A 72089-nucleotide genomic window follows, 5' to 3' on the forward strand; every position below is an offset into this window, starting at 1 on the left:
TTTTTTTTTTTTAAACCCTTACCTTCCATCTTAGGGTCAATACTGTGTATTGGCTCCAAGGCAGAAGAGTGGTAAGGGCTAGGCAATGGGGGTCAAGTGACTTGCCCAAGGTCACACAGCTGGGAAGTGTCTGAGGCCAGATTTGAACCTAGGACCTCCAGTCTCTAGGCCTGGTTCTCAATCCACTGAGCTACCCAGCTGCCCCCTCATAGGGCTCTCTTATCAGTATACCTCTTGGACCAAGAAGAGATGTCTAATTTATTCCAATTTCAGAATTAGCATTGTAGGATTTCTCAATGCAATTATCATTCACTGGGCCCATTTGCAGATTTGGTGCCATTCAGTTCATAGCTCCCATGGTTTCCCAATATGTCATTTTGGAGGATAATATACTATATATCATGTGGAGGTCATTGAAAGTAAAAGAGATGTTTAGCCATTCAGACTCAGAGTGGACATAATAACCATGTTCAAGTATTTGGAAGGTTGTCAGTGCATTAGGGGCATTAGACTTGTTTTATTTGGCCCTAGAAGATAGAATCAAGAATAATGGGTAAGAATTACCAAAAGGCCAATTTGGGCTGAAAGGGGAGAAATAACATCATGTATTTTCCAAAAGCAGAATGTTCAACTTCTTGAAAAGGAATGGGGTTCTCCATTCTTATAGGTCTTCCAGCAGAGGCTAAATGTCACATGTCAGGTCATGTTATAGAAGGTATTTTTCTTTTGGGTTGTGGTTGAATTTAGATGGCTATTGAGGTCCTTTCAATTCAGATTTTATTGCTACATTGAAGCCAAGACAAGTAATCTAAATAGTATAAAAAACTTCAAATGCTTATATAATTTAGGAAAGAGTGTGGTCTAGAGCCATTGTTGGAGTACCTATGGCACGCATGCCAGAGTGTGCTGAAGGGGGCTATTCCCTTCCCCCTCTCCTCCATGCCTGAGGACATTTCTCATATCACCCATCTCTCTGCCCAGCAGCCCAATGGGAGCTCTTCCTCCCTTCCTTATCTGGGATAAGGTGGGGGGCTCACATTCAGTGTAAGGGTTGTAGTTTGGACACTCAGGCTCTAAAAGGTTCACCATCAATGGTCTGATGTATGAATTCTATCTGATCAGAAAATCAGAAGACTATCGAGTCACAGGTCTTCCATTTATTCTCTTTGGATTTGTGACTATTCATAGTTTTTATGAGTTGTGAGTATCCTTATCTGTATAATGAGAATGATAATACCTACACAGGATGCTTTGAAAGATTGTAAAAAAAAGTTTTTAAAATATGAATAAGTGAATAATGACCAGCATTAAGACCAAAACACATCTTTGTTATCAGCAAATAAAGCTGCTTTATTGAAAGCAAAGAATTCTGGATACCACAGGGTATCCATGGTAATTATAAGGTTTAATTCCCTGAGAACTTTTTTCCCTTGTTTTTTTTTCTATGTTTTTATAAAAACAAAACAAAACAAAAAACAACAAAAACAAAACATACATACAAACAGAAAAGGGACTAAATAGGAAAAGGAACAGTAGATTCCAGATACTGGAACATATAAATAAGTAGAGAGTTATAAGATATTCCAATTTCATTTTAAAAACAAGATTATCAGAAGTTTGGTTTTTGTTTTTTCCGATCCACAGAAAAGGTAAAATACACACGACAAAAAAAAAACTACTTCTCTTTATCTTTTCCTCTTTTAAAAGATAACAGTAAAAAAAATACTGTTCAAGTACAATATTTACAGATGCACCCAGTATGGGCCAATTCACTCAACCTCAGATAGGGAATGTTCAGCTCTGACTCTGCCCAGTTATTGGAAAGAGACAAAGCAAAAGATTCTGGGTTTAGTCACCCAGGAACACTCAGAAATTAACCTGAGGACCCCAAATGCAGGGTCAAAGATGAACATCAGCACCCCAAGAGCTGTGAGACCCAGGTCACCTTGAGCTCTAGGATATGGTCAGGTGCCCTGGAATAGTGGAAGACCCTCACAGCTTGGGATGATGGCATGGACTCTGAGTCCACAGCCAAGAGGGCTCTCATTCTGGACTGCTGACCTTGTCTTTCCTGTGTAATCTAAGAACCACTCAGCCCACCTTGAACTATGAATTCAAAGGCCCTTGGCTGCTTGATAGAAGTCAGAGGGAAGTTACAGGGCATTTCTATCCCCTTCCCATTGAGGAAAGTTTCCTGAAGGCATAACCAGGCAGATGCCTAGTCCTGAAGGGAGGCACTGAACCCTAAGACAGAATGATTGACATGTACCCTGGTATATGCCCACCTGTCTCTTCCTACCCTACCCCCAACACCTCTTAGAACAATAATAAAATACCATTACACATTCCTCTATTTCTCTTTAATTAACCGCTGATGGTTAATTGCATATAAATACTGCATAGCTATCTGGGACTGAAAATAGTTCAGTCAATAATAGGAAGCCCCAGTGGCTGGAGCAAATGATTCTGGGCTTTTCTCTTAATCTGCCCCTCTGCTCCAGGCCACATCTCCCTTCTGCCCCCTTCCCTTTCAGTGAACTCAGGGTCATGAGAGGAGGCCATAGCACACATGCACTCTCTCTCTCTCTCTCTCTCTCTCTCTCTCTCTCTCTCTCTCTCTCTCTCTCTCTCTCTCTCTCTCTCTCTCATTCCAGAATATGTCAGTTCCTAGGAGATTGAGGGTCTCAGGTAAAAGGAATCTGCCTCTCCCTTCACCTAGCAATGCACCCAAATCTCCCAAACCAGGACAAACATTCAGACATCTTTTAAACCTTACTGCCCAACCTCCTCTTCCTTCAACTTTTAGCCCCCCCCCCCCATATCCTCCCTCCCACCTCAGTTGACCTTTTACAAATAAAAACCTTCATCTGGAGGTTGCTGGAGCCTGGAATATAACACAAGAAGAAGGAGGAAAAGAAGAGATGATTCAGATGCTCACATAAATGGTCAAGGGCCAGAAAAGTCAACTAGGAGCAACTTGAGACAGCAGCACCAGTAAAAAGAAATGTGGGTCCAATTGGAGAGAAAGCAGCTGATACAGGAGACAGACAACACAGCTCCTGGACCATCCTGGGACACCTTCCAACACTGCCAGGCTCATCGATGGCAATACCTTCCCCTGTCTAATTCTTCTTTGTTTTTCTCCAGACTTTAGGGTCTCCTCTTCATTCAGGACAAGAGGATGATGGGTAGAGGCAGGGTCCAGGGAGGCATCCCTTGTCTCGATGCCTCCCTTCCCAACCCAGCTCAGTAACCATGGGCCACACAGCAGCCTATTACACAAACACATACACCCATACACTGTGCGTGACGGACACAGCAAAGACAAGAACGCGACGCAGGTCCCGTGAGCCCTTTGGATACCAGGGGCACTCAGGGACGAGGGTTAAAGGATAGACGCAATGTCTCCTAGTAGACCACATTACGAGGACACCACGGAGTGTCTGGGTACAGCAAGCAGTGGATAGAGCGGAACCTATGGAATGAGAGGAGAAAGAAAAGCAAGGGTCAATTTTGAGAATGTGGAGCTGGAGCCTGACATGGCCACCAAGAAGGGGCTGATATCTTTCCCTACCAGGAAAAAGAGCATAAAACTGTAGGATTTGGAAGCTAGGGGGGCAAGGGATGATAGCCAAAGGCTCTATTATTAGACTGGCATCAGCATTGGCATCATTGGTGAGAGCTGGCTTCCGAGTCAGAAAGAACTGAGTTCCAGGCTAACCCTAACCTAATACCAGGGATGTTTTCTTTTACTTTGAGCCTGACATTATCTAACCCAAAGAGTATGATAAAGACTTGACCAGCTGTGACTGGTTTGGGGATCGGGCAGGTGTGATTGTTCTCAGATATCTTCATGACTGGGGGGAGGTGGGGACTACAGATTGTGTGGTCTCAAAATCTGTGTTTCAGGACCTCAGAAGACCCTTCCTGGGCCCCCAGTGTCTCACCTTGATGGATCAGCCTCCACGGAAAAGGCACCTTTCATATGAATGGAATTCCTCTTGTTTTCAAACATTCCATAGCTCAGTGTTACCTAAAGACCAAAATGGTAGGAAAGATAAGTTTTAGGGCTAAAGATGATGCCCATGGATATAAGAAATGATAAGCAAGATTATTTCAGAAAAAGCTGGAAAGATCTGAAGGAACTGATACAAAGCAAAATAAGCAGAACCGGGAAAACACTGTACACAGTAACAGCAATAATGTACGATGATCAACTGTGAAAGACTTAGCTCTTCTCAGCAATGCAATGATTTGGGACAATCCTGAAAGACTTATCACGGGGAATGCTCCAGAGAAGGAACTGTTGAAGTTGGATGGATGTGGATCAAAGCAGACTGTCTTTTGCATCAGTGTATTTATGGTTTGATTTGGGGTTTTGGTTTGGTATGAAGGTGCTCTTACAGCAATGACCAATATGGAAGTGGGTTTTACATGATGATAAAAAAGATGCTGCCCATGGACTTATGATAAAGAATGCTTTCCACCTCCAGAGAAAGAACTGTTGGAATTGGAATACAGATCAAAGCATATGATTTTTCATTTTAGTTATTTGGGCTTTGGTTTTATATGATTATTCTCTTAAAAATGAACAATAATGAATGTTTTGCATGATAATCCATGTATAAACTAGATCAAATTGCTTACCAGCTCTGGGAAGGGGGAAGGAGACAGTTTGGATCATAAAACTTCAGAAAACTTATGTGGATATGTGTTATTACATGTAATTGGCAAAATAAAATACCTTTACCAAAATAAAATAAAATAAAAATGATGCCTATGGAATGTAAGTTCTTTGTGGGTAGGAACTGTCTAGACAATTTTGGTTTTGGATCCTTAGTGATTCATCTGTAAAAAGGGGCAGGGCTAGAGTTTTAGTCTTTTTTTGTGTGTGCAATGGACTCTTTTGGAAGTCTAGTGAAGCCTATGGATTCGTTCTTAGAATACTATTCTCAAATGCATAAAATGAAATCTACAGGATAACAAAAGATGCCAATTATGTTGAAATATAGTTATCAAAATATTAAAAAACATAATTATGGATTCCAAGACCAGACGGTTTTTAAAGTACTTTCCATATCTAAAGTTCAGTTCTTCATAATAGTAATAATAATAATTATGACTAAGGCAATGCGGCAAAAGTCAACAAAAAGCAGGGAGACCTGGGTTGGAGTCCCACTCTGACACATATGTATTGGTTTTATGGCATTGGGCAAGTCACGCAGTCTTTAATTCTCTAATTAATAGACAATTCTCTAAGACTATGAAATGCAGAGACGATACTGACCTGTCTTGACAAAGGCAGCTTTCTAATTGCTAAGTTCCCTATGCCAATGAAATCACAGGTCCTATACCCTATTAGCAATAGTTGTTCATTCTTAGATTTGATCTCTCATAAGTACCTGTTTTGAGTTCAACCTTATGACAAATGCTATGAGAGGTTCTGGAGAAATATGGAAGAAATATAAATTCTGTATACATGGTGTTGGCCATCTGGGGCTACCATACAAATTCTGTGTGGATGCCTCCACCTCCCTATGGGCTCCACTTTTCAGCACCCTTTTTGATGTTGCCTTCCATAATTAGAACAAGCTTCTTGAGAACAAAGGCTTTCTTTCTTTTCAGCTTATATTTATATCTCAAAGTTTAGCCCTTTGCCTAGGGTTGGGGTAGGCTATTGGGCTTTTGGGGGTACCTGATGTTTCTACTCCCTATTTTTGTGATTTTAGGCAAGTCACAACTTCTCCAGGTCTCAAATTCTACAGCTTAAATGATAATAAAATGAAAGGGGGCAAGGGATGGATATCCTAAGGGACTTTTCAGACATAAAGTTATTAACCTATAATTGATGGTCTGATTTCTGACCCCCTTGTGGCCTTTGGGAGTTGGAGTTGAGCCGAGGAGCAGTACCTGTTTATGGAGCTCTGACTTGGGCACTTGTTGAAGATTCTCCAGGTGAGAATGGAACAAGTTGCTTCGAATGAGCCTCACACCCAACACAGATTCGATGATGTAGCCAATGGTACAATCGTCGGGCAGTCGGATCTTTTCTGCTGTGTTCATGAAGTGGCCCCCACTGAAGGAAGGAGAGAAGAGATGAGATGAAGGTAGAGGGTCATCTCCTTTGTTATTCTCCTAGTCTAAACTTCCAAAGAGGGAGGAACTCCAGAGAAAACAGAGCAAGAGGAATGTAACCATCCTCTGCTGGCCTAATGGAACGGATTAGAATGCTGGAAAGAATACTAACTGATTGATCCTTGTGCCTTTTCCTTTTAGGGGAAAGCAAATCCCAGTCAACTGAAACATCATCCACATGGTGATAACAGTAATAGTAGCTGACATTTATATAGTGCTTTACAAATGATGCAGCAAGGCACTGTGGAGTGCTTAGGGCGTGTTGGAGCACAAAGGACAACATGGCCATCCAATGCAGCTGAGGAAGTCTCCAGGTGTAACGACTTTTCATGCCAATGGACCCAGGCTTCCAACGCCAAGAGAGTGGGACTGTCTCTGTGCATCGACTTTTCCACTTAAATCTTCATGCACAGGTGTCTTTGTGCACAAAAACGCACAAAGACAATCGTCATCCTCGGTTCGAGAGACAACCAACAACAATCCCCCTGGATCCTCACAAATTCCTATCCCAGGGCACCATTGTTCATGTGGAAGACAACCAAGGGCAGAGGATGAAAAGAATTGGATGTAGCCCAGCAAATGCAATTTTAAAAAAAGTTAGCAAGTTATAAGCACAAACAAACACTGATTTATCCAGAACTCAAAACCATCAGAAAAGCTCCAGTGAGGAGAAATGTCTAAGTTCCTAATAAGTGCCTCAAAGTTCTCAGAGGCCATGGAAGACAGTAGAAAGATGGCTTGGGACTTCAGAGTGAAGAGACCTAGGTTTGAATCCCGATTCCACACCTGGTGGAATGTGAGAACTTGAACAAGTTTCTTAGTTTCTTGGATCCTTTTGCCTAAATGTAAAATGGGTATAATACTTGGATCATCTCCCCTCATAATATTGTAATGAAGAAAGTACAAGGTAAAGAACTATGGAGGTGCCACAGCTAGGTGGCACGATAGATCACGAAGTCTGGAGTTAGGAAGAGCTGAGTTCCAATCTAGCCTCAGATACTTACTGGCAAAACACTTAACCCTGTTTGCCTCAGTTTCCTCATCCATAAAATGGGCTGGAGAAGGAAATGGCAAATCACTCCAGTCTCTCTTCCAAGAAAATCCCAAATGGAGTCTTAAAGAATCATACATGACTGAAATGATTGAATAAACTGTACTAAGCTGAAGGGATCATTCCCCAGTTGCAATGCTATACAGGAATGACAACCTCTTTTCTTTTGTATAAAGGGATAATAGTTATTGATCTGCTTCCCAGAAGGACATATGGTAATAGCATAGCAGAATGATTACTATCCTGGCTCCTCCACTTGCCAGCTATGTGACCTTCAGCAAGTACTCTCTCCTGGGAGTCTCAGTTTCCCTTATTTTTAAAGAAGGGCTTGAATTTCTTTGAGGCTGTCCCAATATTAATAGTAGTGATCTCAGAATTTTTATCAGCATAAGTATATCTCATTTTAAATAAAGTTACCAGGTTCATATGTAAATTCTACAAAAGGCAAATTGGGAATGGTTATTTGCTTTACAAACCAACCTTCAAAATAATCTTCTTTTGGATAGAAAGTCAGGCCTAGAGATGGGAAGACCTGAGTTCAAATTTGACCTCAGACACTTCCTAGCTATATGACCCTGGGCAAGTCACTTTTACACACACACACACACACACACACACACACACACCCCTTACTCTTCTTATGCCTTAGAAACAATACATAGTATCTCAAACTCAAGTTTCTTTAGGCTCCAAGTCTAGGGCTTTTCTCACTAGACCAAATAACTTCTGAAAAACAACAACAACTACATTCTAAGATGTAATTTGGAAATTTATACTTGACAAAAAATAAACTTATACTTTATAATGTGCTCATTATAATTATTAAGACTGCTGCCCCCACCAGCAGAGCTTCAAGGGCATGGCTAAGGTTTCATTAGAATCTTTCTCTAATCTATTGGGGAGCACAAAATAAATAGCATTTATTTCTCCAGCTTGGTTCTGGGACCTCTTTCTAAACTGAATGGCTAAGAAGGAGTCTAGAGAAAGAAGAAAAAATGAAGCCCGAAGATGCTACTTGAGGAAGAAGGCCAAGACCCTGTTCCAAAGCTTTGCTCATTCATTCTGGGCATTGGAGAAAAATGAAATGATGTAGACATGGAAGGAAACTCTCTTACCTCGCCCAGGGACTCATCTTCAAGGCCAGTCCACGGCTGATGCAGAAACCAGCCCCACCAGTGGCGAACCAGAAATGAACGGGACGCTGGAAGGAAGACACGCCAAGGTCACTTCTTTGCTTCCTGAGAGTGGCCTTTCTAAGCTAGGAGTAATGGAGATCCTTCATCCTCCTGATATATTCCAGAAAGGGATGTGCCAGATTTGCAATGATTTAAAAAATAAGCAAACTCCCCAAACTAGGTTCTAACCTATGGTTTGGGGATGTGACCTTAAGCAAGTCATCCTACTTTCCATTTATCACTTGACTTTTAGGGCTGGGCCACAGTTTTGCCATCTGATCAGTGAGGTCAGATGAGATGACCAAAGCCTCCTGTGTTTCTAAAGTTCTAGTCTCAGCTTGACTGTCCAGTCTCCATCCCACTTGACACTGAGGCTTCCCCGGCTCTGATTGCTTACCATCTTGTTCTCACTGATCCTCTCTGTGGCCTGGATGGGCCGGTCCAAACTGGGCTTGCCAATGTAGACATCTTGAGTGTGAGGGTAGCTAGACAGCAGTTTGACAAGTGTTGGCACGTTGACATAGTTGTCATCATCCACATGGCAGAACCACCTGAAGGGAATACAAGAGGAGAAATGGTTACGGAGATCCTGGTGGGAATAATCTGGGGGTCAGGGAGAGGGCCAGGAACCATCCTTAGACATGTCATGGTGGCCTCTGGGACAACCCCAGAAAACGATCTATTTCTTCCCTACCATCTAATATAGGGGAAGACACTCCTCACTGCTCAGACATAGGGCTATAGGACTGGGGATGAGTTGAAATAAGTCATCCATAATCTTGTGTTTGGATGCTCACAAAGGGCCCACATTTTTAGGGGGACAGAACTTTTGAATTTAATGGATATGATAGGAGAGACCTGGATCCCAGCCTTTATTTACTAGTTGTATAATACTGAACAAAAGACTTTACTCATTAGACCTCGATTTTCTCCCCTATAAAATGGGGATGATGATACTTTAAGGGCAGGGGAAGGAGAAGGTGAAAAGGAATGAAACAAATGGGAAAAGATGGAATTCAAGGAGTCCTCAAGTCACTTACTTCCTTCCTGACTCAATGAACTTGTCATATTCCACTGCCATCTTGCAGGATAAAGCCTGGCGGCTATGGGCTGCAGAGCAGTTGGTATTAATGACATTGCCTGTGGAGAGAGGAGACATATGTGAGTGAAGATTCCTGCAATCTTTGAGGAACACTTAATATATTTCTGAGCAATACCTCCCTGAGAGAGGACAAGCAGTGTCTACTTTTTATAGATGAGGAGACAGAGGCCCGAAAGGGCTGAGTGATTTGCCCAAAGACACATAGCAATTTAGTATGAATTTCAAGATTAGATTCCAAGCTTTCTAGACTTCCTTGCTTGGGCTACTTCTACTATCTCATACCAAGAATCAGCAATCTTAAGAGCCATATCCCCACCCAGGAACCTGGCAAGAAGTTAAAGATTGGGGGGAGGGGGAGATGGTTTGGGGGTGGTAGGAAATAGGATGAGAATGGAAGGGAAAAATTGAGTTTAACTAAATTAAAGTAACTCAGGAGTTTCAAGGGGGTTAGGGGTGAAGACGGAAGTGGGTACTAGGTGATCTCTTAGGGTCCTTTCCAGCTCTGAGATTCTCAGATTCCCCAATCCTAGACCCAGTAGCCATAGATTTTGCTGAGCACAAGGCCACTAGGAGGTAGTAAACATTTAATTAGTACCTACTATGTGCTAAGTGCTTCTTACAAATATTATCTCATTTGATCTTCCTGACCCCTTGGAAGATAGGTGCTATTATGATCTTATTATCTGAGGCCAACAGAAATTAAGTAACCAGTCCTGAGTCACACAGTTGGTAAGTGTCTGAAGCTGGATTTGAACTACTGGCTAAGTGGTTCTGGGTGGTGTCAGCTACAATCACATCCTGGAGAAAGTCGAAGGAAGAAGATTGCACCTAGTGGCCCTTTCTCATGTGATCAGTCCCCAAGTAGGTTGGCTTAACAGACCTCTTGGCTTCTGGGAGACCAATTGGGAGGGACCCCAACCCCCAGAAGAGAGGGCGCTGTGGAGGGCTATTCCCAGGGAAAGGGGAGAGAAGAGGGCCTGGAGGCTCCAGGAGGGCTGTGGGAGCCAAAGCCCAGCCCTCCCCTATTCAGTCTGCATTTTCCCAGCACTAGCCACCTGTTACTTGCTGGGCCCTCTCAAAGGGAATTAATTCAAGGCCTGAAAGGGAATCATTTACATGAGAAGAATGGGGAGACCTGACCCAGACTGGAGGGGCGGGGCTGCTGAATAAACACTCAATGAGTAAACTTCTTCCCATCTCCGCAGCCACCCCCACCCCTGCCAGCAGAGGATCCCCCTTCCCTGGGGGAGGGAACCAGGGACGCTTTTAGACTGACTACGGCAGGTTCTGTGATCAGGGAAGCTTAGGAAAGAAGGTGTATGTTCCCCCTGGGACCCGTGGATTCCCTCCTTCACTATGTAACAGGGCTAGAATCTTCCCTCCCTCCCCCTAGACTGGTTCCCTCCATTTCTGCAGTCCCACCCCACACAAGGACAGCCTGAACCCCTTGAGTGGTCAAGAAACCCTTTCTTCAGATGATGGGAAAGGATGGTCCTTTCCCCTTTGGTAGAGAACACCTGGAAAGTCCAAGACTTTCTTCCCCCAAAAGCAAACTCTATGGTCACTGACTGGGAGACTTACCTGTATGTCGCTTCACCACTTCATCTTCTCCATCGGTGAAGATGAAAGTCTGGAAGACAAAAAAAAAAGGAAGCATCTCCATGAGCCACATGTCTGGTGCCCAAAGCTCCGTTGTAGGGAAGGGAAGTGAGATATTCAGCTACTATATGCTACTGTGAGCCCTGGATATATGGCACTCAGACCTCTGGCTAGTCCTCTGAAGAGCTCTGTAGCATGAGTGTTGCTCAGAATCAGTGGTACAAGCTCTTTCTTCACCATCTTGGAAAGCTGGGGCTGGAACTGGACAGCTTCAAAGTAAAGGAGCTCACAGAGACTCCTGCAGGAGTACAGGAGTGAAAGCTTCCCATCTGTCTAAATCCCACCTACCCTTTAAGGTTCAACTCAACCACCCTCTCTCCATGAAGCCTTCCTGGGTCTCCTCTGGGGGCATTAGTCTTTCCCTACCTGGAGAGTTAGGATAGCGACACTATCACTCTTCTAGGCTGGTTCTTAATTGTTTATTTTATCTCCCTAATGAGACTAAAAGCTTCTCTCCCAGAGGGCAAGGACTGAACCACATCCTCTCCATATCTGGATGGGCACCTTCAATTGTACTCAACATACACACATGGCACATTGCAAAAGCTCATATTCAGAGAGGCTTAAGTTTGAGAGGAAGCCACTTGATTTAAGGGATAGAGCTGACCTCAGAGCCCAGGAAATCTGGCTTCAAATCTTGCCTCTGCCATTTGTTATTTAGTTATTTTAGTTGTTTCCAATGCTTCCAAGACCTCTTTTGGGGGGTTTTCTTGGCAAAGATACTGGAATGGTTTGATATTTTCTTCTCCAGCTCATTTGACGGATAAGGAAATTGAGGCCACAGGGTTAAGTGACTTGCCCAGAATCACTCAGGTGTCTGAAACTGGATTTAAAGTCAGGTCTTTCTGACTCCAGGCCAGTGCTCTATGCACTTTTCCACCAAGCTGCATATAGGCTGTGACCCCAGGCAAGTAAATTCTTTAGATAATTCTCAAAAACCTTAAGGGGCAAGGAAGATAAAGACCTACAAAGCCTTAGCTTCTGCATATGGGAGATCCTTTAGAGCAAAGAAATTAAATATCAGGTCCAGTCCCTATCTCTATCCCATTCAAGTTGGCAAAAGGCTTCACATAACTATCTCTTTGGACCCTTTTAACAATCCTGATAAGTACTATTAACTCCATTTTGTAGTAAGAAATTTGTGTTGGAGTGGGGATTAGATCCCAGGTCTTCTACCCTCTATGATACCCGTCCCTACTTCCCCTCTCCACCAAGCACATACTAAGTACTAAATAAATATTTGCTGAAATGGGAGCATCAACGTGTAATGGAAAGAACCCTGAATTAAGAGTCAGAAGTTCTCTGAGATCTAGTCTTGACTCAGTTTCCCCCTTCTGTAAAAACTTCATGACTCAGGCTGCTGTCCATGTTTAGTCTAGAAAAGTTGAAACACTATCTAGTTGTCCCAAGTGACATTCAGAAATAGAACAGTTAGGGCTTCTAACCTGAAAAGTGTTCGGAGAAACAGAATATTCTTACTTCTAATAATCATCTCAAAAAAAAGGGGGGTTTGATGGCTCTAAACTTTTTTTGAAGATAAAAGACACTGACTTTCTGCTCTTTCTTTCCTTTAGAAGGGGCAGCTGGGTGGCTCACTCGATGGTCTGGAGATGGGAAGTCCTGGATTCAAATGTTATCACAGGTACTTCCAGTGTGACTCTGGGTAAATCACTTAATCCCCTGTCCTCTGGAAGAAAAGCTTTTAGTCTAATTAGGGAGATAAGGTAAAAAAATTAAAGAATCAGAGAAAAGAGTGATAGTATCAGTATTCTAACTTTCAGAGAAGGGTGCCAGCAGAGGTAGCCAAGGGCCCTTGGAACTAATATACAGTATTGATTCTAAGACAGGAGGTAAGGGGAGTGGGGGGTGGAGAGGGAGGGAGAGAGACACACACAGAGACAGAAACTGAGTCTGAGAGATATGGGGAGATGCCTGCCTCTTTCCTAACTGGCAGCAGTGAGGTCCAGAGCCTCCCTACTTCCTTCCCCCAGGAATCAAGGGCCTCCAGGCCACCTCCCCACACCCATCTAAGCCTCACCCATCTGCCGAACCACTGAAGGTCATGCCTGGCAGCTGCTTCATCTCCGGCACGAGCCCAACCTGGCCGGCCCGCCTGCACCTGTGCACACACGCACAGACACACGGCCTGCTCCCTCCCACCCCTGGCCAGGTAACTCTCTAAGTCAAACAGAGCCCCAGCAGCTTGGAGCCCAGCCAAAGGCCCTTGCCTGCTCCCACTGGGTACCTGCGCCACCTGGCCCGCCAACACTCCCTTATTTACATAGCTAATTCCCAGCATCTGGTGATTGTCCCGGGTGGAGCGCCTCTCCGAAGCGGAGGGGTGGGGGAGGAGAAGCTTTGGGGAGAGTCGGGAGTGAGGGGGAAGAGGAGGAAAGGAGGCTTTGGTTGTGGGAAGAAAAAAAAAATCTCAATCAGAGGCTGGACAAAGGCCCCGTAGAGGAGAAAAGCGTCCCTGGTCAGCTGCCAAGCTCCAGAAAAAAAAAAATCCAACTCGGGACAATGAGGGCAGAGAAAATACCCCAGACAAAGAAGATCGGGGCTGTGCAGGGATCCTTGGAGCGATGAATTACAAGCGAGCTAACTGCAAGCTGGCTATTGTCCCGGGCTCCGCTTTGTCCGGAGGGGGAGGGGAGCGGGGGCACCGCGCCGCTCAAGCTGGAGGGAGGGGAAGAGGGGCCCATAACAATGTACGGGGGTCCATCCTGCCCCCACCCCAACTTTTACTCAGTCCAGGAGAGTTAAGTAGCAATAGTTTGCTCCACCATTAGCATACAGCTGGGTTGGTTAACTGGAAGAAAGGGGGCAGAGAGAAAGGCTAAAATTGTTTGCTTAGGTCCCTGGGGGAGGCCGCAAGAGGCTTTTCTGGGAGATAAATAGCCATCCTAGAGGGAGGAAGGAGAAGCTCGGCGAGGAGGGAGATAGAAGTAAGCTCAGCCACAGCCAGGCTAGCCTTGTTGGTTTGGAAGGAAAACAACGGATTTTTTTTTTTAATTTTAGGGGGTTTTTTTTTTGGTGGGTTGGGCGGGGCGGGAGGGGGGGGGCACGACAACCTGAGGGCAGGGAAGAAAGGAGGAGAAGAGCTTATCTTCCAGGTGGGCAGAGATGGAATGAAGAGGCCCGGGGCCCCAGAGGGGGCAGGGTACCCAGGGAGAGGAGGCAGAGCCAAGATTAGGGGCAGGCGAGGCAGGCACAAGCCTGTGCTGGAGCAGCGCCGAGATGGGCGATTTGAAACAGTAATAAACGTACATATTCTTTTTTTTTTTAAACCCTTACCTTCTGTCTTGGAGTCAATATTGTGTATTGGCTCCAAGGCAGAAGAGTGGTAAGGGCTAGGCAATGGGGGTCAAGTGACTTGCCCAGGGTCACACAGCTGGGAAGTGTCTGAGGCCAGATTTGAACCTAGGACCTCCCGTCTCTAGGGCTAGCTCTCAATCCACTGAGCTACCCAGCTGCCCCCAAACGTACATATTCTTAATGCCAGAAAATTCTGATCGCCAAGGTATAGACCTTGTGAAAGTTATGACAGTGGTTGACATTTACATCTGACTTTAAGATTTATAAAGCACCTCGCTTCTTACGTGCCTGGCAGGCTGCTAATAATGCTTAAGAAAGGTTTATTGACTGCTTAGTTGGAGTATTAGTGTGACGGCAAGTTCCGAAGGCTGAAAGCATAGGACAATAAGGGGAAGAGGGGCTCAGAGAACAGTATGGTGTGGGCAATTTGTACTTGGGGTTGGGTAGGTGGGCGGGGTTACATTAATTTTCAATCTGCCTCCCAAGAAAGCAGCGAGAAGAATCCTGGGCTTGGAGTCAGACGTCCTGGGTTTGAATTCTGCTGTTATTGTTCACAATGTTACCTCTGCTACCCTACTATGTTATTTCCCGCACTGCACTTAATATAGAACTTAGCACTGAGGAAGAGCTTAAATAAATGTTTAATGGCTAATGTTTATTTACCTGTATAACCTTGGGCAAGTCAGTGCCCCCTTTCAGGCCTCAGTTATCTCAACTGTTAAATGATGGATGACTAATAATAATAGCTAGTGTTTATATAGCTCTTTAAAGTTTGCAAAGGGCTTTGACTTATGTTGTCTCATTTGATCTGCACAGCAACTGTGGAAGGTAAATGCTAGTATCATCCCATTTTACAAGAGAGGAAACTGAGGCAGGCAGAGAGATTAAGTGACCTCTTCAGGGTGACACAGCTAGTATTTAAGGCAATATTCAAACTCAAATCTTCCTGATTCCAAGTCCAACTTTATCCACTGTGCTATCTAGCTGCCTCAATAGTATTTAAGCCTTCAAATCCAAGACCCGAAGTAAAAGAACCATGGTCAGGTTGCTGACCCAGTTCCCTCTCCAACACAGACAGGGTGGCAAGAAGGAATTCTATTTCAGGATGGCTTTGTGTCAACAAAACCCACACTTTTATGGAACCCCAGTTCTAGTCCTGTAGAGATTAAGAGAAGCAAGTCTCCTGCCGTAGGGGATGTGTGGCTCATCACAAAGGAATGTTCCTTGTGTTCTATCCAGTATTTGTGCCCTTCAGAGGCCAAGTGCAAGTTTGGGGTGTGTAAGTAAAACAGCAGAAGTCCATTATTCTCCGTTCCCCATCTCTTCTACAAACTAGGTTAGGGCCCTTATGTTCCATAGGTCACCTCGTCATTCTATTGTTACTTAGTCCTTTCTGGACCTCACTGACTCTGCTCCATCTCCAAATTCAGGTGGGGTGATCTTCCCCTACCCCCACCTTTCCCCAAGCATTCACACACACATAATACTCTATCAAACCATCACTTACACATAGAGGAATTCAAGAGGGAGGGCCACAAAAAGGGATAAATCCCATTAAGATACCTACTGAGGCTATAATTTTTTTTCATTTAAATTTTTATTTATTTAATTTGAGGCTATAGTTATTTTAAAAAAATAAGGAAAATACTTTCTAAATTAGATCAAGGAGTTCAGAGGGCTCCTAAAGTCATTCCTTAAAAACAAAAACAAAAAAAAAAACACAAAAAACAGACCCTCCCAGCTATGCAGGAGATTAAAGTCAACTTTATTTTAACAAGATACACACACACACACCACATACACATACAGAGCTAGCCTTGGCTCCCATCACTCTAAACAGAGCTTTACTGAACCTCTACTACCACCACTACCCCCTCAACCTCGGAACAGGAAAGGGCCACACGACCTGCCTCAAAAGAAACTCCGGAAAGTTGTAGCCTGCCTGCCTGTCTCCTACCGCTCAGGGCAGGAAGGGTACCATCGGTCCAAAGCCCTGGGTGTCACCTTTCTGGGCCTATCTTGGCCCTGCAGATTCCTCATGAACCCCACTCACTCCTCCTCCTCTCCACTCCCAGTTCTTTCTGGGCTCTGGGCAGTAGGAAGCCAGCCAAGAGAAGCAATTCAAATCCAAACCATCCAGGCCCTCTCTCTTCCACTTTTGTTTTATTTATTTTCTTAAATGATTGGATCAAATTTCATAAGATTTAGAATGGGTAAGGAACTTAGAGGTCAACTAGTCCAGCTTTTTCATTTTTCAAGAAGAGGCAGCTCGTGGAAATTAAATGTTTTGCCTGAAGTCACACCAATAAATTGGGAAGGAGTGGAGGGATTCATACTCAGGTCCCTGGACTCTAAAGCCTTTGACACCTGAATTCTTTCTGGAGAATCCTCCAAACTCACTCTTTCAGCTTTTGTACAGTGGGGAAGATGGGAAAGAATGGTGGTGGCTCTGCCCCAACCAATTCGTGAAACACTGAGATGAATATCCCCAATGGGGTGGGAGATCTGGGTTGGTTGCTAATTATGTTGCTGGTGGTGTCTGACTCTTCATGACCTCATTTGGGATTTTCTTGGCAAAGGTCGTGGGGTGATTTGCTATTTCCTTCTCTAGTTCATTTGACAGATGAGGAAACTGAGGCCAACAGGGTGAAATGACTTGCCCAGGGTGACACAGCTAATAAGTGTCTGAGGTCAGATTTGAACTCATCTTCCACACTCCAGGCCTGGGGCTCTATCTATTTCACTACCAATTAGCCATGCTGGTAATTAAATATCCCTAGGCAAGTCACTTAGGCTCCAGAGGCTCAGTTTTCTTATTGGTAAAATGGGGTTAATTCTAAGACTACCTACATAAAAGGAGTTGTCTTGAGGATCAAATGAGTTGTTGTATATGAATTATGCTGCAAGACGTCTGAACCCAGATAAATAACATAGCTAGTCTTCATTCAGGAGGACTGAAGATGAAACTTACACCTCTTGACTGTCAGAATTGGTGGCATATGACAAGGGAGAAACCAGATGTGCTAGATGTGGACCAAGGTGGGTTTTTTAAAACAATATTTCCCTTTCTATTATCATTTCTTAGATTTGTAGGTTTATTTTGTGCCCTTTGATCTCACTGATGCTATTAATGGTCTCAATTAGTATCTTTGCTGATACCCTAGGATTTTCTAAGTAAACCATCTCATCAATAAATAGGGATGATTTATGCCCTTTTTGCCTTTGTCTATGCTTTCATGAGTTTTCCCTCTTAATTCTATTAAAAGGAAGGGTTGTATTTGGAAACTACAATGATGTAAGAAACAAAGCTTCAATTTACAAAAAAAAAAATTACTTCAAAAAGCAAAAGGCTTTTTGCCCCCAGGTGAAATTATTTTTAATGAAGCCAGCATACTGCTTGCAGATGGATAAGTTGTCCTATGGAGTCAAAGATATCTAGTCTAGGGGGCAGCTGGGTGGCTCAGTGAATTGAAAGTCAGTCCCAGAGATGGAAGGTCCAGGGTTCAAATTTGACCTCAGACACTTCCTAGCTAAGTGACCCTGGGCAAGTCATTAACCCCATGGCCTAGCCCTTACCACTCTTCTGCCTTAGAACCAATACACAGTATTGATTCTAAGACAGAAGGTAAGGATACACACACACACACACACATATATATGATAACTAGACTAATTTTACAGATGGCTAAACTGAGCTGAGAAAAAAGAAGTGACTAGTTCAGGATCACACAAGGAGGTAGCAGAGCTTGGATCTGAACTCAGATCTTATATTCGAAATCCCATGTACTTAAAAAAAAAGGCAAATGGGGATTAAAGTGACTTGCCCAGGGTCACATAGCTAAAAGATATCTGAGGTTGGATTTGAACCCAGGTCTTCTTGATTCTAAGCTTGTCACTCTATCCACTGTGCCATCAGGGTTTAGGCTCCCCCATTCACTAGTTGAATAACAGTGGGCAAATCCCTTGATTGCTTTTCCTCTTAAGTGTCCTCATCTGCAATAATGGCACAATACCTTTTGTTTGGTTGGGGATATTTTTTGTTTTGGGGGGCAGGGTGCCCAATACTTCTTTCATAAAACCCTTCTCTATCCTAACCCCTCCCCATCTGATATTATATCAAGAACTGGTTAAAATAATGGATATCAGGGAGTTTGGAAAACTTAAAAGAACTATCAAAATGTCTTTATTTTTATTAAATTTATATTTTCTCAATGAATGAAATTCAATTTTCTTTCCCTCCTATCTCATCTCACCTTTCCTGATCCCCACTGAGAAAGAAAGAACAACACAAAAATGCCAAGAAGGCTCTCAATGGCTCAATTCCTTTTTCATAGCCTCAAGTATTCTTCATCTGTAAAATGGGGCTGTGGGGAGGAATAGACAACCCTAGTTCTAAATTTCACAATTTAGAGGGTTTCTCTAAACCATTCCCCTACAGATGCACCATCAGTGAGATGTGGAAACCCATGCCACTGACAATTTCTGGGAATCTTAAGGCATCAGCCTTTCCTCTCCTTTCCTAAAGAAAAAATCACCTGGCTGATTTTAGCCATTATCTTCCCCCATGGTCTCATCATCCACTGGGAAAGGAGGCTTTATCTGACTTTCCTCCTTCATCCCCTCTCCACACGATAGAAAGCAATGGTTCCTGCACTGGGTTGGTGTAGGGGGCTTCCTCAAGTTTACCTGTTATTCAGCCCACCCCTTTCATTCTCTGAGTCCCTGAATGGACCCCTTAAAAGAGCAGGACCCTGAGGGGACCCCTGTACTGGTGAGTATTGTCTGTATGGGGTGGGGGTGGGGGAGACACACAGGAAGCAGCATTGTTCAACAAGCTGCAATGGAAAGAAACACAGGATGCCAAATTCTGGCCTGGAACAATTGTAGCCTTGGTGAAGGAGGCCCCCATGGTGGCAGCTCCCCCAAGGTTTGGTGAAAGTGGAGGAGTGGGGAAAGGGGGGGATACCAGCCAATTCAGTGGCCCATGATTCCCCTGGTTATGCAGAAGGGAATAAAGCCTTCTCCCTGAAATCCTGGAGCTGAGCGCTGCTTCCCCCCCCCCCCCCCCATCTAAATTCACTTAAGAAGAAGAATTGCCTTAATTGAAAGTTTGGGGATAGATGATGGAAGAGAAGGGGAGGGTATTGGATACTTGTTGGCTTTAATTAATAGCAGTTAATGACCCAAACTTTCTTCAGGCTGAGGACAATTAAGCTATTTTTCCTGAATTCTGTCCTTTGGTCCAAATAAGATTTTGATCTAGAGTAAGAAAGGGAAATTTTCTGGATCAATATCATTTAAAGAAACTCCAGCACCTAGCAGAGAGCCTACAGCAGATGCTTAATAATTTCTTGTTGATTATCTAGTACAATCTTATTACAAAATGAGGAAAGAAGAAGAAATCAAGACCTAGAAAAGATAAATGATTTGTGGGTGAAATCAGCCTGTTACAGTGGAAAGAGTCCCAGTTCTGGAGCCAGAGGACTTGGGTTCAAGTCATGTCTATGATGTCTACTTCCTATGTAATCTTGGGCAAAGGGCTTTTACTTCTCCACACCTCAACTTTTCTCACCTGTGAAATGAATGTTTTGGAATAGATTGCCTTCAAGGTTTCTTCCAACTCTAAATTTATTATCTTGGGGTCCTGAAGCAGCTAGTGGATGGAGTGTTGGACTCAAGATCAAATATGTCTTCAGAAACTTAGTAAATAGTGACCCTGGGCAAGCCACTTAATAAGTTTGCCTTGGGTTCCTTATTTGTAAAAAGGGATAATAATAGCACCTGCCTCTCAAGATTGTTGTGAGGATCAAATGTCATAATAATTGTAAAGAAAGTACTTAGTACGTGTAAGCACTAGGAAACGTTGTTGCTTTTATTATTATTATCCTATCAAGTAATAGGTGTCAGAATCAGAATTCAAACCTAGATCTTCTGACTCTAATCCAGGTTTGATTGCCTTCTTTGATATCAATCTCAAAATTGAGAGAATGTCCGCCATCATCTTCCCACTCCAAAAGGCATCCCTAGCTTTCCTATTGAATAGGCCAGGATACTCCCCAAACCTCTAATCCAGGTGGATTCCTCCCACAAAGACGGAATTTCAAAGACAGAAAGAATCATCTAAAGAATCATTTCATTCAGTGCCTCCTTTATTTCGCATTTTTTCATTAAGGGGATTGGAGGAAGGAGAAAAAAAAAAACCTTGGGCACCACTGATCTAATTCAATCCCTTTATTTTACAAGTGAGGAAACTGAGGCCAGAGCCATATGGATCTGTTTTCCAGAAATGTATCAGAACTTAAAAAAAAAATCTTTGTCTATTTTGGGTCTATACCAATGGAAGAGATCAGAATTTTAAAGCTGAAAGGAGCTTTAAAGATCAGTTGGTCCAAACACTTCTTTTTCATTACTGGAACCAAAACAAAGAGGAGGGAAATGATGTGCCCAAGGTTACACAACAAATTAGTGAAAGAAAGAGTCAGGTCTCCTGATTTTTTCTACTGCCCAAGTTGCTGTGTAAAATTGTAAGACTCTCATTTCATTTGGGCTGAGTATTTGGCCCTTGAAGCACCCAGGGGATAATTCAGATTAGTCAGAGTTTATTGAGGGAGCCTGTGTTCACTTCAGGGATCTGACGGTTGTTTGTTCTCTACCTGAAACAGTCCTTTTTTACAGCCCCATTTCCAGAAAGATTGCCCTTGTCCCAGACACTCTTTTCCATTCCACTTGAAGGAAAAACATTTAGTCCTCATCCTATCCTCATTCCCAAGCTAGTCTATGGTGGACACTCTATCTTCTGTGGAACGTTAGCTGTGCCCCTTGGCCTCTGATAATACATCTAGTCTCAAAGGCTGCTAAGATTTCAGATGCTGACTTAGCTGGATGGTTCTGAAGACAGGAAGAGGAAGTCTGTCACTCAGTGTGGGTAGACAGGGGCTTACCCAGCTTTCTGTTCCCCATCAAGACATCCTCCCTAGGGCCACTGATTCAAGTCCTAGCCTGGCCCCAAGGGCATGGGATATTGATAAATTAACATGGTCCAACAGGAAGTTAGCTCCTACCCCTGCTCATGGATTTAATGGGAGAGTAAGTGTGTGGGGGTGATGGGGCTCTCTCCCACCCTGCTCCTCTGCTGAAAACAAGTATAGTAAAATGGAAAGAGCAGGGTTGAGTCTTGGCACCTGGATTCAAATCTCAGCCCTCTCATTTGTAATCTAGAGGACTTGGGTACATCATATAGCCTTCACAGGTCTCTAGGTCCTGCTCCATAAAATGAAGGATTTGGTTTAGGGCATGAATAAGGAAATGGAAGCCAAGAGAATCTGGATCTGTGAGTTTATTTGTGTGAAGAGCTCCCAGTGTGCAAATTCCCTCCACTGATCCAGATTAACAACTTGTCTGTGGTGGAAAGATTTACAGAATTGCCTGAGGGCTCTTAGAGTAAGTGACCTGCCCAGGATCCCAGAACCAGTGTGTGTCAGAAGGCAGGATATGAATCCAGTTCTTTCTGACTTCAAAGCCCCTATTGCAAATATCATTCCCATTTTACAGGTGAAGTAACAGAGCCCCAGTACTTGCTAATGGTCACCTAGGTCGTTAATTGGCAAGAGGCAGGTTTCCTCAAGTCCAGCACTTTCCACAACCTCCTTCCATGTCCTTTGAACAGTCCAGATGCTTTCTTTCCCCCTCAACCCTTCCCCCCCCCCCCAAGCTTGGAAAGTCCAAACCAGGTAGAGTTTATTGATCTGTGACTACTTTCTGAAAGCTGTGGCAGTGCTTACTTAGCCTGGGAAATTCTTCCTGCTGGCTTGAGTAAATAAATAGGTCTCACAAACCTATTTCTTCAGGCTTTGGCCTCAGGAGAGTGGGCTGTCTGAATTCCAAAGAGGTTTGAAGTTTTCTCACTTTCATTGCCCCAATTCTTTAGAAGAGAAAGGAACCAAATGGCAAATAGGTGCTCATTAGGAAATGGCTTTAGCACCCTCCCCCGAAAAAAAAAAAAACACTTATCAACACGTGGCTTCAGAGGGGGAGAGGAAACTGCCCTGCTCAGGTGCCAAGTGCTCTCCGACTGCCATGGGTCTGTGTGTATTTGTTTGGGTAAGGGGGGCATCCAATGACCTTCACCCATGATGCTGCCACCTGCCCATCATTCAAAAAAGGAGGGGGCCTTGGGAATTTTCCAGCCCCATTCCTTTAATTATACCTCTAGGGAGACTACCATCCACTTGTGAAGCCCCAGATAGCACCTTTACCTCCCAATGACTCTTAACACCATTTTTGCCCTGTTGGCCAACCTGCCTGGGTTTCTAACTGAAATTCCCATCAGCTGATATCCCGTAGGAATAGTTAGGTGGTACAGTGGATAGAGTATATTAGGAAGATGACTTTGAATCTTGCCTCAGACACTTACTAGCTGTGTGACCCTGTTTGTTTTGGTTTCCTCATCTGACAAATGAACTGGTGGAGATGGAAAAATCTCTCCACTTCCCTGTCAAGAAAACCCCAAATGGAGTTATGAAGTATAGGACAAAAAGGACTAAAAAATGACTCAATCACACACTAACAACAATCTGTGTGACTCTGGCTAGTCAAGTCACTTCTCAGCCTCAGTTTCTTCATCTATAAAATGGGGGATAAGAATCCAATGAGGCAACATTTGCAAAGAATTTTGCAAATCTTATGTTGCTATAAAAATGCTAGCTATTCCTTCCTTCTCGAGCCTCTTAAAACCAGCCCATTTCCTCCTTTGCTTAAAGGTTAGAATAGCTAGCTACCTTAAAAGGTTGGGAGACTGAGGGGTGGCCAGGAAGTTGTTAAAGAGCTAGGGGCCACCCTGCTTCCCACCCAAACATCAAGTTTCATGTTCTCCCTGGCCAACGGGCAGAACAGCTTTGATGCTGGCTCAGGCTGCCTCTGGAACTGGGTCTGAGCCCCTAATTTGTGGTGTAAGACCCACAGCTCACAGCTCTTCCTCCAGTTCACTGTGTACACAGTAGCCTACCCTTACTGAGGAAGAGGAGAAGTCATTGCCAAGTGGGCATTGGGGGATTCTGGCTAAATCTAACTAAGCCAAGCCAAGTCCTTAGCCCCGAGGATGGGGCCCAAGGCCAAAGCACCAGGATGAACCCAAAGGAGCTGCCAGGCTGGCTGGGGAAGTGAAGTGTGTGTTCCGGAAGGAAGGCTGGCCAGCCAGCCACAGTCTTTCCCCTCCAACCAGCAGGGAAAGTCATCTTCTCTTTTTGCTCTATGGAAAGTCATTAATTAAGGCTTTCACCTGAAAATCTTCAAAGGAAAAAATCCTGACCTTCATAGGGAGATGGGGGTGGCAGCGGCAGGGAAAGGATATGATATGGAGAGGGTGAGTGACTTCTCCATGGTAAACCAGTCAATTATTGACCCTGGACAATTCTGGGTACTGGATAATGGCATCTTGTCTCCAGGTTCTTAGCAGTAACCATAGAACAGCATTCCTTTTCCCTTCCTTATTGAATGTTGCCCCCAGCCTGAACCTTATTCTTTCCCAAAGCAGGGATCTAGCTGCCCTCAGTGTCCCCCCAAAGGGAGGTCCAGTGCTTAGTATTTTTTAAACCATTTTTTCTTACCTTAGTAAAAATTATAAGACAGAAAGACAAGGAAGGGCTAGGCAAATGGGCTTAAATGACTTGCCCAGGGTCACATAGCTAGGAAGTATCTGAGGTCACATTTGAACCCAGGTCTTCTTGACTCCAGGCCTGCCACTGCCCCTATAAAAGACTGAACCTTAGTCATTGATTCTGTACTGACTTAAGCTCTGAGCTCTTTTCTTATGCAGTTCCGTCTACCTGGGCCAGCTCAGAATTCATCTTTCCTTCCTGGGGTCTATATTTATCCTTTGCTCTTCCACTGAAAACTCTTCCTTCCTCCCTCCCTCCCTTTGTCTAAGCACCAAACCCAGGATATAGGAGGAGAGATAAGATGTTATGAGTTCTCTTCCCTCCCTGCCAGCCTGCTTGTCTGTCTGTCTGTATGTCTATCTGCCACAGGAGGACAGGAAGCTGCCTCCTTCAAGTTGGCCAGACGAACCTCCAGCATGTCAGGTCATTTGGCAGAATTTCTGGTGGGTGTGGGGATTTTTTGAGTGGAGAAAAGAACAAGATAGAAGAGAGGGCACAAGGTAATTCAAAAAATAATTCAGCTTCCCCTCAACAGCCAGGCATCATCAGGTCCCTTTGCCATTACTTAGATGAGAGTCTGTTGCTTAAAGTAGGCCCAAAGCTCTACTAAGCAGAACAGGAAGAGGGATGATAATGAGGGAGCTAACCTTTGCTTCTGTGGCAGAACCACGAAGAAAGCAAAACTGATGATGCTTGCTTGGGCCTGCCTACTTCCTCTCCAGCTTGGATGCTCCTGTCCCTTTCAGAGCTACCAGCATCATTGAGGTGGAAGGCTCCCTCCCCAAAATAATACTAGGACTGACACCCTGCAGGAAGTAACCTCGTAATGCTCTGGACCAGCTACTCTGGGCCTCAGTTTCCTCATCCAGCTGGGTAGCATTTAGTAAATGACTGCCATGGGTGGGAGGATGGAGAAGGAAGAGACTATTATGGAAGGCTGACTGAGGGAGGTAGGACCCCAGATGTAGATGGGTATTTGGGCAAGGAGAGAATTCATTTTCCATCCAGGAGATGGAGTGAGATCAGACACAAACAAGAGCAGACAGGGCAAGAAGGGAGAACAGGGTGAGAGTAACAGCTCAAATTTATAGAATGCTTTAAGGTAGAAAGCCATTCTAGGGCTACATTGTAAAGCAACTGGAATTCTAACATTTTCTTTCTTAGGCAATGGAGAGCCATTGGAGATCCTTGTGTGAAGGAATGATTTGATTAGAATCTATAAAACTTGGCCAACTCAATGGATGGGGTGAGTAAATGACTGCTGACCTGAGAGGGAGAGACTACTGGGGACCTCTGAGAGGGCAGTATCCATCCATACATCTACAACCCAGCCCTCAGTCCTTTCCTTTGAGCCTGAGGGATCCCCATTTCCCAGGCTGAGAGAGGACGCCTTTGGTCCCTTTTTTGAGAAGCTAGGGGAACAAAAGCAGCCTGTCAGTGCCTTCCTGGATCCCCCCCCCCCTGCTATCTTCCTCTCCTCCCCCCCAGGTCACTTTCTTGGCTTGGAGGCCAGGTCAGTGTGGAGAGCCAGGATGATTCCCACCTTTTGGCCCACGCTCTCCTCTCAGGCTGGCCTGGGGATTCTGACAGCTTCAACTCTCTCCCAAACGCCTGTCCCTCAAGTTCAAGTGGTCTCACAAGGGTTGTCACTCAGTGGGGCCCAGCAGGGATGCTGGGAACGCCAACAGCCCCCCTCCCAGGCCTGCCAGGCCCCCTTATCTCTAGGCAACCTGACTGGGACACTGGGGCTCGGAGCTCCCAGGTTCCCATGGCAAGCGGCACACAAGAAGGCACGATGCCTTTTCTCTGCGCCCAGAGAAAGAGGCTTTGTTAACTTGCCCAGGGGGGACAGCGTGAGAGCTGAGCCTGGGGACTCTGGGAATCCAAAAAGCCAGGACAGAGGAAACAAAAAAACTGCATTCTCGTTCCCCCCCCCCACTCATATACCCACCCCTCAAAAAAGCTTCAGTCCTTGAGAAAAGGGACCAAAGCATTCTCAGGATGACCAAACACTAGGCACCAAGTGCCCACAGGATTGGAGCCCATATTGGGAAACTCCTTTCCTCACATCCTAAGACCATTCTGGGGGCCTGAGCAACAGGGGCCAAGAGATGGTTCAGAAATAATGGGCATGTTTCAGAACCCAGAGACACACAACCCAAGCTCACGTCAAGCCTTTCTCACCCTCAGCCACTCTTCCTGGTACATGCTAGTTGACACAGACTATTCATTCTGCAAGGCTCTGTTCGGATGCTCTGATTCCCATCTTTCAAGTTCCTTAAGTTTAGGAGAAGGGGGTGTGTGTGGGGGTGTGGGAGTTAGCAGTTTGTCCTCTTCTGATGCAGACAGCTAGAGTACTTCTGATTCTGGTAATCCAGGGCCCAGGAAAAGCTCTGGTAGGAAAGCAACAGCCATGGGGTGGTAAGAAAAGATAAACCAGATGATTCAGGTCCTGCTAGAAGGCTACTTGTTGGTTGGGTTAGAGTAGGTAAAATTAGATGGTCACTATAGCCCCTTCCATCTCTTATCAGCATCTCCCCTACTTCCTTGATTGATTTCTTCCTAAGAAATAAGGTGGTATCATGTTAAGAATACAACACATGTGCAGTCAGAGGACCTGGATTCAGATCATGATCTTTCCCATTCTCTGGAACTGATTTACTCATCTAAAAGTGAGGGGATCAAGCTTTGTCAGGACCAAATTCTAGATGGCCACCCCCACCTCCCACTTGTAACCAGAGTTTAGGAATTTTAGCAGGGTCAGAAGAGGGTGGGAATTAGTGGGGTGGAAGAAGAGCAGAATTCCCTCCAAGTCTATTAGCTGGAATCCTCTGGGAAGGACCCTTGTTTTTCTACCAGAGATGGGTGAATATGGGGTAGAGGGGCTGGCACCCAAATAAAGATATGAGAGCCTAGTAAAGCCAAGAGATTTGTCCAGGGTCACACAACTTAATTAATGGCCCTGTAATGGTTAGATGGATGTCCTCTAGCTACCAAAGCCTGGCTACGCTCCCAACCCTATCAAGGCTATTACAAAGGGTGTGGAATCTGTCCCCAGGTCACAGGAAACTTTAGGGTGATAGAGGCCCAGTCTCCATCCACCAGGGAGAGATAGAGTCCCTTAAATCCTTTTAGGACCCAATTCAAAGCCTTTAAGAGCAAAACTAACAATGACTACTTAGAGTACCAAGAGGAGGAGTAGTAAGAGTGATGGCCAACGGAGAGTACTAACAATAGCTAACATTTACATAACACCAACATTTTAGAAACTGTCACAAACATCTTAGTAGACACATGAAAACAGATCTGTGCAAAACAAACTGCAAGTATCCCTATTTTATAGATGAGAAAATTGAGGCTTGGAGAAAGATTAGGCTATTTATCCATGGTTATATGACTAGCCAGAACTCTAGCCCTTATATTATATTATATTATATATTGGAGCCCTTCCCTCCTCCAAACCTCTCTAGCCAGTCATGCCAAGCCCTTCCTGATTTCCGTCCCTTCTCTAGAACTTGCTTCCCAGGACCTTTTTTTTTTTTTTTTGCGAAGCCATAGGTGTGGGGCTTTATTTCAAGAGTATGAGTTGGGTTTTTTGTTTTTTTTTTGGGGGGGGGGGTGGCAGTATCTATTTCCCCAAACACAAAAAGGAAAACTTTAGGGAACGAACGAATACTCATAGAAGTGGGGGAAGCGACCAAAAGGAATCTCAATTGGAACTATAATCAATCTATTTAACTGAGACCCCCCTCATCCACGCCCAACCTGCCCTCGGGCAACTGAAGGGAAAAGGTTAGCGGGGCTTTTGTCTTGCCCTCTCTTCTGCCGCCTCTAGGGGGTGGGAAGAGAGGACTGACGCCACCCCGAAAGTGGCTGAGGTCTTCTAGCCAGCTCTTCATTCATTCCGCTGCCTCGGCTTCCTGCCAGCGGTTTCCAAGTCTGGGGACTAAACTGACCTTCCTTAGGGCACTTGGGCCACCTTGCGGGTAAGGCAGAGTCGGAAGAAGGCCTTATTGGTGGGGTGGAAGAAGAGCAGATTTTCCTCCAAGTCTATTAGCTGGGATCCTCGGGGAAGGACCTTTGTTTTTTCCCCCAGAGATGGGATGAAAATGGGGTGGAGGAACTGGCATCTAAAAAACCACCTGAGATAAAAGGAGTAACTCACGTGTGTGGACGGTCGCTTGAGGTGAGATCCACCCCTCTGGGCCAACAGCTCCCCTAACCAAGCGAAAAGATTTGCTCCCTAGATTGTATCTCATTCAAACCCCGAAGCAGCGTTAACTGCACGATTCCCTCCCCACCTCAGAAGAATTACAGAGACACATTAGCCCGGTGCAGCAGAGGCGGGGGCGGGCGGCAGAGGCTTGAAGTGTGTCTAGCTGGAAGGGGAGGGGGGCGAATTGTCCGGGAGTGGAGACGGGAAGGAGACGAGCCCTGCGGGAGGGCGGGCCGCCACTCGCCAGCAGGTCCCGGCACTTGACTCGGCGCATCCCTGGCATAGTTTGGCATCCAGGCCCGTATACCTTTGCCAGGCGGAAGGTCGGGCCTTATGCCTCTGGGGCCCCAGATTGTCCCTCATGCTTGAGATTGGGGATGTTGAAGGGAGATTTGATCAACCCTGGGCTATAGATTTCGAGGATGGGGTGGAGATGGGATGCGGTAAGGCGAGATAAAATATTCCCCTTTAGGACCTTTTTTTTTTAAAAGGGGGAGAGGGGAGAAGAGAAGAATGTAATTACCAGAAGAAGAAAAATGAAATAAAATTGATTTCTCTAGATGTGTAAGGGTTTGGAGAAGGCAAGATTTCCCACAGTCTGTGCTTTGAGGAATGAAGGGTTCAAGGCTCTCCTCTTCCAGGTATGTGCGTGGTGAGACTGGAGGGTATGGTGCCCTTATCCAAACGTTCTGGGGTACAAGGAAGGTGGGGGGGGGTCCTTATTGTTCAACTCACCATTTCCTTATTCCTGGAGATCCAGGTGTCCAGCAGCAGGTCCAGTCGGGGTCTGTGGAATTTCTTGGTGGTTTTGACTGCGATGAAGACGTCCCTGGGGAAGAGCTGCTCCATCTGTGGCCTGGGGACGTTCTCTCGCGCCGGGGCTGCCCCTGGCAGGGGCCCTGCGTCCCTCCTCGCTCGGCTCAGTTGGCCGAAATACTCTGAGAAGCTGCGGATATCGCCAGAGGGGTCAGATGCCCGGGTCAGCGATGCAACGGGCTCCTCCTGGGGCTGCGGCGGGGGCGGTGGTCCATGCCCCTGGGACTCGCCGCGACCCGCCAAGCTTTGCAGAGCTCTACGTCCTACCTCGCCCCCGGGGAGCTCTTCCTCGGGCGGCGGCGGCAACCGCTGTCGCAGATGCTGCTTCTGATCCACCGTTAACACCAAGAGGCAGGCGAACAGGGCTCCTACCAAGGACAGGAGCAGGCGGCGGCCGCAGCCCTTGAGCATCTTCCAGCCGCCTTCGTTCAGCTCACAGCTGGTCCGATATGCGTACACAGCTGGAGGGGCGCCCCAAAAGCGATCTAGCTCCCAGTCACCCCAGTAGCTTGGTAGAAGGAGCCGAAGGAGGATATGGGGCGATGGCAACGCGGGTAACCTCTCAGGGTCTCCCGGAAAGTCTGTCCTCCAGCTCTAGGTTTCCCTAGCTTAGCCTCCCTGGCCAGTCCCTAGCCCCAGCTGCCTCTGGCCCTCTGGCTCTGTCTGCAGCAGCTCACTTAGCCGCCAGCCTCAGGCAGAACCCCCTTATTTAATACTTCCTTTCTTGTGGCTCCGCCTCTCAGGGGGTGGTGTTCTATGCTTGGGTCCCGCCTCTTTCCCAGTAAAGCCGGCTGTGGTTCTGTAGGGTGTAGGGAGCGGGGAAATACTCATTGCTTGGGCTCCGCCCCTAGGTCCCCTTCTGGCCCTCCCTTGTCCCCCTCCCCCCCGTCCCACGTGGGTCCTCAGTAGGGGGCTGGGAGAAGCGGCTGGGGCAGCTGTGTGGCCCCTTGTGCCTCCCGCCCTCTTTGCACACCATGCACACACGCACGCTCTTTCACACACTCTTTTTTCCCCTCCCCGCCCACTGTGCCTCTTTCTCCTTTCCCTCCTCCCCTTTCCCACCTCTGTCTGTCTTCTGTCTCGGAATCTAAGAGCCTCCTCGAATTGTGACGGGGGACAAAATTGGGAAGTGGATGGACCTCGTTTTCTGCTCCATCATCCTTGCCCCCGCTAGAGCACACTTAGAGCTTCTCCTGAGCTTCAGGCTGGGCTACACGACCTCCGGAGTTCCCTCCTATCCTGGGATTCTGATGCAACGGGAAAACAAGGACAAGGATCCGCATTTACCTAGTGCTAGCTTTCCACACGAGACCTTTTTGATCCTCGGGACGTCCCATATGTGGGTGACAAGATATCACAAATTTTAATGACATTATCTCACAGACTAGAAAACTGAGACTCAAAAAGATAACGCATTTGAGAAGTAGAGGCAGGACGTCAAACCCACGGCTTCTGACGGCAAGGCAACTACGTTATTCTTTACATCATTACTACCCTAGTCAGTCAGATACCCGGGTCTCGGACCAGAATTGAAAGAGGAGGTGATCTTTGTACGAGGCATTAGGACGATTGTCTTCCTGAATTCTAGGAAAGAGATTGCCGACCCACTTTACAAATTAATCAACAAGGCCTTCATTGTCCTTACTAAGTGCTTACAGGTAGCAAAGACAATTAAAAAAAATGGAAATTTCCTTGCTTTCATGGAGATTTTATTTTATGGAAGAAATAACATATAAGTAGTTACAAAATAGAGACAGAAGGAAGAAGAGATTCCTGTGGGGGTAGCGGTTGAGAAGGTGCACAGAGAATAAAACTCAAGCCTCTAGTCTTACTTTCCTGGTGAAATTTCCAGCTCCTTTTCTTTGAGGGTTCTTAAAGTTGAGCCCTTTTTGCTCTCAACTGGGGCCTAGAGAGCTAATCTTTAGATCCCCTTTATGTCTTTGGCTAGAACTCTAGATAGACTCCTAATTCCAAGACTGCTTAGTTGAGTCTAGAGCCTTGAGAAACTAGAACAGTTCCTAAGCCAAAGAAAATAAAGTGTACTTTTAAATGAGGCCTTGAAAATAGACATATATATTTCCCTTTTTTTTTTGTCAGATCATGTGCCCTCGTTTGCACTGTATGATTGCCTTAGCCCTAGACAGCTTTATTTCCCAGCCCTTTTCAGCTGATGTACATTATATAGCTCTTTCCTAAAAACAATCCTTTGAAGCTGGCAAGGAAAGGATTTATTATTCCCATTTTACAGGTGAAGAAACCGAGCCTCAGAGAAATAAAATGACTTTTTCCCTTTTCATTTTCTCTGTTCTCCAATCCATATTCCACACAATTGGCCAAATAAAATTTTTAAAGCACAAATCTGCCTATGCTACTTTTGTTTCAGACTATTCCTCCCCTCCAATCTTAAGCAAGTAGTAGCTCTACTTCTCTGAGCCTCGGTTTCCTCATACATAAGATGAAGGAATTTTGAGGTTCTCTAGAGCAGTGTTGTCAAACTCACATGCTGACTGAATATTAATTTTGTCTGTTTTATTGTTTTTTTTTAAATTTTTTTAAGCAATTTCCAATTAAAAGAATCCCTTACCTTCTGTCTGAGAATTAACACTGTGTATTAGTTCCAAGGTAAAGGAGTGGTAAGGGCTAGGCAGTTGGGAACAAGTGGTTTGCCCAGGGTCACACAGCTAGGAAGTGTCTGAGGCCATTTTTGAACCCAAGACCCAATTAAATTTTAATGTCATTCAGACTGTGCTTAAGAGTGTTGCTGTTACTAGATTTTTTTGATTCCGTGGACTCTTGTTTGTCTCATTATTTGCTTCTAGGATCAGATACAAGCTTTTCTATCTGACATAAGCTCTCTTTACAATGTCTCTTCAGTCTAACCTGCTCAGACTTTACTACCTTCATGAATTCTATAATTGAGCCAAATTGGACCATTTTCTATTTCTGCATCTTTGCACAGACTATCTCCTCTTTCTGAAATATAGTTTCTCTTTTCCTCTGCTTCTAATGCTAACCCCCCATTAAAAATGACCATGTCTTTAGTCTTTTTTAATATATTGTAGATCAACTTAAATGGAGGTGTATTGTTTCTCTTGGAATGAGGGCAGAGAGCTTCTCCTCCTTCATCTCCTACTCTTCCTTCTTCCTCTTCCTCCTCCTCTTTTTCTTCCTTTTCTTCTCCTCCTCCTCTCAGTACCAGGCATAGAACTAGTTCTCTCAATAAACTCCTATTAACTTTTTTCTTAAAATCACACAGTTAGTAATTGGTAGCACCAGAACTGGCACCCAGATTTGTTCTCTTTCCATTAAATAATGAGATGCAAAGAATAGGACTTTCTGTTCTCTCTTTAAGTTCCTGGAATACTTGGGATCCACTTACTGTCTCAGACAGAAGGTATTTGTATCCTATCATATCACTATTGGTTTTGATGATAGTCAATAATGTCAGTAATGATAATATAGCAATATTAGTGGCTCTCAAGTTAAATGGCCCTTCTCTCCTCCCCCTATTAGCTTCCCTTTTTTTCTTCCTGATGTGTGGCAGCTGTGGGGCCAGATGCTGAGGAACAGTAATCCTCTGCCCCTCCTCTCAACTTGTCAGAGCACTGAGTACCCCTGCTGTGAAGTGTGTCCCCTACCTCCCATCTTCCTTTCCCACTTCTTGGTGTGGGGAACATTTGTCCTAGAGGGGGTCAGGGAAGGCAGAATAGAGCTTTGAAATAGGGTCTGAACGGTGCTGGGGTTGAGGAGGGGGCTGGTGGGGGGGGGAAGGGGGGTTGGGTGAGAAGTCTAACAGCCTAGCTTTCAGAGTGTGCCTCTGATAGGAATGTGTGGAAAACAGCTGGATGGGGGAGAGTGAGGGCAGGCGTTTAGAGTTTGCTGTCTGCTGCAAGGGTGGGAAACAAAAGGGGCCTTATTGAAACCAAACTAAGTCAACTGCTCAGGCTGCCCCCATATGGCCCAAGGATGTGGGGGACCTTTGGCTCTTGGGGTTTTTCCCGGTTCTGGCTCTTTCACTGTCAGAACTCATCAGTGGTGTCTTCTCCATTTCTTTCTTCCTTTCTCCCAGTCCCACCTCGCAACACATGGAGGAAGAAAGGGCTCTTCTTCAAGAAGACCCCACAAATTTTGCTTGTGGGCAATCTGGCCTTCCAAGCCTGCACCCTCTCTATGTCTTGGAAATTACTGAGAGGTAGGTGACGGGAGGGGAGTAGCCAGCTATTTAGGGGGACTAAGAGGGTCAGGGCTAATCCAGGTTTTGCCTACCTGGCATTTTCTCCCTGATGCCAGGATCTACAGCAATAAAATGCCTCCTCTGTGTTCTGTGGAGTCCAGAATAAATATCAAGAGTCCAGCAGATTTCTGGCACCAAGACTTGCAAGCCCAATAAAGCAGGGCCAGAGGTCTAAGTTCTGTTCCTTGAAGGTCTGGGACCTGAAAAGTGGATGGGTTCAGAGAATAAGGATATAGCTGTATGCAAGACAGAACTTCCAGAACTCCAGGCCAATGCAGCCTTCAGGGTGTATACAAAGTGGAGTGTCCCCACCCTTCCAGGCCAAGCGAAAGTCCCTCCTCCTTCATGAAGCTTTCCCTGACTACTGCACCCTCATGGCAGTGTACCTAGTTCTATAACAGACCTTATAGAGGGAACAAGCAAACATAAGACAGCCGCTGCTCTTTAAGATTTTATAGTCTATTTGGAGAGACAAGAATAACGCAGAGGTAATAATTAAAGAACAGAGGGCACCACATAGGAACAAGTGCCAGATTGTATAGTGCCGACTTTATGGCAGGAATTTATGGGAAGGAAAGAGTGTGCACAACATAGTAGATATAGCACTGGGCCAGGGAAGTAGGAGATTCGGTTTTTTAGTCCCTGCTGTTATAAGCTCCTCTCATAGTATAATAAACAGGATTTGGAATCAAAGGTCTGCCTTCAAATCCCAGCCCTGCAACTTTTTTTTGCGATTGTTGTTCAGTCCTTTGTTTGTTTTTTTTAGTTGTGTCCAACTTTTTGTGACCCCATTTGGGGTTTTCTTGGCAGAGATACTAGGGCTCTTTGCCATTTCCTTCTCCAGCTCATTTCACAGATGAGGAAACTGAGGCTAAAAGGGTTAAGGGATTTGCCCAAGGTCACACAGCTAGTAAATGTGTGAGTCCAGATTGGAACACAGGAAAATGAGTCTTCCTGACTCGAGGCTCACTGTGATACCTAGCCACTTGTCCTGCTACTTAGTGGTCATATAAATCTCTCTAAGCTTCAGTTTTCTCACTCATTAAATGAGGAGGTTTGGATTAGATGGCCCGTGAGGTCCCTGCCAGCTCTAGTGCTGTGATAATTTGAATGAATTAATTTTCTTTTTAAAATTTAGTTTATTTGTATTATCATGTAAAACACAATTCCATATTGGTCATTATTGTAAAAACACACTCTTACAAAATAAAAACCTCAACATAAAATCATAAATAGACTGATTTAAAAGATAGTGTGCTTTGTTCCCTAACCATCAGACTCCAACAGTTCTTTCTCTGGAGGTGGATAGCATTATTTCAACATTGTCCCAGACTAGCTAAGTCTATCACAGCTGATCATTCCACAATATTGCCATTACTTCGTATGATGTTCTCCAGATTCTGCTTGTTTGGCTCTGCATCAGTTCCTGCAGATCTTTCTGGCTTTTTCTGAAACCAGTTTGCTTATCATTTCTTATAGTGAATGAATGAATTTTAAAAAGCATTTACGTATACTAGCTGTAATGATGATGTGGGTTACAAAAATCCTACTGCATTTGGTGGCTGAACCAGATTTACATGTAATTAGGAAAAACGAGATAAAACATTTAAAAAGCATTTATAGAGTGCTTATTCTGGGCAGAGGACTGCTAATTGAACAGGATACAAGGTCTTAAGGAACTTAGGCTCTAAGGAGAGAGATAACACATTGGAGGTTTCAGCTGCAGATCATATGGAAAGATTCCATGGTCCTTAGGGTGCAGCTGCAAAGCAGATGTTAATGCCTCTTCTTTAATGAAATTTCCATTGACAAAAACATATCTGTTTCTGATGGAGAACCATTTGAAGGTGCCAAGGACTTTAGTAGCTGGAAATTAAATTTCCATATCTTCAGTAGTTGGGGGCTGCTGAGGAAAATGGGGTGGGACAGGGTTACAGCATCTACCAAGAAAGTTGTTAGGTTGTGTCTCCACAAGAATTGCTCCCATGATCCATGACTGTGAGAACGGGATGGTAGTCTGGTTCAGTCTTTTTTTCAGGCGTGTTAGACTTTTTGGGACCCCATTTGGAGTTTTCTTGGCAAAGATACTGTAGTGGTATGCCACATTCTTTTCCAGTTCATTTTACAGATGGAGAAATTGAGGCAAACAGGGTCAAGTGACTTTCCTGGGGTCATACAACTAGGAAATGCCTGAGGTTAGATTTAAACTAAAAAAGATAAGTCTTCCTGACTCCAGGCTGGTGGCATCCTGCTATTTCTGGGGCTTTTGAGCTCAAAAGGTCATGGGCTATTGGGAAGTAGTCAAGGTGATGTTAATGGTTCTAACTGCCTTGAACATGCTGATACCTGTGACTCCTTTGGAGTGATTTGTTGCTTCAGCTGGATTCATTTGTCTGCCTAGTCAGTGGACTCAGAGCCTCAGTTTCTTCTTCCCCTATCTAGCCTTCAGTTTCCTCACCTGTAAAATGAGGGCATTGGACGAGATGGTCTCTTTGGGTACTTTCCAGCTCAGTGATTCTATGATTCAGACCAGAATCATACTGAACCCAGAGAATTCAGGAAGGCAACAGAGCATGAGATCACCCCCTAGAGACGAAGTACCCGTGGAGACTGAGCCAGGAGGGAGGAGGTCCTTCCTATCAGTTGCCCTGATTCTGGCTCCCTCCCTTTGCTCACCAATCCATGATTCTCCCCTCCTCGCACCTATATGATCTTGAGAGATAGGGAGGGAGTCTAAGCCTCAGGAGCCCTATTTTATGGATGAGGAAGTTTGGAATTTGCCTTTGATTTCAGAGCTAATAACTGAGCAGAGCCAGGATTCAAAATCAGGTTTTCTAATTCTCTGTCTGACACACCACATGGCTACTTGCCTTGCCATAATTGTTCAGCTGCTTTAGTCTTTCCACATTAGAATGTAAGCTCCTTGAGGGCAGGGAGTCTTGTTTTTCAAGTTTATATTTGTATCCTCAATGGTTAGCCCAATGCCTGGCACAGAGCAGTAGTCAATGAATAAATACTTATTGACTCACTGTCATTCTCTACTTCTTAAACTCCACTAGCTTCTTATTTTATTGTTTACTTGTTTCAGCCACATCTGACTCTTCATGATCCCAGTTGGGGTTTTCTTGGTAAAGATACTGGAGTGGTTTTCCATTTTCTTCTTCAGCTCATTTTGCAGATAAGGAAACTGAGGCAAACAGGGTGAAGTGACATGCCTAGGGTCACATATAGAGGAAGTATCTGAGGATGGATTTGAACTCAGGTCTTCCTGATTCTAGACCTGCCTCTCTATCCACTTCATCACCTTGCTTCCCTGCTCCAACTATAAAACCTGGCCCTAACCTGGCTTCTTCCAGGAATTTTGCTCAGATCTACCCCTACCTGACTACTCATACTGATGGGATTGTGGATGTGACTAGCTTTATATTTATTGCATTTTTGGATATTGAAAATATAGGAATTTGCTTTGCTTGGCTACAAATATTTGTTATGAAGATTTTATTTTTCTTAATTTTCACTCTGCAAAGTGCCTTGGTCACCCTGCCCCAGCAGCTTTCTCATCTTTCCCTTGATTGCTTAGTTCCACCTGGAACTTCCACTTTAAGGAAGAGTCCCAGGCCCTTGTTCAATCCTCAATTCCTTTCTGGGCTTTGTTTCTGACTCTCTGGATGTCTTCTTTTTTTCTTAAATCCTTATCTTCTGTCTTAGTATCAATTCTAAGACAGAAGAGTGGTAAGTTCAAGGCAATGGGGGCTAAGTGACTTGCCCAGGGTCACACAGCTAGGAAGTACCTGAGGCCCAATTTAAACACAGGATCTCCTGTCACTGTACTACTAAGCTTTACTCCAAGTAAGCTTTCAATAAATGTTTGCTGAACTTGATTTGGCTTCTCTCTCTCTCTGTCCCTCCCTCTCCCTCCCCTCTTTTTTTCTCCTTCCTTCCCTCTCTCTCCCCTTCCCTCTGTCTTTCTGACTGTCTGTCTGTCTCTCTCCCCCTTCCTCTTTGTCTCTCTGTCTGACTGTCTGTCTCTGTCTCTCCCTGTCTGTCTGTCTCTGTCTTTGTCTTTCCCTCTGTCTGTCTGACTCTATCTGTCTGTCTAGCTCTCTCTTCCCCCTTCCTCTTTGTCTTTCTGTCTGACTCTGTCTGTCTCTGCCTCTCTGCCTCTCCCTGTCTGTCTGACTCTGTCCCTGTCTCTCTGTCTTTGTCTCTCCCTCTGTCTGTCTATCTGTCTCTCTCCCACCTCCCACTCCCTCCCTTCCTTCCTCCCTACTTCAATCCTTTACCTTCTGTCTTAGAATCAGTATTAAGTATCCATTTTAAAGCAGAAGAATGGTAAGAGTTAGGCAATTGGGGTTAAGTGACTTGCCGAGTTACATAGCTAGGAATTATTTGAGGTCATATTTGTACCCAGGACCTCCTGTCTCTAGGCCTGACACTCTTTCCACTGAGCCACTTGGCTGTGTCCCCCATTCTTTTTCTCTCTCTTCTTCTGAGTGTGAAGGGGAGGTGGGGAAAAACCCCCAAAACTTAATGGTTGCTAACTAAAAAAAAAAAGAAATTAAATGAAAATCTCTTCCATTTAGTTTAGTTAGTATATGTATATAATATTATTTTAAATTTAATATTATTTAATGTTAATTATTTAATATTTATAATTAACATTATTGAATATTCAGGCATTTTGTCTAAGCATTTTTGATGTTTTCATGGATGCTCCATCCATCTTTCCTTATTTGGATCAAGTCGTCTATAATTCCCCATCATTCCAGTTCAGCCTTCCCAGCTTGCCCAGTCCCTACAGAAAATGTGGGAAGTGATTCTGGGTAATGTTTGGTTCCTCAATTTCCTCTGTCTCTGTGGGATGCTAGCCAAAGGGGGAAGTGAGACCATATGGGCAGGAGGGAGATACCAGCAGAGGGTGCCTCTGAGGCCCATTTCCCTCTTTTGTTTAGTCCCAGAAGTTTGTGGAGAGAAAACTCTTCAATTTCCCATCACCATGCTTGGGAGGACAGGTGAAGCGCTCTATCTGGCAGGGCCCAGAGACATGTGGGCAGAGGAAGGCCCCAAGGGCTGGCTGCTGACCCTTCCCACCAGTGTGCGTGTGCGTGCCCCCTGTGTGTGTGTGTGTGTGTGTGAATTAGAGGTTTCACTTCTAAAAGTTCTTATCTTTTTACTCAGAACATTGCAGAGGGAGAAACTGCCAGCCCCCAGGTGGTTTCTGCAGGGAGAGGCCTCAGAAATAATGAGTAGGTATCTGAGGGGTTTCCCAGGACAGAGAGATGGGATAGGTGGGGCTAGTATGGGAAAAGAATTCACTTCAGTCTTCCTTAATGATCACCCCAAGGCCAAGAAAGTGAGATGTTCAGTGGTGAGAGCCAGGCTAAGGGGAGGGTTGCTTTGGCCTAAATAATGCAGGTTCAGCCAAGTGGTGGAATGAAAAGAATCTAGAACCCAAGAGTCAGAAAGTCCCAAGTTCTCATCCTGGTTCAGTGACTTCTTAGCTGTAAAACCTGGGCAAGTCACTTAATGTCTTTCAGTCTCAGTTTCCTTATCTGTAAAATGGAGATGATAACAGCACCCACTTCCCTATGCTATTCTGATGATCAAATGAGATAACATGTAAAAGGCTTTGCAAATCTCAAAGTCCTCCAAAAAGCTGCTATTATTAAGATCAGGTTTTAGTTTGTGGATCATTAGTATGGACTAATTAGTATGGACATTAGTATCATCATCTGTAGCAGGAGAAAGAAGTTTGTTTTTTTAATGGGGAGCTAGATGGCTCAGTTAATCAAGTTTTGAGCTGAATCTTCCCTTCCTGAGTCATCTTCCTAAATCCAGCCTCAGACTCTTACTAACTCTGTGATCCTGGAGAAGTCACTTAATCCTTTTAGCCTCAGTTTCCTCATCTGTAAGATGAGCTGGAGAAGGAAATGGCAAACCACTCCAGTATCTTTGCCAAGAAAACCCCAAATGGAATCACAGACATTTACTAGCTGTGTGGCCCTAGGGAAGTCACTTAACCCTGTCTGCCTCAGTTTCCTCATCTGTCAAATGAGCAAGAAAAGGAATTGGCAAGCTACTCCAGTATCTTTCTTTCCCAAGAAAAACCCAAATGAGGTTATAGATATTTACTATGTGATCTTGGGTAAGTCACTTCACCCTGTTTGTCTCAGTTTCCTCATCTGCAAGATGAGTTAGAGAAGGAAATGGCAACCACACCAGCATCTTTGTCAAGAAAACTCCCAAAGGGGTCATAAAGAGTCCAAATGAACAACTTTTAAAAAATTTTCTTTTAGAAGTCCATTCGTTGGCTTCCCTCCTTCAGTGGATAAATGCATGTGGATCACTGAGAGTTAATTGCAGGCAAGGGGTCCCCCCATCACAGAGCAGATGGTCCTGCCCTCAGAACCAAAGTGAGAAATCTCCCATGACTTCACCTCCTGCAATAAATCCGCCTCCATTTCTCTCTGCTGGGGCTGGCTTTTTTTTCAGGCTCATCCCCATTACAGGCAGACTTGGAGAAATCTGGGTAACTAAAAACCATAGCTAATCTCCCAGCCACACTGGAACCAAATATACCAACCATCCCCAAATCTTACAGGAAGACTGCTAATAAAAGGGGCAAGACCTTACCCGTGCTCCCTTTCCAGTTCTTTCTGAGCCCAACTCCTAGCAGCTGCTGGGACAGAGGAAGAATGAAAGGCAGGTAGCAGAGAGGAGAAGGAGGAAGGAGGAGATGGGAGTGGAGAAGCTGGCCTGGGAACCCTCTAGGTGCTGGTGGTATTGGCAGTATCACTCCCCTGCCCCCACCCCACCCAACACCTCCACTCTAGACCTACATAGACCCAAGGCTTACATCAAGTAGGTTTCAAATCCTGATGTTTGCCACCAGTGCTATTCACCAAGTCATAGAGTCTGGCCTCAGACACTTACTAACTGTATAACTGTGGCCAAGTCACTTAATCCTCTTTGCCTCAGTTTTCTCATCGGTCAAATGAGCTGGAGGAGGAAATGGCAAATCACTCCAGTTTCTCTGCCAAGAAAATCCCGAAAAGGGATTGTGAAGAATTGAATTTGCCTGAAGAAATGACTAAATAACAGCAAAAACTATATGTTATAATTATCTGCATTTGCATCTTACCCCTACATATCAGTTTACAGTCTCCCACATGAGGGCATGGATTTTGTTTCTTCTAAATTTGTTTTCCTCTATAGTAGGTACCCAAAGAGTTGCTCTTTGAGTGGACAAATCCATTATCTGAGATCCTATCCAGAGTTCTGGGAGGTAAGCAAGGAAGATAGTATTTCCCCCATTTCATAGGTGAAGAAATGGATGGTAGAAATTAATCTGTAGATCCAAGGTTCTCTGGACCTTTTCTTTTTGGCATTCAGTCATTTCAGTCAGGTCCAACTCCTTATGATTCCCTCTTGGGGTTTTCTTGGCAAAAATATTGGGATGAGGGGTAGCTGGTGTAGCTCAGTGGATAAAGGGTCCGACCTGGAGATAGAGGTGTCCTGGGTTCACATCTGGTCCCAGACACTTCCTAGCTGTGTGACCCTGGGCAAATCACTTAACTCACATTGCCTAGCCCTTACTCTCTTATGTCTTAGAACCAATACCCAGCATAAATTCTAAGACAGAAAGTAAGGGTTTAAAAAAATCCCGTTTCCTTATGTCTCATTTTATAGATGAAGAAATTGAAGTCACAGGGTTAAGTGACTTGTCCAGGATCACACAGCTGGTCAGAGTCTGAAGCTGGATTTAAACTTAGGTCCTCGGGACTTCAGGACCGGAGCTTTATCCATTGTGCTACCCAGGGGCTCTTCCTCAGAAACTAGACAGGTTATAGTAATAACTCATTTTTGTCAGCTACTTTAAACATGGACAAAGTCCTTTCCTCAAGATCACCTTGAGAAAGTATTCTTAACCCCAATGTCTTACTGATGAGGAAATTTAAGAAAAGAATTAAATGACCTGCTCAAATTCTCTACAGGAAGTTAGTGGCAGGGTTTGATTAGAACCCAAGTTCCCGTTAAGTATTCTTTCCAATGAGTGATGCTCTTGGATATGCTGATAAGAACAAGGATGCTGTCCCTCTGATGAGTCCATCAATAAATGATTATTATACAACTACTACATGCCAGTTAGTCAAAAAGCATTTATTAAATGCCTACTATGTGCTAGGCATTGTACTAAGCAACCCGACTCTCAATTCACTAAGCCACCCAACTGTGCCTAAGACCTTACATTCTTTATTTTAATTTAAATATAATTTAAAATTTTTAAAAGCCCTCCCCTCCCCTCTTAAAATTAATCCTGTGTATCGATTCCAAGGTAGAAGAGTGGTAAGGGCTAGGTAATGAGGGTTAAGCGAATTGTCCAGGGTCACACAGCTAGGAAGTGTCTGAGATCATATGTGGATCCAGGTCCTCCTGATTCCAGACTTGGAGCTCTATTCACAGTGCTACCCTAGCTGCTTATAAGACCTTCTATTTTATTTTATTTTAATTTTTCAAAAGCCCTTAATTTCCGTCTTAGGATCAATGCTCTGTATTGGTACCCAGGCAGAAGGTAGGAAAAGGCTAGGCCTGTGATAGTGAACCTATGACACGTGTGTCAGCACTGACACACATATTCATTAGTCATTTTTGATGACACGTAGCTACATGTGGCCTCAGCACACCTTGGGGCCCAAGAGCCTCTCGCCTGCAGTCATGGCAGTGGCCATGCCTCAGCCTGGCCCAGGAAGGAGGGCTGCTCGAAGCCCTGGCAGCAGGGGCAGGGGGCAAGTGGCCAGCAGCCTGTGCCAGGTGGCTGGGGCACATGGGGCTCTCACAGGGTTGTGGAGGTAGAAGGAGCATGGGTGGGAAGGCAGACTGGTGGGCATCAGCAGCTACTCACTAGGTGTACCTGGGCCAGCCAGCTGGGGAGAGGCAGGGCAGGGTGGGGCAGGGCCTGTGGAAGACTGGGCAGGGCTCTAGTCCACATGCAACAGAGGAGTGCCTGGAACCAATTACCAGAGACTTTTAGCACCCTGAAAAATATAGCAATGGTTTTACTCACAATTTTTCCCTCTATGTACTTTTGTGAGACCTTATTCTCAGCATTAAATAATATCAAAACCAACAAAACAAAGATTGACAGATGAAGTTAGTAGCCCTTTCATGGGCTTGAAATGTACAAAATACCAACCTTCAACTGAAGATTTAGCCAATGAAATTCAACAACAAAAACATCACTAATAGGCAGGTTAGTTAAAGAATTCTCCCTCCCTCTCACTTATCTTAGTTCACAGCACCCCACACAAGTTAAAGAATATCAAGGCCAACAAAAGAAACAGACTGACAGATGAACAAAGAAGTCACTAAGCAGGTAAGTTAAATAATTAGTTTTTGGTTTATTAGATACAGTTATATATTATACTTATACATTTTTGTTATTTAAACTATAAGTATCATGGAATTATGGGTTTTTTTCTCGAAGTGACACACCGCCTGAGCTATGCTCAGTTTTTTGGTGAATTTTGATACATCAAAAGATTGCCCATCACTGGGCTAGGCAATGGGCATTAAGTGACTTGCCCAGTGTCACACAGTTAGAAATGTCTGAGGTCATATTTGAACCCAGGACCTCCTGTCTCGAGACCTGACTCTCAATCTACTGAGCCACCTCACTGCCCCAGAGAACTTGCATTTTAATTCAAGAAGAGAACTCAGAAAGGAAATCTAGTATCAAGGGATAAGATGGGGAGAATGTAGCATTGTGGGTGAAGGTGGAGAAAACATTCTGGAAAGTCAGATGTAGAGGTCAGAGAGGAATAAAGGAGTTAATATGGATGTCCTGATCACTTTCCTTAACATGGAGGAGGGGGCAGCTGGGTGGGTCAGTGGACTGAGAGCCAGGCTTAGAGATGGGAGGTCTTGGGTTCAAATCTGGCCTCAAACACTTCCTAGCTGTGTGACCCTGGGCAAATCACTTGACCCCCCATTGCCTATCCCTTACTGCTCTTCTGCCTTGAAACAAAATAGTATTGATTCTAAGAGGGAAGGCAAAGGTTAAAAAAACATGGAGGAACTGGCCAATCATTGGAAAGGGTCCATGATGCAAAAAGGCTCAGAGCCCCTGATCTAGATAACATAGATGATCTCTTCCAACTCAATAGTGCTCTGATTGATGTTACTGAACCTCTTTCTTTTGTTTCTGCATCTATAAAATGGAGAAAATAAAAATACTCTACCTCAGTAGCACTTTGTTGTGCTTTAATGTTTAATTAAATTAAATTTAAAGCTCTCTGTAAAGGTGAGCTAGCATAGCATTTTGTTTGGATCAACCCTCCTTTTTGACTGTTTGGAGGACATGGGATTCCCCCCATTTCATAGATGAAAAAGCTGAAGCTCTGAGTTGAGAGATTTGTCCAAGTCTCTGCAGAGATGTTGTCAGGAAAACCTGGGCCTCCTCTCTCCCACGGTCTTTCCAAACTGAGCAACCCCCAGAGAAGCTGTGGAGGGTGTGTGTTAGAAAAGGCCAAGGCCAAGGAGGCTTAGGATCTTCCATGGGGGGAGTGGGAGGGATTGGAGAGGGGAGAAGCAGCTTGAATGGCAGGAGCAGAGCCTGGGAGGATGCTGGGAGGTGGGGAAAGACAGAATCCTGACAATAAATGAGTTAAACCCATTAATGGATCAGCCCAGCTCTTTCTGCCATGACAAAGGCCAACCAAACATTCTTGTGGGGAAACTGGGTTCTGGTGAGAACGATTTGATTTCTTTGCTGTCAGGAGAATGGAATTCCGTGGTGACTCCTTGAGGTCTAAGAATTTTAAAAGGGGGGGATGGGATGGTGAGTAGGAGGTGGAAAGGAGGGGTTGATGGGATCCCCTGGCCCCTCTATGTAGAGGCCACATTCCCTCCCCCTCTCCAATTCTCACCCTCATGAACTCAGCTCCAGTCCAAGACACCATTGAAGGTATAGTGGAATCAGACTTGGATATGGCCTTAGAAACCTCCTGTGTAGAGACTGATACATTGTGGTACAATCGAAGGTGATGGACTTCTCCATTAGTATCAATGCAATGTCCCCGAACAATCTGCAGGGATCTAAAAAATACTACCCACAAGCAGAGGATAAACTGTGGGAGTAAAAACACCAATGAAAAGCAGCTTGACTACAGGGTTGGAGGGGATAAGACTGAGGAGAGACTCTAAATGAACACTATAATGCAAATTCCAACAACAGGGAAATGGGTTCGAGTCAAGAACACATGTGATAACCAGTGGAATCATGCGTCGGCTATGGGAGAGGGAAAGGTGGGGGGGGGGGGGAGGGGAGGAAAAGAAAATGATCTTTGTTTCCAGTGAATAATGTATGGAAACAACCAAATAAAATAATGTTTAAAAAAAAAAAAGAAATCTCCTGCGTCCAATCTGTGTGACCCTGGGCAAGTCATTTCCCCTCTGGACCTCAGTTTTATCCTTTGTGAAATGGGGAGGACAGAGAATTGAATTAGGTGATCTCTAATATCTCTTCCAGTTCTGACATTCCATTGTACAGAATTGAGATAGAGAGAGGATTAGCCTGGGGGGAAGAGGGGAATGGGAAATAGCCTGGCCCCCTGACAAATCACAGGAGCAGGAGGTTGCTGTGTAAGGATTTGGGGGAACAAAGGAATCAGTGGAAGAATAGGAAGAAAAGCCAAGATGTTAGTCAGACTGTGGGCAGTTCTATTTTCTCACAGCTTCCAGAGTGCCCCACCTCTGAGGCTGTTTTGCTTGGGTAGTTCAGAGTACATTTGAGCTGGAAGAGATCTTAGGGAGATCATCGTTGGGGGGTTCATAATTTGGGGCTTACCCATATGTATTTTAATTTTGACTGACCTTTGCTTTTCTTTGTCATCTTTTTATTTTCTTTTTAATTTTATTTGATTAATTAAGAAAAATTTTCCATGGTTATGTGATTCATGTTCTTTCCCTCCCCTCCTCCCACTCACCTCCCGTAGCCAACGAGCAATTCCACTGGGTTTTTACATATATTGTTGATCAAGACCTATTTCCATATTATTGATAATTGACTAGGGTGATCCTTTAGAGTCTACATCCCCAATCATATCCCCATCAACCCATGTGATCAAGCAGTTGTTTTTCTTCTGTGTTTCTACTCCCACAGTTCTTCCTCTGAATATGGATAGAGATCTTTCTCATAAGTCCCTCAGAATAGTCCTGGATCATTGCTGCTAGGAGAGAAGTACATTATATTTGATTGTGCCACAGTGTATCAGTTTCTGTATATAATGTTCTCCTGGTTCTGCTCCTTTTGTTTTGCATCAATTTCTGGAGGTCTTTCCAGTTCACATGGAATTCCACCAGTTTATTATTCATTTCAGTACAATAGTATTCCATCACCATCAGATACCACAATTTGTTCAGCCATTCCTCAATCAAAGGACACCCCCTCATTTTCCAATTTTTTTGCCACTACAAAGAGCATAGCTATAAATATTCTTGTACAAGTCTTTTTTCTTATTATCTCTTTGGGGTATAAACTCAGCAATGCTATGGCTGGATCAAAGGGCAGGCAGTCTTTTAAAGCCCTTTGGGCATAGTTCCAAATTGCCCTCCAGAATGGTTGAATCAATTCACAATTCCACCAGCAATGCATTAATATCCCTATTTTGCCACATCCCCTCCAACATTTATTATCTTCCTTTGCTGTCACGTTAACCAATCTGCTAGGTGTGAGGTGGTACCTCAGAGTTGTTTTGATTTGTATTTCTCTAATTATAAGAGATTTAGAACACTTTTTCATGTGCTTATTGATAGTTTTGATTTTTTTTATCTGAAAATTGCCTATTTATGTCTCTTGCCCATTTATAAATTGGGGAATGGCTGATTTTTTGCACAATTGATTTAGCTCCTTATTTATTTGAGTCTCTGTCAGAAGCAGCTGGCTAACCCACATTAACCATGCCGCCACCACCTTTGAAGATGAACGACATCGACATCTTGCCACTGCGCATGAATGCCGACACCAGGCCACAACCTCACCTCCCGTAACAACTGACATCCCATGCCCCATGTGCCACAAACTTTGCGCCTCAGTCTTTGAACTTCAAAGCCATATGAGGGTACACCGTAGATGAAAACCCACAAAGACAATTGTCATTTTCGGTCACCGAGAGACTACTACTAATATTTGAATAATTAGACCTATTTCAGAGGTTTTTGTTATAAAGATTTTCCCCAATTTGTTGCTTCCCTTCTAATTTTGGTTGCATTGATTTTGTTTATACAAACCCATTTCAATTTAATGTAATCAAAATTATTTATTTTACAATTTGTAATTTTTTCTAACTCTTATTTGATCTTAAAATTTTCCCTTTCCCAAAGATCTGACAAGTATACTTGTCATATACTGACAAGTATATTCTGTGTTCCCCTAATTTACTTATAGTTTCCTTCTTTATATTCAGGTCATTCACCCATTCTGAGTTTATCTTGGTGTAGGGTGTGAGATGTTGGTCCAAACCCAATCTCTTCCATATTGTCTTCCAATTCCCAGCAGTTTTTGCCAAATAGTGGATTTTTGTCCCCAAAGCTAGGATCTTTGGGTTTATCATATACTATCTTGCTCCTATCATTTACCCCAAGTCTATTCCACTGATCCTCCCTTCTGTCTCTTAGCCAGTACCATATTGTTTTGATGAGCACTGTTTTATAGTACAGTTTAAGATCCCTTTGTCATCTTCAGTATTTTATTCTGTACATTTAAAAACATTCTTCTGATAATGGATCCATGACACAAAAAGGGTTAGGAACTCAAAACCTCATCAAACTCTTTTTATGGAGGAAGAAAACTGAGGCCCAGAGAGAAGTAGAATTGTAAGATCAGGGCTGGAATAGGAATAGGAACATGGTTTGTTGTTGTTGTTGTTCAGTGGTGTGGGACTCTTCATGACCCTATGGACCATAGCATAACAACAAGGTCCATGGTTTTTTTTTTGGCAAGGACACTGGAGTGGTTTACCATTTTCTTCTCCAGATTAAGGCAAATAGAGATGAAGTGACTTGCCCAAGGTCACTTAGCTAGTAAGTGTATGAATCTGGATTTGAACTTAGGTTGGTCTTCCTGACTCTAGGTTCAGAAATCTATCTACAATACCACCTAACTTCCCCTTGGACAAATAAAGACAAAGTGACTGGCCCAGGATCACTCAGCTAGTAAGTGTCTGAGGCTGGATTTGAACTCAGGTCTTCCTGACTCTAGACTCAGTTCTCTCTCCATCTAGCTACAAGGGGAAAAATCTTTTGTCCTTAAGTCAGAATAACTGACTTCTGGGGTCAGTTCAATGATCATTATTAATGAATGATCATTAATGATAATTATTTAACATTTAAATGTGGAAAATAGTACTTTGCTCTACCAGCCTCACAGGTTTGCTGAGAAGAGCCCAGAGGAATGAAGAATTGTAACTGCAAATCTGGGATTGATTCTACCATACCCCAGATGGTGATAAGAACTAGTGTCTTTGGCTATACCCCAGGTGGCATCGGTGCCACCCAATAAAGTTAGAGAGATAGGAGAGGGTCTGATGATGCGATCAAACCTCTCCTGACCCTAATCCCTCTTCTAGATTTCCTAGCACTTGAAAAGAAATGGCCTTGGAATGTCCAGCTGGATGCCCAGGCATGTCAGAATGTAAACCATCCTGGACTCAAGGTCTGGGAATCGGGAAGAAGGCCCACCTGAGGAAGTTGAGATGGGGAGGTAGAGGACAGAAGAAGCAGTCCCTCCAGGACAGGCATTAGCACTTTAGTTCTGAGATGCCTCAGCAGGTCATCTCTGTGTCTCTGGCTCCAGTCCTGTGCCCTGGTGAGCCACTCCTTGGCAAGAGACAGCAGGAAATGCCAAGCTGATGTTGAGATAGCAGCTTCCCCTCTTCTCTCATCTCCCCCCCCTTCTGATCTGGTGTGGGATCAGAATTGGGATCAAGCCACTGATTTAGCCCCATAGAGAGACCCAGAGACCTGGATGGGTGGATATAAAGGGGGTGTGGGGAGAAAACCATTTCTATTATTCAGAATGAGGAAAAGGAGTGCTGGGTGGGGAGCTGAGACACCAGAGCTACCTCTGTGAGATGTGACTTGGCAAATGATTTGTCTACATCTCCCTCACTCCCATCCCTGTAGGATCTCCCCTTTCCTCTAATCTTCCTGCCAAGCTCTCCTTCCCTGGAGGAAGCCTCCAGTGACTGGTCCATTCTGATCATGAGCCCACTTCTCACTTCCCATAAATAATGGTTTTAAGCACCTGCCCTCTGGCTGCAGGGCAGACATGACTGCTTACCCTGTTTCAATGAACAGAGGAAGTCCCTGTCTATAATCTTTGTGTAAAGAGGGAAGATCCCCAGGTCTTGCCATCTGTCCTACCACTGAACCCTTCCAACCCATTTGCCTTACTTTTTTTTAACCCTTACCATCCATCTTGGAATCAATATTGTATATTAAGGGGTAGGCAGTAGGGATTTTGTGACTTGCCCAGGGTCACACAGTTAGTATCTTAGATCAGATTTGAGTGTACAAAGCTGAGTCTTCCTGATTCTAAGCCCAGTGCTCCATCCACTGTGCCAACCAGCTGCCTGGAACAAAGTAGGTGCTTTTTTAAAAAAACAAACAAACCTTACCTTCAGTCTTAGAATCAGTACTGTGTATTAGGTCCAGTGTAGGAAAGAGGTATGGCTACGTGACTTGCCCAGGGTCACACAGCTAGGAAGTGTCTGAGGTCAGATTTGAACCCAGGGCCTCCCTTCTCTGGGCCTGGGTCTCAATCCATTGAGTCATCCAGCTGCCCCCTGTATATATATATATATATATATATATATATATATATATATATATATATACATCTTTATGTATATCTCTGTGTTTTATATTTGTTCTCTTTTTGTGTGTTTGCTGATAGAGAAGAGTGTGCAAGATAGGGCAGGAAGAAGTTCCTGCAGAGAAAAAGAATGAAAGGAGTTTCAGAAGCAAAGCTGTTTTGCCAGGATTGATTTTGGGGCTGCTCCAATTCATTGTTCTGAGGCCTGGATTCAGTGTGCCTAGAGGAAGGGAAAGGAGGAGAGGGAAGTGGTGGGGAGGGATCTGGGGATGGCTCCTGCTAAATAAAGAATGGCCCAACTGGGTGGGCGAGCTTCCAGAGGGAACCTCCAAACCAACCTCCTCATTTCTTAGAGGAGGGAACTGAGGCCCAGAGATGGGAAGCAAGGAACCGAAATCAGACAGAGAATGGGTGGCAGGGCCTTATCTTTTCCTCTGAGGTAGCTGCCATGTCTGACTGGGCTTCTTCAGGCACCTGCAAAGACACGGTGCTCTATCCACTGTGTGCTTCTTTTGGTATTTAGATGTAGCAGGGGCCATACATATTGGAGGGCATCCGGTAGAGCATGTGTGGGGCTGAAACTGCAGCAGTCATGGCAATTTATGGGGATGCCTATGGCTTAGTGCTGAAGCAATTGATGGTTTGGGATAACACAGCAAATTCTGGGTGGTCCTTTGGGAGCCCTTCACCGGTTTAAAAAGAGAGACAGATTTTCCTTCTTCTTGCTTGCCTCTCCCATCTGTCTAGCAAATTAGGACGCTTGAGCCTCTTCTTGGAGGAGTGGGCAGCAAGACTGAGCACGACTCGTGTGTGGCAGCTAGAACAAGGCTGTGGCAAGGTGAGTATCTGCCTGCCTCTACAGTTTTGTGTGTCTTTGTTTGATCACAGGTGATAGAGGTTGGATGGGTAGGGTGTGCAGGGTGTTGAGGGAGGACCAGTACCCCTAGTGTGAGGGTTTGCTGAGCCCTTTGCAGGGCTGCTCATCCTCCTTTGGTGTCCACCTGCCCCCCACCTCTCACCTGTGACTCCAAGAAGCTGTGGCATGCTCAGGAGCCACACTTGGTAAAGCATCTCTGCAGAAGAGTTAAACCAAGTCAATGGTAACTGAAAGGTCTCAAACACTTGGTAAATGAGGGGAGTGTCTACCCCAGGTATGTAAAAACTTGCCGATGTGGGCCAGCAGAGTGGACAGATGAGAACAATTTGTTCTTGTGTGTGTGTGTGTGTGTGTGTGTGTGTGTGTAGGTTTAAACATTTGGTTATTTTATTTTATTTTTATTGTTATGTGTGTTTTACATGTCCATATTGGTCATTGTTGTAAGATGTAACCAAAACCCCGAAATAAAACCATAAATACACTGATGTGCAAGACAACTCCAGTAAGAACAATTTGTTCTAATGAGCATGAAGGTAGCAGAAGGGGGCACTGAAGAGCACTTAGAGCTTGGTCAAACATCAAAGACTCCAAGGTCATCCACTGCATCCCGAGCCATCACCAACCATCTTGACTTTTGTCTTGCCACTGGATTTCAATGGCTCTGGAAGAGAGAGTGATGCCAACGACTTTGCATAAGTTCGCCTGATTTAAATCCAGTCTATTCTCAAAAGTCAAAAGACATTGGCGTGATGCCATTTTGTTCTTCTTTGAGTATGAAGGACAACAACCAACCAACCAGTGGCAGAACAGAGATCCTCAGATGAGTATTTCAGCAGTCTCTACTTTGGAAGTTACTGGATTTTTCAATGATGCTGGTTGCACTTCAATTGGTGTCTCCAGCAACACCTATGTTGTGTCTTGTAGAAGATGACCACTGGCAGGAGGATAAGCTCACGTCTAGGTGCATCTTGATTAGACACATGATCCTTGAGGGAGGCAGTGCAGACTTGTAAGTGAAATGCCTACTTGAGAGTCCTGCAAACTATTCTGTGTTCTGATGTTTAAGTCTCAAATTCCCAGGAGAAAGTAGTTATAATTTCCTGTTGCTTGTTTAAGTCTTTGTTAATGTATATTTCTGAGTCTCAGGTAAACATTTCTTTCCTGTGGAGGACATACATAGCTGATCTATACCTAAATTATATTTAAAAAAAAAACAACCCTTATCTTCTCTCTTAGAATCAATACTGAGTAGGCAGAAGAGCAATAAGGGCTAGGCAATGGAAATTAAGTAACTCATCTGGGGACACACAGCTAGGAAATATCTGGGTTCAAATTTGAACCCAGGTTCTCCCATCTTCAGTTCTGATTTTCTACTCACTGAGTCACCTAGCTGCCTCTTGATTTATGTTTTATATTGAGCACTTTTCTATTCTCTCATTTTGGAGAGGACTTATATGAACCAAACCCAAGCTTTAAATGATTTTTCCTGGTGATCTAGGTTAGCAATATAAATAGACAAAAAGAATTTGAGAAAAAGTCTGAAACTTCTTTCTTTAGATCTAGCCTCCCCTAGGATTAAACCCATTCTGTGTGTGGATTCATTATTGAGAGGACTTTGATAATGGAGAGAAAGAGAGTGGGCCCAGTAACAGCTGTTATTGATAAAAAGAAAATATAAAAGAAGCATGAAGCTTTGATGATTCCTGTCTCTTACAGGCCTTCTTTTCTTTTCTTCTCTGATAATTATATAATGTTCCTATTTCAGAACTCAATAAATCCAATGAAGAAACAAATGAAAAAGAGCTGAACAAACTTGGGAAAATTAATGCCCATCTTCTTTTTGCCCTACATTATCACTTTTTTTTCTGAATAATTTTCTTGTCTTTCCTGGGTTGTTACCAGCTCATACCCACCATGTGCCTTTCTGTTGCTCTTAAGGCAAACTTCAGTTTCAGAGATTGTATGTCTTATGTTGCAAGGTACAATGCCAGAAACAATGGACAAAATGTTGGACAGGTCAGAAGACCTGGGCTGCATTGCTTCTTAGTTGAGTGCCCTTGAGCAAATGACTTCCTCTAGTCCTTAGTTTTCTTATCTCTATAATGAAAAGGTTGGAGTTTTATTGTTTCTTTGGATTCTAAATGACAGACTTTGTATGGAAATGTTTATGATAGACTTTATAGCAACCTGATTTGCACAAGCTTATACATTTTATTTAACTTGCAGTTTTCTTATTTGGGAGTCTCTATATCAGTGAAATCACAAGTCCATTCTCTCTCCTAGCACTATTTAATTTATACAAGTTAACAGTATCTTTTCTCCACTTCATCTTGCCAACCTAGTTGCTTGTGTGTTGACTTCCACATTAAACTATGAGCAGGGGATTGTCTTTTGCCTCCCCCCCCCATATTCCCAGCACTTAGCACAATGCCTGGCCTATAATAGATGCCTGATAAATGTTTATTAACTGGTTGATAATACATATGGACACCCTGAGAGTGTTGCTGGTATATATAAAATGTGGAGTGAACTAAGAGAAGATACATAATATGTCCTTTCTGGATGATTTTCAGGAAAAACACAGTCAGGAATCTCATGGGGTGAGGAGATGGCTCTCTACACTAGGAGAGGAAGGCAGATCACAGAGACCTGAGATGACCAAATATCAAATGAAAACAAATAAAAATACAATAGAATAATTAAACAATAAATACTGTCTCTGGAAAGCCCTTATAATAACACACAAAGGAAACCTAGGACCTTAAAGGAAGATGCTCCAGAATATTTTCTGCCTTTAGACATTAGACTGGAAGTAAATTGATCAAATTATCTAATTGTCCCCTTGGGAGATGGACCCTGGTTCTAAGAGAGCAAGATTTATGACAGGAGAGGGGAGAAGTGGAGTATAGAGTAAAACAAAGCCAGTAATGCTGGTTCTCTACCTTTATTTAGCTTTAAGATTGTAGCATACCAGGCATGTTGGCATCTGGAAAGTATGATTGATGTATTGATATTGTATTACCAGACACACGGTCAGACCTCTTGATGGTCATTGTATGGAAAGGGATAGACCAAAGCACTAGCAAAGGATGGGCAAATTCATGGGCTGGGCCTTGAGGAGGGGGGGCACGCTGCCTCGGGGCCACGCTGGGGACTACACTCATTTGCAAAAACGGGGTTAGATTAGAGCCCTCCGTTGGGAGTACACTCATTTTCAAAGTATGGGTTAGATTCTCACCTCTTTGATCTCGTCATTGTCAATTCAACCAATGTTAAAACCTATGTCATGTTATGTATTCATTGATCCACATTCCTAAATACCGTCAATAAATACTGGGGTACTAGTGCAAAACTCTCTTACAAACACACTTTCTAGCCCTTTACTAGCTCTCTTGCTAGCTCTTTCTCTCTTCCCCTCCTCTCCTCTTTTCCTCTTGCTTCACTGTATCTTTCCTAGCTTCGTAGACCCCCCCAGTGCCTCCTACTAATGCTCAGACTCCATTGTCTATAGGAGGCACCAAGGAGTTGAGACTTCCCCCTTTTCTAGCGATGCTGTCACCCCCGAAGCTTCCTTATTAATGTTCAGACTCTCTTGTCTATAGGAGTATCAAAGGGTTGGTACTCCCCACCTATTCTCTTATTATTCCCCTTATTTCCTCGGAGTTCCTGTTACTCCCCATGTGTTTCTACTTTTGCCTTTGAGTCATTATTTTTCTCCCATTTTCTTAGCCTCCTCTCTCCACCTCAGGTTATTACCCACAGATAAATATTATAGGACTCCCGTGGGGGGTCGCTATAAAGATGAGGGGAAAACTCATAAATTCCTTAAAACTATTGCTCCTTGTAGAATACAAGCTTCTTTAAAAAAATGTATTTATTTGTTGTTAGTTACATCAAAATTCTCAGGTATCTCATTCCCTCTGTCCCCTCCTTGCACTAGAGAAGGCATCAGTTCACAAAAAAGTGTCTATATGTGTGTGTATGTTTCATATTTCTTTTTATCAGTTCTTTTTCTGGAGGTAAATGTTCACAAGTTATTCTTCAAATCTTGATTCTATAGTTGTATATAATATTCTCTTGACTGCCCTCATTTTGCTTTTCACAATTTCATGTAGGTCTTTTTGCTTTTTTAAATTAATCTGCTCATCAATTCTTTTCTTTTTGTTAATAAAATAAAACCTTATCATCCATCTTAGAATATTCCAAGGTAGAAGAATGGTAAGGGCTAGGCAATGTGAGTTAAGTGACCTATCCACAGTCGCAGTTAGGAAGTATCTGAGATCACATTTGAACTCAGGACCTCCTATCTTCAGATTTGGCTCTCTACTCACTGAGCTACCTAGCTGCCCCCTATTCATAATTTCTTATGGCACCAAGGTATTGTATCATAATCATATACCCCAACTTGTTCAGCCATTCTCCAACTGATGGACATCCCTAGAATGTAAATTTCTTGAAGACACAGATTATGGTCAAGTTGTTTTTGTATTCACTAGTAAAATGCCTTACACAAAAGAATATTTAAAAAATTATATGTTGAAATAAATTTCTGCCTCCCTGCCCCCATATTCCAACTGCCCAGCCTCTTCTCTCTCCCCCCCCCACCCCAAGGCTAATGAGTCAGCATTTGTAGAATGAAAGTTATTAATGAGATGAGTCAATCCACAGGTATAAACTCATTCAATTATTTTGGCGAAAAGAATAGTGCATATAAATACACTTAAAGAGTCTCTGGTCTGGGGCCCTAAATTACCACTTCCTGCCCTATTCCTTCCTTGATATTTTAAAGGAAAAAACCCCAGCCAGTGTATGGTCTCCTCTACGATCATTGCACACTGGGGTACAAGGTACAGAAACTACTGGCTAATATTGTTGTTTGGTCAGTCTGAATCTTTATCACCCCAAGGACCATAGTTATTCTTGTGGTTTTTGTTGCAAAAATACTAGAGTGGTTTGCCATTTCCTTCTCCAGTGGATTTAGTGAATTCTTTTGTCAGGCAATCAGAGGTTAAGGGACTTGCCCAGGGTCACACAGCTACAAAGTGTCTAAGGTCATATTTGAACTCAGAACTTCCTAACTCTAGTCTTGGTGTTCTGACTCAATGAGCCACAATTGCTTCTGGCTAATTGCTCCTGAAGTGTTCATGGGAGACCCCCTTACAGTATTTTTTAAACCCTTACCTTCTATCTTAGAATTGATATTAAGTTATTATTTTCTTTTTTTTACATCATTTTTATTTAGTCAATTTCAAACATTATTCCTTGGTTACAAAAATCATATTCTATTCCTCCCATCCCTCACCCTCCCACTCCCCCTCCCATAGCCGACGTGCAATTTCACTGGGTATTACTTGTGTCCTTGATCAGAACCTATTTCCATGTTGTTGATGTTTGTACTAGGATGATCATTTAGAGTCTACACCCCAATCATATCCCCATCGACCATATGATCAAGCAGTTGTTTTTCTTCTGTGTTTCTGCTCCCACAGTTTTTCCTCTGAATGTGGATAATGTTCTTTCTCATAGATCACTCCAAGTTGTTCAGGATCACTGCATTGCATCTAGTAGAGAAAATCCATTACATTTCATTGTATCACAGTGTATCAGTCTCTGTGTACAATGTTTTCCTGGTTCTGCTCCTTTTGCTCTGCATCACTTCCTAGAGGTTGTTCCAGTCTCCATGGAATTCTTCTACTTTGTTATTCCTTTGAGCCCAATAGTATTCCATCTCCAACATATACCACAGTTTGTTCAGCCATTTCCCCAATTGAAGGGCATCCCCTCATTTTCCAGCAGCTATGAATATTCTTGTACAAGTCTTTTTCCTTATTATCTCTTTGGGGTACAAACCCAGCAGTGCTATGGCTGGGTCAAAGGGCAGATAGTCTTTTATCGCCCTTTGGGCATAGTTCCAAATTACCCTCCAGAATGGTTGGATCAATTCACAACTCCACCAGCAATGCATTAATGTCCTGACTTTACCACATCCCCTCCAGCATTCATTACTTTCCTTTGCTGTCATGTTGCTAGGTGTGAGGTGATTTGCATGTCTCTGATTATAAGAGATTTAGGGCACCTTTTCATGTGCTTATTAATAGTTTTGGTTTCTTGAACTGAAAATTGCCTATTCATGTCCCTTGCCCATTTATCAATTGGAGAATGGCTTGTTATTATTTTCAAAGGAGAAGAGGGGTAAGGGCTAGGTAATTGGGGTTAAGTGACTTGTCCAGGTTACTGAAATAGGAAGTGTCTGAGGTCAGATTTGAACCCAGAACCTCCAATTTCCAGACCTGGAGCTCTATCCACTGTGCTATTGTATTTTAACAGGTACCTTGGAGGACATAGCAAGTCCCATCAGAAAGACTGAGGGAAGAGATTGGGACAGATATGATGTTGTTGTGTCCCCTTAGATTATATGATTATATTAGGTATTCTTTTTTGCCTCTGTCCCTACATGGCCCAATGGGAGACGTTTCTTACCAATCTATTTGGAATACAGAATACAGGTTAGATGGGTCTGGTCCTGGGAGGTAGGGCTCCTAGGGTCCAAACTACACTTGAGAATCAACCAGGAAACACCTTTAAAACCAAAGAAAGGCGCTAAAGGCCCTTAAGGGATTACAAAGTTCATATATTAAAAGCAACTTCAAGGCTAACAAGCCAATCTCTATTTACCAAGATATCCAGGGACCAACTGTTGGGAGGATAGGCAGTTTTCAGTTGTTTTTTTCAGTAGGGAGGGAAAGTTATGAGCCATTCACACTGTTTCCCTAAGCAGGAAGCAGTGGCCTTAGAAGTTAAGTAATTGGCCCAAAGGTACCCAAATTAAAGGCCAGACATATATTTTCAAAATGGTTGTTAAGGGTGTGGGTGACCATGGGACAAAGCCAACTCTTCCAGGTAGGTAGTATAAGTATTATTATCTCTGCTCTATAGTTGAGGAACCAGGGTTCAGAAAGCTGAAGAGACTTGCTCCATATCATACAACTACCAAGAGTCAGAGCTGTGATTTAAATCCAAGAGTCCCCAGACTCCCAACCCATTGTCATTTAGAACCTACCCCACTGGCTTTACTAAACCAGGCTCTAAAAATGGCAGAGAGATTTATTTTATTTTTTCTCTTTGTAAGTCCCCCAATGAACTGCATGGTGTTTTGTACATAGTAGGTATCCAATAAATGTTTAGTGAAATGAATAAATATTTACTAAGTGCTTACAGTGCTTATCAGTCATAGGCCTGGTACTCTGTGATCTACAGAGAGGACCAAAGTCCTGAGGACATTAGCTTATTTGGAGAAACTCAAAAGAAATAATCCAAGTAGAATATAATGGAGTGCTAAATTGTGGGGTTCACAGGATTGCAGATTTAGAGCTGGAAGGGTCCTTAGACATAATCTAGTGTGACCCCTTATTTTAGAGATTAGGACCTTGAGAACCAGAGAGGTTAATTGTTGCCCAAGGTCACACAGCTATTGAGAGGTGTTATAGTGAAAATTTCACCTTTTAAGATTGTTATAATATTGAACAATGGCCGCCAAGGAATTTACTTATGAAATTCCTAAAATGAAACACTCAAGTCAGAATGGAGTTTATGGAGGTTTAATCACATCACAATGGGAGTAAGAAAAAGGGAGAGAGGAGAAAAGGGAAAGGGTTTACTCAACCTCTAGCAGGGAGCCAGAGGGAGTTAGGCCCAAAGGGACCAAGGTAGAGAAGGAAACAGTCCTTGACTCACGTGACTGATCTGAAGGGAAGCTGTCTGTGGGCCTCCACCTTGCTCAAGCTTCTAGCACAAACTGGCTTCTAGCCCTGTCCACAGGAAGTGAGTGAATTCCCGAGGCTGCTCTCTCCGTCACTTCCTGTGCCTCACAAGTGCCAGTGGTGGCTCAAGCTTGGCTTAGGACAGCCCAGGTGGGCAGTTAGTTATTTCTGATTTGTCATTGACTAGCACATGCCTGTGTAGTGTGGGTGTGCACAATTTTGGGTGCTAGACAAAGATGGAGATTTTAAAATTCACAGAGGTTGATCCAAGATTCAAACCCAGGTCCTCTGACTCCAAATAAGTCTCTCTGAAGGGGTTTGGGTTCCTCAACTATTTTAGAGGGGCTGCAGAACCCCTGGAGAAAGACTGTTAATGACACATCCAATAGGCTGGGACCAGCATTAGCAATGAGAGACAAAATAATTGTCCTGTGGGTGCTAATTGGATGTAGCATCTTCTGCCCTGATGTCAGTCAGGTGATTGTTCAACATTTAAGAAACACACATTGTGTATGAATTGCAATCATTGTTCATCCATTGTTTCCAAAGAGGACTAATGACATCACAGGAATGATGTCTTGACTTGCAATTCATCTTGGGATGCATGGGACATTTCAGGATGAATTACAATAGTAGCAAAGTGAAGACATAGCTCCTGAATTTGAGGAATCTACAACCTGTTGATGAATACAATGGACACACTTGACAAATAGTATATATAGCCAGTAACTTAGAAATATATATATAGGTATTACCAATAAATATTTGAGTGTATTATCTTCCGTCTACTATCTCTGTCTCTCTGTTTCTGTCTCTCTCTCTTTCTCATGTTGACTCCATCATTAGACTGTTACCTCCTTGACAGCAGACTCTGATTTTGCCTCTTTTTTTTGCCTTAAAAGAAAATGAAGAAACTCTTCTCTTCCATCTTAGAATCCATACTGAATATTGGTTTCAAGGCAGAAGAGTGTAAGAGTTAAGTAATGCAGGTTAAGTGACTAGCTAGGAAGTGTCTGAGGTCAGATTTGAACCCAGGACCTCCCATCTCTAGATCTGACACTCTCTCCACTGAGTCTCCTAGTTGCCCCTATTTTGCCCATTACTCAGCATTACTTAATACTTAGCATCATGCCTGGCAAATAGTTGTTGTTTGTCCTTCATTTTCGAAGAGGGCCAATAACATCACAAGGGTGATGTCTTGAGATGTGCAGGAATTGGATTTAAGTAAGGCAGAGCTGCATAAAGTTATCAGCCTCACTCTCTCTTCTGGAGACCTTCAAGTCCAGAAGCAGGACTAATGTCAGAAAAACTGGTGATGGCCCAGTATATCCTGGATGACCTTGGGATCTTCAATGTAGGACCAAGCTCTACCTACTCCACAGCATCTGCTTCAGTCACTTTCATGGCCAATGAATTATTCTCATCTGTCCATTCTACCAGTCTTCACATGCTTAGAGAAAGTCACCTCCCTAACTCACTGTGGGGTTGGAGGTCTGTCATTTACCCTCAGCCTGGCTTAGTCCATTTGCTGAGATGGTTTTAGCAAGGGGCAGTCATTGCACATGTGATGGCTTTTTGAACCACAGAAAAGAGCTAAGTGGCAGGTGGACACCAAAGGTGGTTAAGTAGCCCTGAAAAGGGTTCAGCAAGCCCTCACACCAAGGCAAAGTCCTCCCTGAACACTCCATACACCCCTAACTGGAATATAGTACTGGAAAATGGTAAATGCATAATAAATGCTCTTTAGTTGGTTATTTGATATAGGGCTCTATGCCCAGCACTGAGGACACAAAAAGGCCAAAATATGCTATACCATCCCTATCCTTAAAGATCTGCTGCTCTAGTTTAGAAACAGGGCATAAATTGAACAAGACAACCAATGATAGATGACAATATAGTCTAAGTGTTAAAGACGTCGTATACATGATACCTATTGCTCATATATGTGTATGGGGTGTTCAGGGAGGAGTAGTATCTCTGGTATGGAGGGTTTGTCGTGCCCTTCTAGGGCAGCTCTCCAGCCTCTGACCCTTACCTGACACCCAGCTCTCACTTGTGGCTCCCAGTAGCTGCTAGCATGCGGCAGCGGCCACACCCCAGGCAACAGCTTCGACAGGCTGGCTAAACCTTGTGAGAGTAGCCATCGGGTCATAGACCCCTGGTGAACCAGGGCTTTGCTCACCCAGCATGTGAAGACTGCTTCGGCTGAACAGACGGAAGAAACCAATAAGAAGATTCAACGGCTGAGATGGCGACGCAGCAAAGCACTGTGGAGTGCTTAGGGCGAGTTGGAGCACAAAAGACAACAGGGCCATTGGATGCAACTGAGGAAGTCTCCAGGTGTAACAATTTTTCGTGCCAATGGACCCAGGCTTCCAACGCCAAGAGAGTGGGACTGTCTCTGTGCATTGACTTTTCCACTTAAATCTCCTTCACACACAAGTATCTTTGTGCACACTCATCATTTTCATAGATGAAAACGCACAAAGACGATCGTCATCCTCAGTTACTGAGAGACTCATTCAGAGGATTAGCATAGAAGCTGTTTCGGGTTGGGGCATTGCTGAGATTGGGGGCTCTAGCTAGTCCTTGAAGAATAGATAGAAAAGCATCACAGCCCTCACTGGTAACACCTTTTGGGAACTAATTGATAATGAGGGACCTGAAAGACCCTGGAACTGACTTAGTCATTACAGAATCCCAGAATGTTATAGGTAGAAGGGATCTCAGGCTACCTAATCCAATCCATACCTGCACAAGATGCTTTCTACTGAACAGTATACACAAGAAGTCCTGCAGCCTGTTAGAAGAGGGCATCCACTGCTTCTGAGGAAGCTCAGTTTACTTTTAGATGAGGTCTAAGGTTTAAAGTAACTTTTCCTTAGATTAAATCTAAATTTATATCAGTAGTTGCCACCAGTTTATATCCACTGATTCTAGTTCTGTTTTTTGAGACCAATAAGCTCAATGCTTCTCCTCCTCCCCAACCCCCTTCCATCTTAGGATAAAAACTGTATATTGGTTCCAAGGCAAAAGAGCAGTAAAAGCTAGGCAATGGGGATTAAGTGACTTGTCCAGGTTCCAAAGTTAGTGAGTATCTGAGGCCACATTTGATGATTACCTTGTTCTTCAAGGATGACAAACTTTATTTCCCAACCATTAATCTCAGTACCCTTTTTTAAAACTGTCCTTCCCTCCTGAAATATCCTCTTCTTACCTCTGCCTTCTGGTTTCTCTGTCCCCCTTCAAGATTTACCTTAAATCCACCTGATTATCTCAACAGATGCATAATAAGCCTTCCACAGCAATTCCCATTACAAAAACTAAAGAGCATAGGAGTAAAGGGGTGTTTTCTTAAAATAATAAGTAGTATCTACTTAAAACCATCAGTAACTATCATCTGCAATGAGGATAAGTTAGAAGTTTTCCTAATAAGATAAAGAGTGAAGCAAGGATGCCCATTATCACCTCTTTTATTTAACATTGTACTAGAAACACTGGCAGTAGCAATAAGGGAAGAAAAGAAAGAGTTAATGTAGGCAGCAAGGAAACTAAACTATCACTCTTTGCAGATGATATGATGGTATACTTAGGAAATCCTAGAGAATTAACTAAAAAACTAGTTGAAATAATTAATAACTTTAGCAAAGTTTCAGGATACAAGATAAACCCACATAAATTATCCACATTTCTATATATAAATGTCCAACAAAGCCCAGCAGTAAGAGTTCGAAAGAGAAACTCCATTTCAAACCACTCTAGACAATATAAAATACTTTGCCAAGACAAACACAGGAATTATATGAAAACAATTATAAAACACTTTCTATACAAATAAATTCAGATCTAAACAATTAGAAAAATATTAATAGCTCATGGATAGGCTGAGCTAATATAATAAAAATTATAATCCTACCTACATTAATTTACTTATTCAATGTCATACCAATCAAACTACCAAAAAAACTATTTCATAGAAACTAGAAAAAAATAACACCATTCATCTAGAAGAACAAAAAATCAAGACTATCAAGTGAACTAATAAAAAAATGTAAAGGATGGTAGCTTAGCAGCACCAGATCTTAAATTGTGCTATAAAGCAGTAATCATCCAAATAATATGAGACTGGCTAAGAAATAGAATGGTGGATCAATGGAATAGACTAGGGATACGTGATTTTAGCAATCTATTGCTTGATAAACCCAAAGATCCCAGTTTTTGGGATAAGACTATTTAACAAAAACTGCTGGGAAAAATTGGAAAATAGTATGGGAAAAATTAGGTGTAGATCAATATCTCACACCCTACCCCAAGATAAGATCAAAATGGGTATGTAATTTAGACATAAAAGGTGCTATTATAAGTAAATTGGGGAATATAGAATAGTTTACCTGTCAGATCTATGGAGAAGGGAAGATGTTAGGTCAAACAAGAGATAGAGAACATCAAAAGATGTAAAATGAATAATTTTGATTATAATGAAGTAAGAAGATTTTGTGCAAGCAAAATCAATTCAACTACATTCGGAAGGGAAGCAACAAACTCGGAAAAATTTTTGTAACAAATTTATCTGATAAAGATATCATTTCTCAGATATATAGAGAACTACATCAAATTTATAAGAATCAAAGTCATTCCCCATTTGACAAATGTCAAATGATATCAATAGGCAGTTTTCAGATGAAGGAATCAAAACTATCAATAATCATATGAAAAAATGTTATAATGCCCTCTTGATGGGAGAAATGCAAATTAAGACAACTGGGGTTCTACCTTACATATCTCAGATTGACCAATATGTCAGTAAAGGAAAATGATAAATGTTGGAGGGGATGTGGCAAAATTGGAACACTAATAATGCCTTGATGGTGAAGTTGTGAACTGACACAACCATTTTGGAGGGCAATTTGGAATTATGTCTGTAAGATTAAAAGTAATATCCAATAACCCCAAGTATTATATTTTATATGATTTATTAATAATAATTTGAAGTAAAAGAAATAAAAAGAACAAAAATAAAAACCTGAATAAAGAAAAGTTTTCCCAACACCATTCATGGGGAAGAGGGAAAGGAGGGTGGGGTCACACAAAAGCCTTATCTCCAAATTGTAGGGACATAATGTAAGAATGAAAGTGGGATGCTGAGAATTGGAGTCCTGGGGAGCATATTCTAGTTACACATGCTACATAGGGCTACAAAATAACACATACCTTTCATTCAGTAATACCACTACTAGGTCTGTATCCCAAAGAGATAAAAAAATGAGAAAGAACATGCTTGTATAAAAATAATTATAGTTATTCTTTTTGTAGTGGCAAAACATTGAAAATCAAAGGGCTGTCCATCAATTGGGGAATGGCTGGCTGAACAAATTAGGGCATATGATGGGGTTGGAATATGATTGTGTTGTAAGGAATGATGAACAGGATGATTTCAGAAAGAGCTGGAAAGACCTCCATGAACTGATGCAGAGTGAAATAAGCAGAACCAGGAGAATACTGTATAGAGTAACAGCAATCTTGTGGAATGATCAACTATGATAGACCTAGCTACTCTCAGCAAAACAACGAACCAGGACAATTCTGAGGGACTTATGAGAAAAGAAAGCTATCCACCCCAAAAGAAAGAATGGTTGTAGTAGGAAGGAAGATGAAAGCATATGATTTATTGCTTGTTTATTTGGGTAGATGTTTGAGGTTTGGGTTTTATAAGATTATTTGCTTATAAAAATGACCAACATGGAAATACATTTTGTGTGATAATACATGTAAAACCCAGATTCACTTGCTTGCCAGGAGAGGGGAGGGAGGAAGCAAGGAGGCAATTTGTATGGAAATTTGTTATTACATGTAATTGGGAAAAATAAAAAAGATTTACCTCAAATTCCACCTTTTGGAAGAAGCCTTTCTCATGTCCTTTCTCCTCCCCCAAACTTCAAAGAATCTTTCTTTTCTTCCCTTTGGCTTTGGGGTTCTAGGATTCTCAACCTGGATGGGAATAGGGAGGCAAGAGGAGATTGGGGGTGGGCTGGGGGTGGGGGTGGGGAATAATTTTAGCCTAGAGCAGAGGAGATGTGCTGGAGAATCATTCTCCCTAAACATCCTTTCAGATTCAAAGCATCTGCTCCCGGACAGAACACAAAAATGCATGCATGGCCCCCATAAAAGTTGGTTCCCCCTTGGAGACTGGACCCCGAGAATTTTTTGCTCCTCGATCTCTCCTCCCCATCCCAAGAGGCTAAGAAGGAATATGGGATCAGAGCAACAATGCCCACATTCCAGAGAGAAGCCTGCATTGTTTCCCATTCAGCCAGGATAATTGCTTCACTGAAGTTCTGAGCTTGGGACTGGAGCCCACCCCAAGTTTCTAATTTAACTGGGAATTAGAAACAGAGCTGAGTGGGGGGTGGGGGTGGGACTCTGGGAACCAGGCTAGAGGGCCACATCTTTTGAGAAGTTTACCCAGAGCTTGGCGCTAGCCCGTGGAGACAGCCACTAGTTAGGGTGCCAGGGAGCCTGGTCCCAGGTCCCCTTTTGGGGAAGGGGAGGCACAAGCTTCTCCTGGAAAGAGGGGCACCAGCCAGTTTTTATCCCTCTCCCGGGCTGACCCCTCCCACGCTCCCCTCTTCCTCTTCCCAGCCCTAGCTATATCCCATAACCTCTGGCTGAAAGTCTGGGTCTCAAAAGCCCCAGTCCCTGGACAGCAGCTAAATCAAGACCACGGAACTGGATTGAAGTCAGACCCATCTCCTGAGGGGAGCCAGGAGTCTGAGAAGAGTGGCTTCCTCGGGACAGATCTCCTCCCTTCCCAGAAATATTGGTAATGGAGAGATGGGGCTAACCAGAGTTGAGCCCGAAGAAGGGGGGGAGCTCAGGTGCTATAAGTTCGCTCTCCCATCTCTTTCTTCACTTCCTTCTCTCCTCTGAAGTGTGGATGGAATGGGTTGATGGTAGACACGGTCTGGAGACAGAGAAAGGGTGCTGACCTGAATTCAAAGCCTAGGGCTCTAACTTGGTACCTGTGTAACTCTGCTTCCAGTTCCTCATCTGTGGAATGGGGAGGTTGGGCTACAGTAACTAAGTTCCCTTCCAGCACCAAATTTATCTATGTTTTGACTATTCTAGTTCCGGCTCTTTGTGACCACAGACATCATTTCCCTTCCTCTGGGGTCTCAGTTTCTTCACCTGTAAAATGGGGATGATAACTCCTGCCTCATTTAACTCATACGGGGGATGTGAGGGTCAAACAAAACAAATTGTGGGTGAGAACGTGATGATAAAGAGTTAAATTCAGGGGCAGCTAGGAGACTCAGTGGATAGAAAGCCAGGCCCAGAAGTCCTGGGTTCAAATTTGATTTCAGACATTTCCTAGCTGTGTGACCCTGGGCAAATTGCCTAACCCTTACTGTTCTTCTGCTTTGGGATCAATACACAGTATTGATTCCAAGATGGGGGATAAGGGTAAAAAAAAAAAGAGTTAAATTCTAGAGTCAGCTTGGTGGCCCAGTGGATAGAGCCCTAGACCTGAAATCAGGAGGACCTGGGTTAAAATGTGACCTCAGACATTTTCTAGCAGTTTGACTCTGGGCAAGTCACTTATCCCCAAATGTCTAATTGCCCTTCTGTCCTACAATTGATACTAAGACAAAAGGTAAGGGTTGAAGTTAAAAAAAGAATCAAATGTTATACAAACTCAAGGAATCAATAATATTATTATTGGAAGCATCTGGGTAGTTCAGTGGATGGAGAGTCAGATCTAGAGATGGGAGGTCTTGGGTTTGAATTTGGATTTAGACATTTCCTAGCTGTGTGACCCTGGGTAAATCACTTAACTCCCATTGCTGAGACCTTACCACTCTTCTGCCTTAGAACCAATACTTAGTACAAAAGGTAAGAGTTTAAGGTAAAAATCCAATAGTATAATTTTCTCAGTTTTGTTTTGGGGACCAACTTTGGTTTTTATACAACCTTCTGTTTCAATTTTGGTGTTTATCTTTCTGTTTATATTCTTGCAGTTATTATGATTGTAATTTTCCTAACACTTTCATTTTAGCAGTGAGAAAGATTAGGCTACCTACTCAAGGTCACATGAACACAAAGCAGCCAAGCTGGGATTTGAACCCAAATCCTTTTCTCCAAAGGTACTGCTTCTTCCCATAAGCTTTCTGCTCCTTTCCAGCCCGGATGCTCTGTATTCTAAGGTTTCTCCAAGCACTGAGTCTTTGCAATTCTTTGAATAAGCCAGAGTGTAGAGCTGAGGAGCAGGAGTTTAGCTAGACGGATGCAGGTGTAGCAGTACCCTAGACAACCAAATATTATCCCAGGTTCCAGATGAGGAAACTGGGGGAGGAGGGACAATTGGCTGGGGTCATATAGCTAATTAATATCTGAGGCTGGATTTGAATTCAGGTCTTCCTGACTCCAAGCCCAGTTTTTTACCTACTGCTTCACCCAGTAGATGGGAGATCATATTAGAGGTGAAGAACCTATAGCTTGCCTGGGGAGAGAGAGGAAGGAAATTGAGGAAGGCCTTCTGAAGAAGGTAGCATTTGAGCTGAGGAGGAGAGGGTGAGGAAGAAACAGGGTCCCAGACATCTCAAAAGCCTTGGCTGTGTCCTCCCACCCTCTGTTCCATGCTCTCAGAATGGTTCCTTCTCAGAAACAACTTGCCCTTTTTAAAAGAATCCTTGGGGTCAAACAACAAAGCCAACAATAAAGAGGGTAACTACTTTTTTTTTTTAACTCTTACCTCTCATCTTAGAATCAATACTGTGTATTGGTTCCAAGGCAGAAGAGTGGTAGGGAATGGGCAATGGGGGTGAAGTGACTTGCCCAGGGTCATACAGCTCAAAAGTGTCTGAGGTCAGATTTGAATCCTGAACCTACCATCTCTAGACCTGGCACTCCATCCACTAAGCCACCTATCTGTTTCTATTTCTTCTAACATCCGATCAGTCAATAAACATTTATTGAGCTCCTACTATGTGCCAGGTGCTATGCTAAGCACTGGGGACATAAAAAGAGACAAAAGACACCACTTACCTGGACAAAGTTATATGAAGTGATACAAAGTGAGCAGAACCACGAGAACATGTACACAGTAACAGCCATAAAACACAAGATTAATTGCTGATAAGCATTATCAGCAATTCCAAGGGACTCATGACGAAAAAGGCTAATCATTGCTATCAAAGGAATAGACAGTTTGAATGCAGGTTCTTCACTTTATTTCCTCCATGAATTTTTCTCTAGTGTAAGTGACATGTGTCTTCTTTCACAACATGATGAATAGGGTTAGTGTGATAATACACAGGCCTCCTGTTTGAGGGAAAGGGAAAGGGTGAGAGTGATGGAGAGAACATGGCTAGCCAAATATCTGAAAACTACCATTAAAAATTATACCAACATATAATCTGGAAAACAACAACAAAACCCCAAGCCAGCCCTTGCCCTCCAGATGTGGACAGTCTAGTGGAGGAGTTCCTAACTTAATGTAAGCTAACACAAATTGAAGAGTGGATGGGGGAGAAATCGAGAGCCCAGATTCTTAGCTTGGGGCTCACGAATGTGTTTTGCAAAAATAGTTTGATAACTATCTCTCCATAGAACTGTTCCTTTGTAATCCTGTGTGTACAACTTTCCATGTTTAAACACTCTGGAAAAGGAGCCCTGGTTTCACTAGACTTCCAAAAGGACACATGACACACACAAACTTAAGAATCCCTGACAAAAGGATATTAGTCTTGTACCTGAGGTGGGGGGAGACTGCCCGGGGGTGGAGGGTGGGAAGGATGCCATGAAAGTCCCATGACTGGGATCTGGCACACTGGGAATTTCCTTGAGCAACCTTGGGACATTACCTCTATCCAGACAGAAACCTCCCAGGTCCGTGACTCTGCTCCCTGTGTGTGTGTGTGTTTGTGTGTGCAGGGGGCAGGGATGTGGAGGATTCTGGAGGAGAGGGAACAATATACAATATGAACCCCCTCAGCTCATTTCCTGACCAAAAGCAGGAAGGACCCAAACTTTCTCAGTCCAGGCAGTTCCTCAAGGCTCTCCCTAGTGGTGGGCACCATTGTTCAGAAGAGCTGGTGAAAATAAGGACGCAGGAAATGTGTTGTCTCCCTCCCCCCCACCCCCAAACCCATACAAATCCACTGAGCCCGGAATAGCTTTCTATTGTCTTTCTCTCCCTTTGGGGATCTAAAATGGGAGCTCTGATTCCACCAGGCTCTCCTTTTTCCAGATTGGCATTGAGAAACAGGGCATTGGTTGTGGAGATCCCTTTGGGTCAGGTCCTAGAGAGTGTGGGTGGGGTTTGTGTCATTCTGGACCCTTCAAAAGAGCCCATCAATGTAACTGTTAACACATTCATCTGCAATATGAAACCTCCTTGGTTCTGATCATTCTCCTGGACTTGAGGCATTCTTTCCAGCCTCATGGTCCTGCGGGTCCCCATCAGTGGAAATGCTGAAGGGAAATATACAGGGATAGAATGCTTCCAGGGGCAGCCACCCAGCTCAAGGCTCACCAGATAGGCTGCAGGACTGGGCCACTGTGGTGGTTTCCATTTCCACAGACAGGGTGGACTCTGCTACCCCCCCAGAAGAACAGAAGGTGTCCAGCTGTGTTCAGTTGCCCCTTGCCCACCCACCCATGGGTTGCAGGACAAGAACAGCTGTTTGAGTAGGTACAAAAGCCCAGCACTGGGTGAGGGTGAGCACAGATGGAGTATGATGATGATTCTACTGTCCCTCAACTCCCTTCGGGACAGTCTCAAGTTCTAATTTCTTCCCCAAGCAGAATTAGATTTATCTTTCACATTTGTAGAGTGTTTAGTCTTGGCAAAACTTTAGTCCTTCCCCACTCCAGTAAGGTAGAAATGATCATTGTCCCCATACAAAAGAGAAAATCAAAACCCAAAGAGGAGTCTTAGTTTGCCCAACATTCTACATCACTTGGATTGGTCTAGAACCGCGGGCTCATGACTCCCATTCAAACATTCTACTACTCTATAGATGGCTACTCCTAGTCTGTTTGGGATTGAAAGCCCTCCCAGCTTTTCCTCCCTTCCAATGTTATTACATCTCACACAACTCCGCACTCCCCCCCCCCCTCCAGGCTGGGATCCAGTGACACTGGCCTCCTTGCTGTCCCTCTCACGAGATGCTCCATCTTCCAACTCCAGACATTTTCTCTGGCTGTATCCAATGCCTGGAATACTCTTCCCTCCTCACCTCTGCCTTTTGACTCCCCTGGCTTCCTTCAAGGTCCAGCTCAAATCTCATTTTCTAGGGGCAGTGAAGTAGCATAGTGGTCAGAGTGCCCAGGTTCAAATTTGGCTTCTGATGCTTCCTAACTATGCGAACCTGGGCAAGGCCTTTAATCTCAATTGCTACTTTCTTGCTACTCTTCTGTTTTAGAATGAAGGGTTTTCAAAAACAAGAATCCTGTCCCAGTTCCTCTTAATTCTAGTGCCTTCCCTCTGTGGATCTTCTCCAACTAACCTGTCTTCATCTTGTTAGTATGGAGTTGTTTGCATGTTGTCTTTCTTATTGATTGTGTACTCCTTGAAAACAGGGATTGTCTTTTTACTTTTCTTTGAGCCTCTAACATTCATTTATTTAAACTCTTACCTTCCATCTTAGAATCAACACTGTGTATTGGTTCCAAGGCAGAAGAGTGGTAAGGACTAGGCAATGGGGGTGAAGTGACTTGACCAGGGTCACACAGCTAGGAAGTATATGAGGCCAGATTTGAACCCAGTACCTCCTGTCCCTAGGTCTGGCTCTCAATCCACTGAACCACCCAGCTATCCCCTGCCTCTAACATTTAGTACCATGCCTGGTACATTGCACACACTTAATAAGTGTTTATTAGCTGACTGACCAGTCAGCTGCATTTGGATATGAGTCTCCCTTTGTGTAGCAGTCCAGCCCATATGTATAATTAAGAGGCAAGAATTGTGTGTGGGCACATGGCCATTCTGCGCATGGCAATGAACTCTGTTCCCAGCGTGGCTAGAGTTAGGGCGCGAAACCTTGCTTCCCTTTGTCTTACTCACCTGGGATAAAACCCCACCTTCACCTTGTCGTAATTTGCAATTATCCAATGGCAATACACTATGTAACTTATCAATATGTATTGAGTACATTTGCGTATCAAAGAGATTAAAAAGGGAGCCACAGCCATCTGGATCTCTCTCTTGGACAAGATCTCAGGATTGCTGAGCCCTGTCTTTCCACCTTTCTCTTTCCTCTCTATCTCTACCTGAAACCTGGCCTTTGGCCAGGTGTCTCTTTTCCAATGCTAATACCTAGTACTCTCTAATTCCTCCTATTATTCTCTATTCATTCTCCTAGCTGAGCTATATCATCTTCTGACCAGTGAAGTGTTAAATTGGGATCTTTGGACGGGAATTAGCCTTTCAGAGACGTCCACTGATCGGGGCTTGGCTGCGGCTCTATTATAATTAATAAGACCTGATCTCTGACTCATTTCTGACATCTCGAACTCAGCTCCAACACGCCCTTCACAGATTCCAAAACTTCTATCCTTTTTCTATCTTCCTACCTTGTGGCTTCTCGTGGGTCCAGGAAGCCATACTTTGTGTTGAATAAACACCTTGAAGTACTTCTAGCTACTCACACACCTTGAATACTGACTTCAGGACAGAAGCCAAACCCAGTCCCACCTAGAGCCTGCTTCCTTGTCAACTCTCTGCTTTGCTTCACCTTGATTTCGCTACCACTCAAAGCTTCTGAGGTCATAACCCCCTCTGTAGAGTTCTGTCATGGGATTTAGAGGAGTATCTAGATTCTTGGAAGTCATTGAAATTTAGGTGCTCAGTGGGTAGAGAGATAAGCCTAGAGACAGGAGGTCCTGGGTTCAAATCTGGACTCAGATACTTCCTAGATGGGTGACCCTGAGCAAGTTGCTTCACCCCTATTGCCAAGCCATCTTCTGTGTTAGAACCAATAGATAGTATTAACTCCAAGATGGAAGGTAAGGGTTTAAAAGAAAAATCATTGCAGTTCAACCTATCCATTTTACAGAGAAGGAAATTGTGTCTCAGAGATGTGACCACGAGAATGTGGGTTTCAAGACTGTGAATTGCCAAAACTGTAAAGATAATTTTTAGTGTCTTGATTTAAATAAAAAAAATAAGTGGTCGCCATGGGAAAAATGACCAAATATGAAAATACCCCAGTCAGCTGGGTTTTATGGAGATTTTAATTAATACAAATGAAGGCATTAAGGGAAGGGAGAGAGACAGAGTAAGAGGAAATAGTAGGAAAAGGCCTAGGCCAAATGGCCTAGGCCTAAGCCTAAAGAGAGACTAGTCAGTCTCTTATCCACTCACCACAAGATTTTGTTCCAAGCAAAACTCCAACTAAGTTCAGAGAGCCAGCTCCTCCACACTAACTCCCTGAACTGGTTCAGACAGCCCCTTTTAAAGAGAATTTTCTCTTATGTCACCTCCCCTAAATTTTCACATCTACCAATCAGAGTAGACTTTTCCCACAGGACTATCCATTCTTAATTCACATCTTCTGTTGTTATCACCTTCTCTGAGTAGACTAAAACTTTACACCTGTAAGTTGTTTGACCTTTTAGTGATTAATTTAACCTTCATAGGTACTTAACACCCTTTTGTATTAGATCTAAAAATAGACATAGCTTAAGGTTCTAGCTTCACTATAAGTATGAGTTGTGGACTTTTCATTGTTCAGTAAGGAGTTTACAACTTTATCTTCCCCTAAGGCACCTCCCTCCCTCCCTCCTTCCCTCCCTCCCTCCCTTCCTCCCTCCCTCCCTCCCTCCCTCCCTTCCTTCCTTCCTTCCTTCCTTCCTTCCTTCCTTCCTTCCTTCCTTCCTTCCTTCCTTCCTTCCTTCCTTCCTTCCTTCCTTCCTTCCTTCCTTCCTTCCTTCCTTCCTTCCTTCCTTCCTTCCTTCCTTCCTTCTTTCCTTCCTTCCTTTGTCTTAGTCTGTGACTGATGGTCTTTCAGAGTTTGTCCATCTGACTGTTGGTCCTTTTTAAAAAATAAGTAAACCCCTATTTTAGAATAGATACTTTCTATTATAGTAACCATTTTGAGATAGAAGAGAGGCAAGGGCTAGGCAATTGGGATTAAGTGACTTGCCCAAAGTCACATAGCTAGTAAGTGTCTAAAACCAGATCTGAATTTATTTCCTCCTAATTCCAGGCCTGGTACTCTATC

At 43.7% G+C, this 72089-nt stretch overlaps 1 protein-coding gene and 1 long non-coding RNA gene across 2 annotated transcripts; one reads left to right on the plus strand and one right to left on the minus strand.

Moving 5' to 3' along the window:
* Positions 1-1325: 1325 nt before the first annotated feature.
* Positions 1326-31860, minus strand: LFNG (LFNG O-fucosylpeptide 3-beta-N-acetylglucosaminyltransferase). The gene is made up of 8 exons (XM_001366805.4): positions 29045-31860; positions 11045-11093; positions 9402-9501; positions 8759-8912; positions 8302-8387; positions 5911-6076; positions 3948-4033; positions 1326-3475 (listed from the first exon to the last, which is right to left on the minus strand). Exons 1-8 carry the CDS (start codon positions 29534-29536, stop codon positions 3409-3411), a joined length of 1200 nt encoding a protein of 399 aa, XP_001366842.2. The 5' UTR covers positions 29537-31860; the 3' UTR covers positions 1326-3408.
* On the plus strand, positions 27801-30816 carry LOC130455624 (uncharacterized). The gene is made up of 2 exons (XR_008913696.1): positions 27801-28279; positions 28870-30816. It is a non-coding gene; the product is annotated as an uncharacterized LOC130455624 (long non-coding RNA).
* Positions 31861-72089: the final 40229 nt, after the last annotated feature.

Source organism: Monodelphis domestica, chromosome 7, assembly GCF_027887165.1.
Source record: "Monodelphis domestica isolate mMonDom1 chromosome 7, mMonDom1.pri, whole genome shotgun sequence".
NCBI lineage: Eukaryota > Metazoa > Chordata > Mammalia > Didelphimorphia > Didelphidae > Monodelphis > Monodelphis domestica.

Coding starts and splice junctions, on each gene's coding strand:
- LFNG (XM_001366805.4), bottom strand. CDS start 29,536: ATGCTCAAGGGCTGCGGCCGCCGCCTGCTCCTGTCCTTGGTAGGAGCC. Junction 8,388..8,758: donor GGATCAGTGAGAACAAGATG/GTAAGCAATCAG, acceptor TCTTCCTTCCAG/CGTCCCGTTCATTTCTGGTT. Junction 6,077..8,301: donor AAGATGAGTCCCTGGGCGAG/GTAAGAGAGTTT, acceptor TCCTTCCTTCAG/TGGGGGCCACTTCATGAACA.